Source organism: Telopea speciosissima, chromosome 5 (genome assembly GCF_018873765.1).
Source record: "Telopea speciosissima isolate NSW1024214 ecotype Mountain lineage chromosome 5, Tspe_v1, whole genome shotgun sequence".
NCBI lineage: Eukaryota > Viridiplantae > Streptophyta > Magnoliopsida > Proteales > Proteaceae > Telopea > Telopea speciosissima.
Window position 1 is genome coordinate 66959305 of NC_057920.1, and position 62460 is coordinate 67021764.

General features: G+C 40.0%; 2 protein-coding genes and 1 long non-coding RNA gene across 3 annotated transcripts in view; all 3 read left to right on the forward strand.

The window, feature by feature from the left end:
- LOC122662464 overlaps positions 1–10361 on the forward strand; it is a 17417-nt gene extending 7056 nt beyond the window's left edge. Inside the window, exon 3 of the long non-coding RNA XR_006333030.1 lies at positions 10352–10361. This is a non-coding gene — a long non-coding RNA (uncharacterized LOC122662464). The remainder of the gene's footprint in view (positions 1–10351) is intronic.
- Positions 10362–33359: 22998 nt separating this feature from the next.
- Positions 33360–35474, forward strand: LOC122663340 (putative disease resistance protein At3g14460). The gene has a single exon (XM_043859017.1). The coding sequence runs from the start codon at positions 33360–33362 to the stop codon at positions 35472–35474; it is 2115 nt and encodes a 704-aa protein (XP_043714952.1).
- Positions 35475–51781: 16307 nt separating this feature from the next.
- LOC122663341 (disease resistance protein RPV1-like) lies at positions 51782–54543 on the forward strand. Its single transcript, XM_043859018.1, has 3 exons — positions 51782–52281; positions 52634–52731; positions 54479–54543. Exons 1-3 carry the CDS (start codon positions 51782–51784, stop codon positions 54541–54543), a joined length of 663 nt encoding a protein of 220 aa, XP_043714953.1.
- Positions 54544–62460: the final 7917 nt, after the last annotated feature.

A 62460-nucleotide genomic window follows, 5' to 3' on the forward strand; every position in this document is an offset into this window, starting at 1 on the left:
TTGGATCAATAAGATCAAAAACTTGCATGTTGCGGTCGTGGAGAGCAGATTTTAAAATCAATGTTGGTTGGAATCCAAGCATCTTCCCAAATTAGAATTCTTTCACCAGTGCCAATCCTCCAACACAGACCAGAACAAAGAACATCCTTCCCAACCATAATACTCCTCCATCCCCAGCTTGGCTGATTACCAATCTTTGCATTCAAAAAATTTGTATGTGGAAAATAGATGAATTTAAGGAAACGACTCAACAAACTAGAAGAGTCAGTCCAGAGGCGCCATGCAATCTTTGATAATAAAGCATTTTTATGCCTTCTTGGATCATGAAAACCCAAACCTCCACATTCTTTTGATAAACAAAGTCTTTCCCAAGAAATCCACTGAAGTTTAGGCTTACCATTAGTATCTCCCCAGAAAAAATTTGATGCACACCTTTTCACATGATCATGATGGGACACAGACAGTTTAAAATGTAAACAAGCATAATTAGATATAGAGGATACCACAAACTTAATTAGTATCTCCTTGCCTACATGGGATAATAACTTTGATTTCCATCCTTGCACCTTATTATCCATCCTTTGTGACAACTCCTTGAATAAAGAGGATTTAGAAACCCCAAATTCCGTAGGTAAGCTCAAGTATTTTTTAGGACCAGAACCATATGGAACTTTGAGGACCCTGGAGAATCACCTTTTAATCCTTGTATGTGCATTAGGAGAGAAGGTCAAGTAAGGTTTCTTCATATTAATTTCCTTCCCCGAAGCTTTGCAATATAGATCAAGATAGTCTCTTAAAGAACATAACTCCTCAAGTTTACATTCTGCAAATAAAAGACTATCATCTGCAAGGAGTAAATGAGTAATTACAGGAGCTCGATTCTGTATTCTGATTCCCCTTATGACACCATTATTTTTTGCCTTGATAATTAAACAACTTAGAGCATGAGAGCACAAAATAAATAATGCCGGAGAGAGTGGATCACCTTGCCTAATACCATGTGTAGGAACAACCTTGCCTCTTGATGCTCCATTGATAAGGATTTGGTAAGATACAGAGGAAATTAATACTACTCATAATCAATCTCACCCAATGTGGCAGAAAACCCAATTTTAGAAGCATATGCTCAATAAAATGCCACTCTAGCCGATCATATGCCTTCTTCATATCAAGCTTTAAAGCAATAAACTTCTTTTTTCCCTTTTTTCTTTTATGAATAGAATGAAAAAGCTCATGAGTAATATAAACATTGTCTGAAATTACTCTATTGGGAATAAATGTAGATTGAAAAGGTGACTCAATATCATCTAAAATAACCTTCAAACGTGTAGTAATTATTTTTGTCACCACTTTCACAACAACAATACATAGAGCAATAGGCCGAAACTGTTCTAGTCCTTCAGGTTGTGAAATTTTGGGAATTAAACACGCCAAAGTTTCATTAAGACAAAAAGACATAACACTAGTCTCAAAGCAAGTGGTAACAAAACCATAAAGATCATCCCTTATAATATCCCAATAGTGTTGAAAGAAATCCGGTCGAAAGTCATCAATACTTGGGGATTTCAAAGGACTCATAGAAAATAATGCTAAACGCATCTCTTCATGGTATAGAACTCAATAATGTATTCATATATGGTGTAATAACAGGAGTAATCGAATCAAGAAAAGTAGCCATAGAGGGATAATCAATTCCCTCATAATGAAAAGCAGTGTCAAAATGAGTAATAACTTCATGATAAATATCCTCCTTGATACTGGGCCTACTGGGTATTTCAAATCTTCTAGAGGGCTGAGGCAGGGTGACCCTCTCTCACCTCTCTTGTTTGTTCTGGCGAAAGAGGTTCTCATCAGAGGAATTTCAAACCTTTTTGCGACAGGCAGGGCAGGTTTTTTCCACCTTTCCCAAGGGAGTCCAAGCATTACTCATAGTTTATTTGCTGATGACATTCTAATTTTTTCTAAAGGCAACAGGTCGTCTATCAGGCAGATCATGAATTGTATTTCAAAATATGAAGACTGCTCGGGCCAGCTTGTGAACCGCAACAAGAGTTGCTTTATTGTTGGTCGTAGGGCTACCCCTAGACTATGCAAAAGGTTGGAGGAGGCTACTGGGTTTGATCGAAAGCAGATGCCTATTACCTATTTGGGGGCACCTCTCTATACAGGTAGGGTTAGAGTGGCATATTTTGAAGGTTTCCTAGCCAAGGTACGAAAGAAAATTGATGGGTGGAAGGGCAAATTGCTTACCGTTGGGGGGCAAGTGACTCTACTAAAATTTTTTCTTTCTTCACTCCCTGTTCACATTCTTGCCTGTTTGGATATCCCTAGAGCCATCATGCATAAGTTCAACAGGTTGTGTGCCAATTTCTTGTGGGGGATCAGAATTTGGAAACAAAAGGCATTGGGTCAGCTGGGATAAAGTGTGTAGACCGGTGCAGGAGTGGGGGCTTGGAATAAGGCCGTTGAGTGAGATAAATATGGCCATGAGGCTTAAAGGCCTATGGAGAGCATTGACAGAGACATCCCTGTGGAGCAAATTTTTTAGGGCGAAATTTATGAAGGGGAAACACATTACTCTTGTTCACAAGCCGCCTATGGGTACGAAAACATCGAAGGTGGCTCTGACGCTAAAGGATTTCTTGTTGGAAAATTCTGTTTGGCTGGTTGGGAAAGGTGATGTTTTTTTCTGGCTAGCTAACTGGAATGGGGAGGGCCCTTTGATAGATTTTGTGGATGGAACGATTCACATTGACACTGGGTTACGTGTTTGGGAGGCTATGCAGGAGATGGGAAGAAGGGAAGGGGAGGTCATTGACAAAATCGATAACACAGGGGTTTGAGAGAGAATTTTAAACAGCTACATCAGACTTTCCTCCAGGGAAGATCGATTGGTGTGGTCCCCGGCTTTTGATGGGCGGTTCACTCTAAAATCAGCTTGGCACTTTGTTCGAAGGAGAAGCATGAATTTGCAATTTGCTAGATGAATTTGGAATGGAACAGTCCCCACCAAGATCAGGTTTTTTTCTTGGCAGGTACTTTGTGGCAGTATCGCCACGGATGATGCACTGATGCGGATAGGAATTCCCTTGGCGTCAAAATGTGTTTGTTGCCAGCATCGCAATCAAGAAACGGCAACTCATGTGCTTGTGTCAGGGACGGTGGCAGCTAAGGTGTGGTTATATTTTGCAAATTTGATGGACATTCAGATTATACGTGCTCAAGATGTTAGGACGAGAGTGTGCTTGTGGCAGTCTTGTGGCAACTTTCGCAATGCCTTTGGGTTTGTGATAGGTGTGATATTCTCTTTTATTATTTGGGAATTGTGAAAGGAAAGAAATAATAGAAGACACGAGAATGGAGGGCGGTCTGCAAATATGATTATTGCTAGGGTCATGAAATGGCTACAGGAGGTGCCCTTGCCTCCGTTTCTATCAGCATCCATGAGTTGGAGGGAGGAATTGGCGATTCAAGTGTTGAAGATATATCCCCCGCCCAAAAGGCCTAGAATGTCATGCCCTATGTATAGGTGTCCCCCTTTCAATGGCGTCAAGTTGAATGTGGATGGCGCCAGTAAGGGAAACCCTGGTTTGAGTGGAAGGGGTGGAATTATTCGAAACTCAGATGGTAATCTGATCATGGTTTTTTTGAATTATTATGTTAATTGCACCAACACTAAAGCCGAGTTGAGGGCGTTATTGGATGGATTGCATCATTGTAAAAGACTAGGTTTGGTGGGATGTCTTGTAAATTCAGATTCGAAAACAATTGTGCAGTTCATTTCTACGAAAAAATGTGAAAATTGGAAATGCTGGTATTGGTTTGAGGAGGTGGTCCACCTAGTAGTGGCTTTAGAGGCTAATGTAATTTTTGCCTACAGGGAGAGTAATCGGGCGGCAGACTGCTTGGCGAATTGGGCGTGTGGCAACCATGTTAACCGTATTTTCCTGGCGCAAAGTGAGCTGCCACCTGGGCTTGCAAGCATTGTGAGAGAAGACAAGGCGGGTCTTCCAGTTTTTCGTTTTTAGAGGTCTTGGAATCTTGTGTCATTTGTAAGGGTTAGGGAATTTATATGTGCTTTTGTGCGAACTCATAGAGTTTTTAGGATTAGGGGTAAGGCGGGCTATGTCCCCCCCTTTGTAATTCTATTTTTTTCTGGATTTTCTAATAAAATTCTAGGGGCCAGCTAGGGTCCCAGGTAATATTCGGGTTAAAATATATATATCAAATTCATTTTGAGACCATTCACCACTAGATAGCTTAAGTTGAAGAATCCGATTAAAACTCCTTTGCAATGAGGAAGCATGAAAAAAATGCGTATTTTTGTCCCCTTCAGTAAGCCATGGGATATGCGATTTTGCTTCCAAAGTTCTTCATCACTAGCAAGTTCATCATCCAGATCTCTTTTTAAGGAGAGAATCTGTCTGTTAGTGTCATTAGTCAAACGGGCTGGTGGTAACTGACCAATAGAAAGGATAAGAGACCTGATCTTGGATTGAACATTGCCAAATACCTCCTTATTCCACCGTATATAATCATCTCTGCACACCTGTAGTTTATGTTGCAAGATAGATGAGGAATCACCAATATAAGAAGTAGCCCAAGCTAAAGAAGCAATTGGTTTACAACCAGAATGTTTAAACCAGATGGATTCAAATCTGAAAGGTCAAACACCATGAAAACGACAAAAGAGTCAAAACAACACCTATATGGATTATGCATATGGCTGGGAACAACGCATGAAAATACTAAAAAAATGAACTGTAGAAAAAAAAAACCACTTAAAAGAAATGAAATAGGGATTCTCTTATGCATGGAAAGACACTAGACATTGAACCTTTAAAGTAAAAGAAAAGATAAAAGAGAAACGCATGAAAAATGAGGAGAGTGGGTCTATGAAGTTGAAGAAAAAAAAACTCGTCAAAAGAAAACATTTGGATCAACTTTTTTCTCTCTTTTATTTCTCCTTGGTTATTTTATGACTCCTATCGTGTTTCTTTTTTCTAGGTTTTTAATAATATATGTAGAAATGATGATTCATAGCTTTCATTAATCAGAAGAGAGTATATATACAATGTTAGATACCAAACCCTAAAATACAATAACCAATAAAGTAATGACAACTGGACACATATAACACATGGATGACTAACAGCCCCCCTCAAGCTGAAGGGGGAGAACCCACTGTAAGCTTGGCCTTTAGAAGCTGAAGGTGTTGCCGCGAAAGACCCTTGGTAAGTATATCGCCACCTGATCAAGAGTCTATATAAATCGCACCACCAGTTGCTTTGAAGCCACCATATCCCTAACAAAATGAAAGTCAATTTCAATATGTTTCATTCGTGTGTGGCAAATAGGATTAACCAAAAGGTAGGTAGCCCCCACATTATCACACCAAATGATAGGTTATCAAACCAGAAAAATGCCCATTTCCTGTGGGAGTGAAAGCAACCACAATAGTTCGATAGAAACAGAGGCCAGAACCCGATATTCAGCCTTAGTGGAAGACCTACAGACAGTCCTCTACTTCTTAGAAGACCAAGACAGAAGATGAGAGCCAAGAAAGACTGTGTAACCAGTGGTTGATTTTCTGCCATCCGAGCATCCAGCCCAATCGACATCACAATAAGCTGTCAAAACAAGAGGCGAGGAGGAACTAAAGAATAATCCTTCAATACAAGTAAATTTGATATAACGCAAAATGTACTTAACTGCACTCCAATGAATGTCGGGGGGCAATGCCTGAACTGAGCCACCTTATTGACTACAAAGCCAATATTAGGCCTAGTCATCGTCAAATACTGCAAGGCACCAACAACCAATACTCTGAACCATTAGGTAATGGACACCCTGACTGTAAAGTTAGAGATGCACCAGTTGCAATAGGTGTTATCACAGGCTTTGCATCAGCCATGTCTGTACTTTTTAGCAAGTCAGTAATATATTTCCTCTGAGTTAAGTAAATACCAGAGTGAGAACGAGACACCTCGAGACCAAGAAAGTAATGAAGATCCCCAAGGTCTTTGAGGGCAAAAGTAGAGGATAACACAATAATAAGACTACGAATTGCAACAACATTGTTTCCTATAATGAGAAAATCATCCACATATATCAGAAAGTAAAGAACAGTATCATTTTGGTGATAAACAAAAAATGGCGTATCAATACGAGGGCCAACAAAGCCATGTGAAGTCAGAAAAGAACTCAATCTAGTATTCCAGGCTCGTGGTGCCTGTTTTAGGCCATATAAAGACCGACGAAGTAAGTAAACATAGTCAAGATGTGCGGAATCAACAAACCCAGGTGACTGTGACATATAGATAGTGTCAGTCAGCTCACCATTCAAAAAGGCATTATTCACATCAAACTGTTTGATAGGCCAACCATTTGTAACAGCTAGAGAGAGCACAAGCCAAATAGTAGTTGGTTTAATGATAGGACTAAATGTCTTAGTATAATCGCTTCCAAAACTTTGGTGAAACCCCTTAGCTACAAGGCGAGTTTTGTATCGCTCCATTGCACCATCAGCAATCCTCTTAATATGAAAAACCCATTTGCAACCAATGATATTATGAGAAGGGGCTGGAGGAACCAAGGACTAGGTACCATGGAGAATCAAAGCATCAAGCTCATCAACCATGGCAACCCTCCACTCGGGAACTTTTAGGGCCTGAGTTAACATGTTGGTTCAATAGATACAAGCAAAGGATGCTTCGTGGTTGTAAGATTAAGCCTAGATGAAGACTTGAGAGAACCAATACGAGATCCGATAATCATAGGATGAACTAAACCAGGCCTTAGTGGCCTAGAAGTGTTGACTGGAGCCCCTTGAACAACCGAACCAGTATGTATAACCATAGAGGGAACCACTGAAGTAGAACCAACCACAACAAACCTAGATCGAGGAGAACCAGGCATAGGTGAACTAGCCATAGGTGAACCAACCACTGGAGAACTAGTCAAAGGAGAACCAGGCACTAGAGAACCATCCACTGAAGAACCATTCATAAGTTAACCAGCCACTGGAGAATCAATTATTAGAGGACCAACCACTGTGGGAGCAAGCATTGAGCATTGTAGAGCCTACTACTAATGGAGGTGTAGTCATAGAGAAAGGAAAGACAATAGGTGGAGGAGAAGAGGACCAAGAGGTAATAGAATTAGCTAAACATGGCAAGTTTGGGATCCAAGGTGCCAAAAATAGGTTGGGATGCAAAATGAATCGATATCGGAGCTATACATGGCAAGTTTGGGCTTCTAGAATTCGCATAGAATCGACAGTGAAATGGGATTGATAAGACATCAAGGTGGGGTACAGTCGACATCGAGTGGCTATCGATGAACAGGACTTGACATCGAGGGATGGTGTTTGGGTGTTAAAGGTTATTTTCTGAATGTCGAGTGGAGATAGATAGTGGGAAAGCACTGTTAGATAGTCAGGTGGAATCTATCGATGTCAATGGAAGGGTGGTTCAATGTCGACTCAGGGTCTTTGAGTGTCAACCAAGGGTTCACTGTCGACAGGGATGGAATGGGCCATTTGGGCCAGGTTCTGTGTTGGGCCAAGCTTGTTCTAAGGGGTGTGGGTCAGGGCTAACCTTTCCAGGAGATCTTGGAGGGCTTGAAGGCTCTGGTTTGGGCTCCAATAAGGGAAATGCACGATCGATAGCTAGATTCGAACAGTCCACACTGATGCTACATCCACAGATACACCGACTCTAGGCCTTGGAGGGTACTCATCATCGTTACGAGAAACCTCTGGGAGAAAAGATAAAATGAGGTGTCTTTTTTTTTTTTTTTGGTAAACATAAAATGAGGCATCTACAATTGCAAAAATAGTGCTTGACACCATGGAATACGAAGTAGCCATGACGGAAACCATAGAGAGAACCCTAAAAATGAAACCCAAGAAACGAAAGGCTCGATAGAGCAAACCCTAAACTGATACTGTGTAGAAATGACGATTCATATCTTTCATTAATCAAAAGAGACCAAACCCTAAATACAATCACCAATAAAGTAATGACAGCTAGACACATATAACACATGATGCCTAACAATATAATTATTGTATTTTGGCACAAGGATGCATCACTTGGGTTGTTGTAGGGTTTCTGTCAGCGTATCATCTTTTGGAGCCAGAGGTGACGTTGATAGTTTCTGAATTGCAGCAAGCATCCAGATTGGATTTAAGGATTAAGGAGATTTGGGTGTCCAACAAGGAGGTCCTCCAACATCTACCTCACCCTAACCAGAACTCTTGGCCGTGGGATACTTTGCCTTTGTCATTGGAACTTAACTCTTGTGTGCAGGCTAATACAAATTTTTTGCTAACTCTTAACAACAATTTAAATTTTTGGATGACAAAAATTGGGCAATCCAAAGTCATCAAACCGTTAGTATTAATATGAAATGTAAACATGCTTTTTATTGGATAAAAATCCCCTCCAATTCTTTACTGTGGCAATTCCTGGCAATACCATCTTCCTTGTGCAACATGTGGCATAAAAAGATCCTGTGGTGGAGATTAGTTTGCACCATTTCATGAACCATAACCCCATTTGGAATATGGATCATCTCGAGTGGATTTTAAACCCCAAAACGTGGTTTCCTGGAAAAAAAAAAAGCAGAAAGGGGGAGTGCTTCAGGTGGGGAAGAGAGTGATTTACAGGAAATGCTTCAGGGGACTCACGGAGATCAACGGCTCAGAATTCTGGGTTTTCTCCTCTGGGTTCTCTTCTTTGATCATCATCTTTGAGCCTGCCTCTGCAAATTCATGAGAAAGAGAGAGAGAAAAAGATTGGAGTACTTGATTGATTGAGTTTGTCAAGTAGATTAAGGATTTAGGTATTCTAGAAGGCGGATCTAATGGAGGTAAAGCAGCAAAGAACCGCCATATCGGAAGAACAGAGACCCATCGGATTAAAAAAAGAAATGCTAAAAGGCAGCCTTAGAATCAGGCGAGGCTAACGTTGGCATATCCAAAACTTAATTTGGATCTGAAATACCCAACTGCTACAGAAACATGGAAAGTAACCATGAAAGTATGGATTAGAACAGAGAGGTCGAGCTCTTCTCTCCAACTTAATCTTCTCAGTTTTCAGGCTTCCAAACCCATTCTTTCGTCATTGTTCCGTTAAGAACCCAACAGGAATTTATAAGCGGCAATGCATTCCCTTGTAAATCCCTCTCTTCCCCACCTGAAGCACTCCCCTGTAATGGAAACCTCCTGCAACCCAAAACCCATCTCCGCGAGCCCCACCTGAAGCACTCCCCCTTTGTGCGTTTTTTTTTTATTGTCCGGAAACCACTTTTTTGGGTTTCAACTCCGGTTGAGATGATCCATATTCCAAATGGGGTGGTGGTTCATGAAATGGTGCAAATTAATCTCCACCACAGGATCTTCTTATGCCACATGTCGTTAGGGTTGTCAATAAGACCCGGCTGGCCCGAACCCACCTGAGCCCGGCCCGGACCCGACCCTGATTTTTCAATCCTGAGAGCGGGTTTGGATTTAGTTATAGTCTGTCCTAGCAGGGTCGGGTCGGATCCGGGGTCGGGTCGGATCCGGATTTAGACCCTGGGCTTAACCTGGCCCAGCCCAACCCAACCCTGTATTAATTATAAGTATATATATATATAACCTAATGAAAAAAATTAAAAAGCAAAAGACAAAAAAAGCCCTAAGGGCACATACGACTAAACCCTAAATCCCTTTCACCCATTTCAGTTTTCAACTTTTCATCCTAATCTCTATGAGGGAGTAAGCGCGCCGTTCGTTTTTTTTTTTTTTTTTGGTTAAAAGGGTGCTTATATTAATAAGATAGAAAGTTACATATTACATTCTAGAGAACACCTTCCCCATGGCATCATTCTGAATCATCTCAGAGAGAGCCAAAGGCAGGCCATCCAAAGTAAAATGGAAAACCTGGGCCGTATAAGTGAATCCAGCCAGATAATCCGCACAGCTATTAATCTCCCTTACATGGTGAATGAAGGTGCAGCTGCGGAAAGTGTCCCGCAGGTCACGGATCGCCTCAACTAACCACAAAACTCGCCAAGGCACCCTGTAAGTACCAACAATCATTTGAATTGCGACTTGCGAATCAGATCTAATTTGCACTTGAGCCAAATTAAGGGACCTTGCCCGTAGTAACCCACGTCGAATCGCCTCAAGCTCCAAACAAATAACACTCGTCTCTTGTAACCCTCCTGCTAGAGCAAAAACCGGCTGCCCCAGATGATTCCTCCCAATGGATCCAAAACCACCAGATGCATCCTTAACAGAGCCATCACAATTGATGGCAACCCACCCCACAGGTGGAGCTGGCCAGGTGTGTTGCGTAGCCAGTGGCAAAGTAAACACCACCGGAATGCCCCATCTGGCAAAAAAGTCCCTGTGTCGGCTAGTGTCCTCCATCTTCAAAACCAGACTTGAAAATCTGCCTCTAACATCGCTTATAATGCGATTCAAAACTGCTGTAGTCGAGCTCGGTCGTCGTTGATGCGTCCTATCGCAAAAAAGTCCCTGAGGAATTGAAGCTAAACTTCTGAACCGAGTCAAGCAGCGATCTTCCATCGAAGTGGGTAACCAGCCATTGAACTTCATCATTCCAAGAACCCACCGGTTGTCTATTAAAACCATTCAGAATGAGAACATCCTTCCACACAGCAAAAGAGAAAGGACATTCACATAAAAGATGATCAATTGTTTCCACTGCAACCCCACATAGAAAACAAGAGAGGTCTGTGCCTATCCCCCAACCAGCAAGTAACAATCGAACCGGAAGCCTGCCCCACAATGCAACCCAACAGACAAACGAGAATCTGGGTTGAGAATGCGAATACCAAATCAGATCGCACCATTCCTTGCGCTCACTGCCACGATGCACCATGTTCCATGCACTCTTCAGACTAAACATCCCACTAGAGGTTGGAGTCCATACCACCAGGTCACCACGGAGCTTTTTGTGTACCTTCGTCAATTGAATCTCCTCCCATCTATCATTGAGAGCAACATCCTGCATTTGATTAACCCACTTCTGATCATCTGCCAATATATGACTAATACGATCAAATGCACCACGACCAAGAGCATCAGCAATTAATATCCCAGGTTGAGCAATCGGCCCATTGGCCAACCAAGGATCGAACCACAATAGAGTTCCCTCTCCATAATGTATGAGTGTGCGAGTGCAACACGCAGTCAGATGTCTGGTCTTCAGGATTTCACGAAAAGAGACCGAACATTGGCTAGGCAGAGTCAATGACCAAACTGAATGCCTTTTCAGCCATTGATGAAGAACAAATAACGACCAACAACTCTCTTGTTTAGAAGAGAGTGACCAGACGTGGCGCATCAAAGCTGCAGTATTCCAGTCACGGAGCCGTCGCAAGCCAAGACCCCCCTCCTCTTTTGGCCGACAAATAGCCTTCCAAGCCACCTTGTGTCTACCTGAATCAGTATTCCCACACCATAGAAACCTGGCCATCATATGTTCCAACACCCTGATAGTGTACTGTGGTAGGCGAAAGACACTAACCCAATTGGAAATGCAACCCATAACAACAGACTTAAGTAAGGTCAATCTCCCTGCAAAAGAAAGCATCCTAGCACTCCAAGAAGAAATCTTGTGTTCCACCTTTGAGATTAACATCTAAAAATCACATGCCCTAGGCCCTTGTGTTGCAAGAGGGACACCCAAGTATTTAATAGGCAAATGTCCTTCACTCATGTTCAAAATGCACTCAAACCAGCCCTTGATTCCAGCATCACAGTTTGCAAAAAATAGAGAGGACTTTCCATGATTTATCGAAAGTCCAGAAAGCCCCGAAAACTCATCAAGCAGCTTCTTCAATGTAATAGCATTGGAAGTAGTAGCCTTACCAAAAATAAAGAGATCACCGGCTAAGCATACAGAGGTCAATTCAAGCTTGGCACAGAACTGGTGGTATTGAAAAGTTCCCGCCTTAGCTGCCACAAACAAGGAATCCGTAAAGACCTGAAGCACAATATTAAACAGAAAAGGGGACATTGGACACCCTTGTCGCAGGCCCCTATTTGCTGAAAATAATGGGGACTGTGCACCATTAAGAGAAACAACATAACTAGGATTAATAATACAATTAGAAACCCAAGTTATAAATATAGGAGGAAAATTCAACCGGAGGAGCAAAGTGAACAAAAAACTCCATTGCACTGAATCATAAGCCTTCTGCAAATCAACTTTTGCCGCGCATCTAGGCATCCCCTTGCTACTATGGTAACCATACAGTAACTCCTGGCAGAGTAAGACATTATCCTCAATGTGTCTTCCCTCCATGAAAGCAGTTTAACTAACACCCACAAGCTTGTGCATCACCTTATTGATCCTGTTAGCTAACAACTTTGCAATGACTCGGTAAATAAAAGAACTTACAGCAATCGGTCGATAGTCATTGAAAGTTGATGGAGCGTCACCTTTGGGGACAAGGGTTAAGCGAGAAAGCTTGACCTCCCTTGGCATATTCATATTTGTAAAGAAATCTAATATGCCATTACACAAATCCACACCAATGATGTGCCAGCACTTCTTGAAAAAACCAGCCCCAAATCCGTCAACACCAGGCGCACTCTCATCATCAGCAGTAGACACAACAACCATAATCTCATCTGGGGTAAACATCCCAGATAAGAAATCACCATCAGCCTCAACTAAACCCCGCTGTAAAGGAAGAGTAAAAGATGTGGTGATAACCTGTGGGGTGTCCATAAAGGCCCTCCCGAAGTGGGAAGCTGCCTCATTTCGAATCTGTTCATCTCCTGTTAGAGGCACACCAGCACTTGAAAATATTGAAGTGATCCGATTGCGACTCCTTCTAGATCTCAAGGATCGATGGAAGAAACTAGTATTGTTGTCACCCTATTGCAATCAACGAACCCGCGCCCTTTGCTTCAATTCAGATTCTCTAACACTTAACAAATGTCGTAGCCTACATAGAGAATTAACCTCCCGTTGCTGCAACAATGGATCAAATGGGTTGGCACTTATTTGTGATTGTAAGGAATCAATCTCACAATTAAGGCGATGCACCTGGTCGTCCAATCCATGAAAGGCACCCCTACTCCAATGCTTTAATCGACTCCGAAGGGCTTTCAATTTAATCAAAAATGAAAAGAGGGGGAAACTACCATTCGGCTGAGACCAAACATCTTGGACTAGTGGAAAAAAGTCCACATGGTCCACCCAATGATTATAAAATTAAAATTGCTTACCCCTCCTACGAAATGGCACATCAGAAGTTACAACCATTGGACTATGATCTGACACACCTGGATTCTGGAAAACCACAGAAGAGTGTGGGAACACATCCATCCAATTACCATCTACCAACACATGGTCAATCTTTGACGCAATACGAACATCACCACATCCATGGTTACTCCAAGTCATGTGACAGCCAGACCATGTTAGATCGGTAGATCATTCTGAAGTAAACAATCTAACAAAGGTTGCAGCATCTGAAGCGTCAGTGGCCGACCACCCTCTTTCTCATTGGAATAGCATAAAGAGTTAAAATCTCCCAAAACCACCCACAGTTGGGATGTCATAGATCTAACTTGAGTCATACTATTCCAAAGATCAACCCTCTCCGACGCAAAATTTGCACCATAAACAAAACTAGCACCAAATACCTGATGCGTAGACTTAACTGTAACCTACACGTGCACCAGCTGCGAAGTAGTGAGAAGAGGTAAGATAGAGACATACTCTTTGTCCCACATTACCCAAATCCTCCCTGAGCTCGCAGAAGCATAATTATGCATACAGCACCAACGATTAGCAAACATCCTAGAACAGTTCAAAAAATTACTCTCCTTAACCCGAGTCTCAATCAAGCCAAATAGAACAAGGTTATTAATAGACGCCCAATCCAAGACTGCACGTCGCTTGCTAGGGTCATTAATACCCCTGGTATTCCATGCTCCAAATTTGATCATTTAGATACAGTGGCAGCAGAGCGCTCCAAAGGTGCACTTCGAACCGGGCTGCGATCACGCTCTCGAGGCACAGCAGATGTGCCTTTTGCATTCCCATCAACATCACCCACATCAGCAATAACATCTTCACCTTGTAAAACAGTGAACCGGTTCTCTGTAGGAGGAGCAAAACCAGACACAGACGCTACACTATTCCCTTCCAACTTCGCCGCAATCCGCTTCACAGTCGACGATGGAACATTCTTCGCAGGTGCTGCCATGGAGACTAACTCTCTGTTGTTAACATTCACCACAACATCCTTCCCACGAACATCGTTCCCATGCACAAGTGGAACAGAACTCACTTTGCACGTCTTATCCACTTCTCTAATAACCAAAGGCTGGTTTCCTTTCACACTTACCACTGGTGTTACCATCTGTGCACGTGGTTGATTATTTCCAATTCCCTTAGCAGCAACATCTTGCACACACGTGGCCTTCCCAGACTTGTCCACATCCATTTTAGCAGTTGGAGAAGTTACAGCATGGTTGGTTGTAGAAGAAGTTGGTTTCCCAACTGCTGGTAGCGACGCTGATGCAACCACCGTTGGCTGTGTAAATTCAGGCGGTAATAACCGCTTCCCCCTCCCCTTGCGACGGCTCTGTGTTTGCCACAGCTTTTCCACCATCATTGGATCCCCACCTGCTATAGCCCCTGCTGAACTCGGTTGAACAATGGCTTTGGGACATGCTTTATCAACATGTCCAAAAACTTTACAAGCACCACATCTAGGAGGAATCCAGTCATATTCAACTGGCTGCTCTATGATCACACCATTTTCTCCAATAATTGGAATGCACGATGGTAAACCATCCTCAGCCTTAATGGATACACATACTCTCGCAAAGGAGAGTCGCTCACGCTGTAAAGTTTGTCGATCAACACAGATTGGGCGACCCAAAACGCTAGCGATTTTCCCTAGTGCAGTTGTCCCCCAAAAATGGAGATTCAAGCCATATAGGCGTACCCACAGAGGAAACTCCGATTCTTCCCTTTTGGAAAGGGAAATTTCAGGCGACCAAGGACGTATTATCAAAGGCCGGCTCCCCAAGGACCACAGTCCTTCATCCAAGATCTGTCGACTGAGATCAGCACCTTGAAAATAAAAAATGAAGATCCCACTTTCTAAGCCAAACACCTCTACCCCTCCTACATGACTCCACTTCTCAGAGACAAAACGTTTCGTCACAGAGAATGCTGGCTTTGGCCCAAACACATAGCCAACAAGAGCACATTCCCATCGATCCTTTTCATCAGCCAAATCATCTGCTATACACATAGGAGCCTTCTTCCCCTCGATCACTGATGGTTCAAAGTAGGAAATATCCACAGCCCCCTCCTTCACCTTCCCTCCAGAGAAGAGGCTTGCCCATGATCGCTGAGAATCTACCCGTGAACCATTAAGCACATTAACGGTAGGGGAGGCAACACCAGCAGGCACCGGACTACTAGTCCCGGTTGCCATGAAATCTGATTAACCTTATAGCACTTGACACTTTCTCACTTTCTCACTCTATCTGTATTTTTTTATTTTGTAATCCTGAAGCGCGTCGTTCGTTGTGTTCCTCCTTCCCTAAAGAATGGATATTTTCAAAAGGTTCAGAATCTGAACCAATTGCTCTTTTCTTCTCCGCTTCAGATTTTCCATAATCGATTGTTACCCTTCTAAGGTTTCTAGGGTTTCATCTTCAGATTGAATTTCTTGTGCGGAAGTCGGAACTCGAAGTCAGATCGCTGAAGCTCCATTGATTTATTTTGTTTTCTATATTTCCTTTGTCTATTGTTGTGCACCGAATCCTGTTTCGGGATCGAATTGGATAATTGTTCCTTTTCCAATTCTTTATTGTATTGAAGTTTGCAGGTGAGAAACCATTACGGGAATCAAGTGACGGTGTATTTATGAGTTTTCATCAAAATGTTATCTTATCGGTGGCTTTTCTTAAGTTCGTTCTAGGGCTTCTGTTTGATTCATTTTCTCTTGGTGCGCAAATTGGTTGGTGAATTTATATGCCCCCTAGATGGCGAGATCAAATTTCAGTTTACTTTCGAATCTTGTTATATTAAAGTCCCATTGTAAATTTTGGTTCTGTTAATCGATTCCTACTATTCTATTTTGTTTTCAACTTCCTTGTGGCAGTAGGATTTCTCAGAATACAACTTATTTTTTTACTAGAATTTAATCTAACTTTACCAGGTTTATTCGACCCCCTGAATTAAACCATCGATTGCAGCTTCAGGCCAATTGTTTGCTGAAGTTGTTTGATTTCTTTGTTTTCTGGTTCTTTTCCTAATCATTTGAACCTGTTTGAACTAAATTCCAATTGGATTTTGCTGGTTTAAGTTTAGTCTACGTTAAAATACTTCGACCATTTTAACCGATTTTATTCTTTGATTCTTAACTTCTTATCCAGTTTTTGGTTTTGTTCAGAATATTAATTTTCTCAATATCTTTGTTTTTGTTCTTTTCTCTTTCTTCTTTTCTCATTTCAAAATTCTGGCAGGCTTTCTAATTCTAACTCCTATATCAAATTTCTTAACAAAGCTCTCAATGGAGTAGCAGTATATTATTCGGGTAATTGCGTAATGGTTTAAATCTTACGCTCTGATTGAGTAGGCTTCTTTTCGTATCTTTTGTTTTGTGGTTCTTCGGTTTTTGATCATGGACAACGGAGAGCTGGATTATGCATGGGATTACAGACAAAATCAGGGTTAGGATCAAGATAGGGTCAATCAAGGCCGGGTCGGGTTAGGGAAAACCCTGACAAGGTTGCACTGGGTTTAGGGTTTCTTAGGCCCTGCAAAGGTTGGGTTGGGTTAGTGTTTAGGTTAAGGGACATAGGGTTGGGTTAGGGTTTAGGGCAGGCTCGACCCAACCCGACCCATTGACACCCCTACATGTCGTATAGAAAAAGTGGTATTGCTAGGAATTGCCGGATTAAAGAATTGGAGAGGCTTTTTATCCCTATTTACTTCCAAGTATTATATTTTCTTTCCATAAAAGGAAAAAAATTATATATATAACCAAAAAAATAATTGAAATTTGGGAAATTATCAGTGCCACCCCCTGATGTTTGCCTATATTTTAAAGCACACCCAGTAACTACCATATTATCAACCGTTACCCATTTTTTAATGGTATTAACCTCTAAAATTTCTTTGACCAAAATACCCATTACACTATTCCGTCATCCAGATAAAAGCGGTGGCATCTCTGCTGAATCACTCGTTGGAAAAGATCAACAAGGTAGAAATCGTATAGGCGGGGATCATTCCACCATTAATCGATGTGTCGAAGGGAGGATTCTTTGAAGCGCATGAACACGCTGCGGGTGCCCTCTTCAGCCTCACTCTTGACGATGAGAACAAGATGGCTATAGGTGTGTTAGGCGTGTTGCCACTGCTACTCCACATGATCCGGCCGGAGAGTGAGCGGCCTCGATACGTCTCGACGCTCACTTTGTACTATCTCTTGCTGGTTCAGAACAACCACTCCAAACTTGTGAAGCTGGGTTTTGTGCCGACACTGTTTGCCATGGAAAAGTATTAGTAATTGAGTATTTCATTCACACTTTACAGGTCTCAATGAGACAAATATTTATACATAAAATATATAACGTGCTTAAGAGGGAACCCTAGGTAATACGGTTACAATAAGAAGAGATGGATTGGGACTCTATATTTTATGTGAGTTGTATGTGAGTGGGATTAACATGAGATGGCATCTACACGTGAACGTGAGTGGAAGTTGAGTTTCAATGGGAAACTCAACCATAACCATGTGAACTGATAACGTATATCAATACACCCCCTCAAGATGGAGGGTCAGCTTGTCATGAAGAAATTGAAAGCGAATGGTGGAGAGTCTCTTGGTAAGTGCATCAGCGATCTAATCTGCCATGGAAATAAACTGAACAGAGAGTTGGCGATTAGCAACCCGTTCTCGGACGAAATGAAAATCAATCTCAATGTGCTTGGTGCGGGCATAGAAAACAGGATTGGCGGACAAATAGGTGGCACCGATGTTGTCACACCACAGCACCGGGGGACCCTAGAGAGGGAACCCGATTTCCTTAAAGAGAGCTTCTAACCAAATCAACTCAGTGGACGCATCAGCAAGGGCTTTATACTCTGATTCAATGGAGCTACAAGCCACAGTCCTCTGCTTGCGAGAGTGCCAAGATATTAAGTTAGGACCCAGAAAAATTGCATAAGCACCTGTGGAGTGGCGATTAGTCCCACTGCGGGCCCAGTCCGCATCAGAGAAAGCCTGAAGAAAATCAGCAGAGGAGCTTTGAAGCAGCAGGCCATGGGTCATGGTACCCCGTAAGTAGCGAAGAATACGTTTGACCATTGCCCAGTGAGACTCAGTAGGAGCATGCATGAACTGGAAGACCCGATTAACAGAGAAAGCAACATCAGGCCGGGTCAGGGTCACATATTGGAGAGCACCCACAATAGACCTGTAGCGAGTAGGATCGTCCATAAGAGCACCCCCAGAATCAGAAGGGGGGGAAGTGGCCATAGGAGTAGATATAGGCTTGTAATCTCGCATACCAGCCTGGTCAAGAAGATCCTTGATATAGCGACCCTGGCATAAAAGAACACCCTTTGAATGGGGCAAAACCTCAATGCCCAAGAAGAAACTGAGAGGGCCAAGGTCCTTAATTGAGAATTCAGCTGCCAATTTAGAAATCAATGTAGTAGTCTGACCTGGGCTGCTACTAGTCACAATGATGTCATCAACATAAATGAGAACATAAATCAGTAAGGAATCCTTGCAAAAAATAAATAGAGATGGATCCGAGCGAGAAGCCTAAAAACCCAACTAAAGTAAAAAATAGGTGAGACGATGAAACCATGCCCGTGGGGCTTGCTTCAGGCCATACAAAGAACGATGTAACCTGCAAACATGATCAGGTTTAGAGGTGTCCTCAAAACCAGGCGGCTAAACCATGTCCACCTCCTCTGAAAGAACACCATGGAGGAAGGCATTATGCACATCTAACTGGCGAATCACCCAACCCTGAGAGATAGCAATAGCAAGTATAGAGCGGATAGTTGTTGGCTTGACCACAGGCCTAAAAGTATCTGTATAATCTAATTAAGCCCTCCAACTGATGGAAGCCTTTCGCAACTAACCGAGCCTTGTAGCGCTCAAGAGATCCATCAGCCTTACGTTTAACCCTGTACACCCACTTGCAACCAACCAAATTCATGTGAGGAGAACGAGGAACCAAAGACCACATGCCATTAGTAAGTAATGCATTAAACTCATCAGACATGGCGGCTCGCCACTCAGGAAACTTGCGAGCCTGAGAAAAGAAGGTGGGTTCTATAGGGGAGGGGAGGGTGGTGGTGGTCAAGGCATGAGAGATGGGAGGGGGAAGGGGTTGTGTGGAGTTGTAGAGGTCCACAAGGGAGCGGATGCGGCCAGGGGGAGGGGGAGATGGGGAAGGGGCATCAGGAGAGCTAGTGGGAGATAAAGAGGGAGAGGGCAACGTGGGAGATACGAGGGTAGGGTGTGGGGGAATGGGCAGCATGGGAGGGGTGGAGGGGGTAGGGGAGGAGGGGGGGGGGAGAGGGGAGAGTGGGGCATGGAGTGGATCAGGCTATGGGGAGAGAACCCGATTGGGGAGAGCACCCCATGGTACCAAAGGGGAGGGGATAGAGGGGGGTGGTAAACTAGATGGAAAAGAGTGAAAGGGAAATACCGTTTCATCGAACTGAACGTGACGAGCTATATACATGCGTTGAGCAGTGAGATCAAAGTAGCGGTAACCTGTATGAGAGGGACTGTAGCCAAGGAAAACACAGGGCTTAGAGAGAAAAGCCAACTTATTAGCATTGTACGGACGAAGAAGAGGAAAACACAGACAACCAAAAATACGTACGAAAGAGTAGTCTGGGCGTTTGTGTGTGATGAGTTGGAAAGGAGAGACACGATGAGATGCCTGAGAGGGCATACGGTTAATGAGATAAACAGCCATGTCAAAAGCGAAATGCTAGTAATGTAAGGGAACCGAGGCATGAGCATGAAGGGTAAGGCCGATTTCAACAATATGGCGATGATGGCGTTCCACAAACCTTTGTTGCTCATGGATATGAGGGCATGATACACGATGAGAGACACCACATTTGGAGAAAAAGGCAGGGAGGGTGCGATATACGCCACCCCAATCAGTCTGAACAGCCTTGATTTTACGAGAAAATTAGCGTTCAACAAAGGTTTGAAAAGAGAGAAAAGTTTGAAACACATCAGATTTCTTGAGCAAAGGAAAGTACCAAATAAAATTCGTGCTATCATCAACAAAAAGAACAAAGTATTTATGACCGTCCTTAGAAAAATTGGGGGAAGGGCCCCATATATCACTGTGAATAAGATCTAAGGGAAAAAGACTACAACTATTTGTTTCATGCAAAGTAAGACGATGGGCCTTGCCTAATTGGCAGGGCTGATAGACAGACTGCAGATGTGTGGACTGACACGTCATGTTATTTTCTTTAACCATAAATCGAAGAAGAGGCTCATGAGGATGACCAAGACGGTGATGCCAGACATCAAGAGAGGAGCGTTCAACAACAGAAACAGCAGGTGGAGGCGGTGTGGGAGAGGACTGCAATGTATATGGCCCATCCTTACTCGGTCTGGAGAGAAGTACTTCCTTGGACACCTGATCCTTCACAAAAAAATGAGAGGGGTGAAACTCAGAATAAACACGATTATCAATGCAAAACTACTGAACAGATAAAAGAGATTTAGTAATGGAAGGTACATGCAAAATATTATTTAAAATTAAAGAACGAGAAGGGGAATGAGAAGACAAAGAGGAGTGACCAATGTGCAAAATGGGAAGACCCTTACCATTACCGACATGAAGCTGATCTATACCTGTATAATTATCAAAAGAAGAAAGGGAGTGAATGTCAGGTGCAACATGATGGGTGGCACTCGTATCAGGGTACCAAGTCAGAGCAGAGGAGGGAGGGTGCGGTGGGGTAGGAAGAAGTGGGGGGCTAGGGGGAGGGGAGGGAGAGGGGTAATAAGGAGAAGGGTAATAGGGAGTGTCGGCAGCATAGTGTGCATGGGGTTGGGGTGGATATGGGTTAGGGGGGAGGTGACGATAAAAGCACCTATCAACAGTATGGTTGGTGCATTTACAGTGGGTGCAAAAAAGATGACCGCCACAACCACGGCCACCACGGCCTCCACGTCCCCCACGGCCACGGCTGCCACGACCTAAAGGAGAACCCATGTCAGAAGAGCTAATAGCATTAGAGTGGGCAGCGTTCGCAGTGGGAGCAGCCGTCAAAATAGGCACCTCAGTGACACGTAATTTCTGAAAGGCCTTCATGCTTTCATGGCTAAGTAACAGACCATTTAATTCAGTGTAAGATGGAGAGATCTGTTGACCAAGGATAGAGGGAACGATGTCCTGCAGATCAGCATGAAGAGCACGGAGGACATAAATATTGAAATCAATAGTAGAAAGAGGCTTCCCTGCAGCAGCTAATTCATTGGCCAAGAGCTTGGCACGTTGGAGATACAAAGCAACAGACTCATCAGGGAGTTGTTGAAGATTCTAAAGCGTCATATTCAAGGACATCAGGCGTGTTGAGGAAGCAGATCCAAAGGCATCCTGTAGGGCATTCCATATATCACAGCTTATGTCCTTATCGAGAACCAAAGAGAGGACGTTCTCAGATAAGGAGGAGAGAAGAAGACTAATGATAGCCAAGTCTTGCTGCTGCCAAGAGGAGCTGTCGGTAGGAGGGGCAAGGTATGCGCAAGAGCCATCAACGTAGGAGAAGAGCTTCTGACCTTTCAGATAGGCCGTGAGTTGCTTGCGCCAAAGGAGAAAATTCGATGCGGTGAGTTTGAGAGAGACAAAGTGATGGGCACCCGAGGGAAGCGGGGCCACTGTATCGGAGTTCACCATCGCGAGAAGAAGAAAAATAGGAGAATAAAACCGTAGGGTTCAAGAAGAAACACCAGGAACGAGAGGCTGCGGCCTTATGCGACTGATACCATATTAGTAATTGAGTATTTCATTCACACTTTACAGGTCTCAATGAGACAAATATTTATACATAAAATATATAACGTGCTTGAGAGGGAACCCTAGGTAATACGGTTACAATAAGAAGAGATGGATTGGGACTCTATATTAACATGAGATGGCATCTACACGTGAACGTGAGTGGAAGTTGAGTTTCAATGGGAAACTCAACCATAACCATGTGAACTGATAATGTATATCAATAAAAAGGGAGGGGACCTCACGAGCAGGGCTCTACTTATACAACAAGGAAGAACAAGTTGTAGAGCAGTGAAAGAAAGTGTCTCATTATTTTGCTTTTTCTAGAGAGAGAGAAAGAGAGACAGAGCTCATTTTGTTATTGATTGCCTCGATCCTCGGCAATACTTTTTTTCCCCATCTAGTTATCCAATTTGTTGCATATGCATGAGATTTTCTTGATTTTCCTTTGTTTCTGGAAATTTTTGTGATTGGATCTTGGTTACGGATTTGAATTTGCCAGTCATTTTTTGCTTATTGCTCTGATCAATAGAAGCTAGAAGCTCTTTTCGGACCTTATGAACTAAAACTTGTCAAATGGTATAGGGTTTATGTATGCTTCAAAACAAAAATTGAGTTATGACTTCTTTTCGACAAACTCTATCACCTGCTTATCACGACCATTCTTACCAAAACAAGGGAAATTAGTTTGTGGTCCATTCTCCAATTCATAAGATTCTCTCTGGTTCCAACTACTCGTCAAATTCGCCATCTTTTGATGTATTGGATGTTGGATTCCGCCGATTCCTGCCTGGGATTTTCTTGTCGATATACTTGCTCAAAGGTATATCCACCATGGAAAGCGATTCTTGTTTCGATTATTGCTGTGTTTTGTTCTAGGTTTCGTGCTAGGGCTCACACCGTTTGCTGAGTTAAGGGAGTTTGAGGTTTAAAGTGCTGGCGAAGGAGGCATGAGCAACGGAGGTGTTGAGAGAAGTGGAAGAAAGAGGGAACAAACAAGCCAGGAGGGCGAGGGAGAGGAGGAGGTGGACTAGGAGGGCTTGTTGGACTAACAAATTCGTAAAATAGAAATCCCATCTTTGTCGTTGTTCATAAACCCAAAAAATCAAACCAAACATACTAACACAGAGGGACAACCCATAGTTTAGACCAGGTCTTAGCTCGAATCTCAGTGGTTTCAGGTTTGCAGAGATAGAGATTTTGCGATAGATAAAGAAGGGTTGGGGTTGCTTCGTGTAGCTTTTTTTCTCTCAGAGTTACGCTTACGAATAGCCCAAAAGTTTACTTACATTCCCATGTAAACAGAGGAAAGGGGGCATCTACTGTACTCGTCGGAGCGAGGAAGATGGTCGTGGGGCCTTAAAGAACTTCGTCGTTTGACGCCAGGTTACATTGGTTGTCGGAGTAGATCTCTTCTTTAGAAGACGATAGGTTAAGTGGATGTTCTCCAAGGTCATTGGCTGAGTGTGAGGAGGAAGAATAAGGGTTTGAGGGTCTTTTAATTGAAAGGGTAGATTAGGTACTTCACCCTAGGCTGCAAGTTTGGCCCTGTTGGCCCGAACCCGCCCTGGCCCACCCCTGAGCCCGAACAGGGCCTGGGCTCTAGCCCTGAGGGCAGGTTAGGGCCAGAAATTCTTGGCCCTGAGTCAGGGTCGGGTCGGGTCAGGGTTGAGACCTCGGGCTCAGCCCGACCTTGATTTTTGACCCTGATTTTTTACCTTGATTTTAGCCCTGAAGAAAACTCTTTATTTATTAAAGAATAGAAGTTAATATACATATAAACAAGTGCCTAGTGTTCTTGGTTGTTTGTGGTCCAAAAAAGCCAATTGCTACCCGGTGGTCTTGGGTTCAAGCCTCTTTTGTTATTTTAATTTGTTTATTGTAGGGCCAGGGCCAGGGTCAAGGCCAATAGGTCAAGCCCAACCCAATCAGGGCCAATCAGGGGGGGCTTGGGTTGGGCTTGGCCCGTCAGGGTCAATGTTAGAGTCAGGGTATTTAGGCCCTGAGTGAGGGTTAGGGTGGGCCTGGGCCCAGCTAAAGGAACTCAGGGTTGGGCTAGGGTTTTAAAAAGCCCGGCCCAACCCAACCCTGTTGCAGCCCTACTTCACCCACTAAGAAGGGTAGATTTGTTTTTAAAAAAATAATAAATAGTTGACATCACCATTTAACAACTCTTAACTAACGATAGGGGGTCTATGTGAAATTAGTTTGATAAAATAGGGGGTGGTGCTAATATTATGGTAGTTAGTGAGTATGTCTTAAAATATAGGCAAATGTCAGGGGTACGGTGACGCTGATAATATTATGGCAGTTAGTATGCCTTAAAATATAGGCAAACGTCAGGGGTGATGTTGATAATATTATGGCAGTTAGTATGCCTTAAAATATAAACGTCAGGGGTGATGTTGATAATATTATGGCAGTTAGTATGCCTTAAAATATAAACGTCAGGGGTGACGCTGATAATATTGGGATGATGTTGATAATATTATGGCAGTTAGTATGCCTTAAAATATAAACGTCAGGGGTGACGCTGATAATATTATGGCAGTTAGTATGCCTTAAAATATAGACAAACATCAGGGGTGATGCTGATAATATTATAATACTTAGTGAGCATGCCTTAAAATATAGGCAAACATTAGGGGTGACCCTGATAATATTATGATAGTTAGGAAATATACCTTAGAATATAGGCAAATGTCAAGGGTGACGCTGATAATATTATGGTAGTGAGTAAGTTTACCTTAAAATATAGGCAAACGTCAGGAGTCACGCTGATAATTTCTCTTTTGAAATTTAGACTATGATTGCATTCTCATGATTTTTTTTATATATTTTTTTCTGACTTTCTGGGGGAATGAAAAAGAAAAAGTGAAAACGACTGTGAAAACGACCACGTAATGTGAAACTGTATTGGATGTGTCGCATCACGATTGAAAGTAATTAATATTATTTTGATTTCTGGTATCGATTGAGATTGATATTGATTTTGAATATTGATAACAAATCAAACGTAAAATTGTTAAAAAAACCAATCTCATCGATTGTCGTCGATATAGTGCTATAAAAAATTCCTTAATCAAATCAATAAAAAAATAAGTCTAAACAAAATTCCAAATCGATATCGTACCAGTTGCTGTACAGGGTCACATGAAAAACGTGTGGGGTCAGATCAAGGTTTAATTATTAATTATTGATAAAAAGACTTGCAGAAAATCAACTGTGGTGTACCAGTATCTGAACCATGTGAGACGAAAAAAAGATAGGAATTTTCAAAAAAAACAAGTTTAGGTGAAAAGAAAAAACGTGTGGGGTTAGATCAAGGTTTAATTATTAATTATTGGTAGACAGACTTGCAGAAAATCAACTGTAGTCTACCAGTATCTGAACCATGTGAGACGAAAAAGATAGGAATTTTCAAAAAAACAAGTTTAGGTGAAAAGAAAAAACGTGTGGGGTTAGATCAAGGTTTAATTATTAATTATTGGTAGACAGACTTGCAGAAAATCACCAGTATCTGAACCATGTGAGAAAAAAAGATAGGAATTTTCAAAAAAAACAAGTTTAGGTGAAAAGAAAAAACGTGTGGGGTTAGATCAAGGTTTAATTATTAATTATTGGTAGAAAGACTTGCAAAAAATCAACTGTGGTCTACCGGTCTCTGAACCATGTGAGACGAAAAATAGATAGGAATTTTCAAAAAAACAAGTTTAGGTGGAAAGAAAAAACGTGTGGGTTTAGGTGAATGATTTTATCAAAAAAAAAAAAAGGTTTAGGTGAATTTAAAAAACGTGTGGGGTCAGATCAATGTTTATCAGAAAGACTTGCAGGAAATCAACTGTGGTCTACTGGTCTCTGAATCATGTGAGACGAAAAAAATATATGAATTTTCAAAAAAGCAAGTCTAGGCGAACCGAAAAAAAAAATGTGGGGTTAGATAAATGGTTTTTTTGTTTTGTTTTGTTTTGTTTTTTATAATCAATCAAAGTTTAATTACTCGTGTTTCATCAAAAAAAAAAAAAAAAGTTTCATTAGTCCTAGAAAAGCTGCAAGTCTTGTAAGAAATCTAATGTACGTGGTCTACTGAACTGTAGATCATGTGAGACAAAAAAAAGAGACGAAATTTCAAAAGCAACATACAGGGTCATGTGGTCAGATCAAACGTTTTAAATTTGAGTGGGTGCTAGTAGCACTACGGTTATTTGTTTTAAACGCAACACAAAACACAACCTCTTGAGTATCGTTTGGTAACATTTTGTTTCTGTTGTTTCTATGCTATTAATGTTTCTATTACACAATTAGCATAGAAAATATGTTTGAGAAATCCATTTTGTTTCACTTGTTTTTGATAACATAAATAGAAATTTATAACAATTTATGTCAATAAAGATGTTATTGTAGAAACAACAAATACTTGTTTTTACAGTTTTGAGGTCCAAAATGAAAAACTGTTGCCCGATGTTTTTTGGTGGAAAAAGGGTTTTCTTTCATTCGACATATTCTCTTCTCGTCCTCACGAACTTGGAGGGGAAAAACCAACAATGTCTCACTCCATTCTCATCATCTACCAACAAGATCTCATTCCATTTTTTTTTTTTCGTCTCTTCTCCTATTTCCTTGTTTGGGTTCTTATATGGAGGCTTAGCATGGGAGTCCAGAACAGGTCTTGCTATTAGCCTACAATGCTAGACAGGCCCATTAACACATCCAGTCTTTCTTATTTCTTTATAATTGGAGGTGATAATGATCCAGGTTTAGGCCAGTCCCACTAAACCCTGCTGGCTAATAATGGATGAAACTTTATCAAAACAAAAAAAAAAGCTAATAATGGATCAAAGATAATGTGAGCCCAAATGATATAGATATCCAAATATATATAGGCAGATAGAACCACTAGAAAAGAACATTACTTTACCTAGTCACGTTTCCACTAGTGCCATCACATCTCTTTCTCTTTACATTTGTTTGGTGGCTGTATATCTAATTTTGTATACATTGTGCTTATGATTTAATGAAAGTCTAGCACTAGATAAGGTGCTGAACAAGGTTAGATTAGCTGAGTTCTGGATGGTGTACTTGTTGCTCATCAATGACTTGTTAATCTACTGAAAAACAATTGATTTTGATCTTTCTCTTCAATAATGTTTTTCTTGTTTTGTTGCATGATCTCTTGTTAATTTCATTCAATACATGTGAGAACATTAGGAAAGGTTGTGGCAAGGTCCCCATTGGGTATTATCATTGAAGCATGGTTTGTAGCACAGTCTCATGGTTACTTGTAAATTTCAAACTTTACTTGTTGGGTCTTTAGCTCAGATTGGTAGAGCACTTGGAACATGAGAATGTGTCAAGCATGTTCCAAGGGAATGGTGGTTCGAATGCACCATGATCCTTTTTATCCAACTGTTCATAGAAGACAATCATGAGTATCATACAATGTCTGCTTCTCTGTGTTTTTCTTTTCTTTTCTTTTTTGTTGATAATTTGAATGAATTTTGTTGTTTCTCTAGTTTTGAAGATGCAAAAACGAATGAGACATTTCCTATATGTAATGTTTAAAACTTTTGCATGTCTAATTGATCCATAAACTTTTGTAATTTATAGTGTTAATGACATTTTTGTAATTTATAGTAACGCATTAGTGCATCTCTGTCTTTTTTTTTTTTGTAATATACACTTTATTTAGATTTTTAATAAATTTGAATGTCCTAACATCATTGACTTTATATGTATTATACTATTAATGATAATTTTGTAATTTATATTAATCAATACAAAACTATTATAGAAACAGGTTTTATCAAACACCTTTCAGTATTAATAGTGTTCTGGATACATTTCTGGAACAGGTTTATCAAATACCTTTTAGGAAGCCAATAACGTTATTTTGATAATAGTAACACCAAAATACGGTTTTGGTAAAAAACGGCACAGAAAAACTAGTAACATTGTCAAACGGTACCTTAATCTAAATCGTTTATTTTTTTTTACCTTTTAATCGTATCCATTGAATAAAAAAACCCATAAACCTGCTCACCGTGAGAGCAGATTTCTTCTTTTTTCTATGGCTGTTGTGGATTTGGTTTGGGTTTCAGCTAATGGGTACGTGTGGATATTTTGGAACATACTAAAACCCTAGGATGGTGGGTGAACTATCCTCTATAGGTGGAGGAAAACTTTGTCCCTTTTTTTATGGCCTCACATTCTTGTTCGTGATTCTGGATTCCAGGGATTTGGCTCATCTATGTTCGTGCTATGAATGGCCATCGTGTTGCGCACAATGGTGAGCACGTCACGTGGATTTGGCTATATCTAACGGCTAAATTCAAAAGAATTTAATTAATGAGGCTTTGAAACCCTAAACCAAGACCAACCACCTTAAACCACCCATTACCAACCCGGTTTTGGTTCAGTAAAATAAACCAATCCCCAATCTGCATCCATCCATCTATCTAACCTAGGTAAATGAAAGTCCCAAATCACCAAAGGCATCTCTCTTCTTCTCCGTCTCAGTTCGGATTTGTTGATTTTGTTTCATTTTTAGTAAGGGTTCTAGACCCTAATCTAGGTGGCGACTCCTTGTCATTTAGACCTTGAGGTCTAGTTTCACCCTCGCAACCCTTTGTCCTCACACCGAGCTGAGATTCACCAAATCCCTAGATTCTCGCCAAAACATCACAGGATGAACAAAAATGAAACAAGATGAAGGGATAACGGCATCGTTTCCCCAATAGCTAGTGTTGTTTCCACTGCGGTTGGTGTTGTTTCCGAATAGAATGAACTTGGTCTAAATGCAGCACCAAGGGGGTTAATTTTGTCGATTCTTAGTCTATTCCAACTATGATCTGGGTTTGTCTAAGTGTGTCAAAACCATTCACCATTATTTTTTAAAATCATATGAGTTCATTTTTAGCCACATATACCAACATGGGAGCTAAGAATACTGCCTAGGGCAAGGGGGCCTAATAACCAACCTCAAGATAACGTGGATTAGGCCTCTCGTTATTGACTGAATCCTCTCTTATCTTATCCTCTCACGTCTCCATTTTTTTTTTTCAACATGTCGACATCCTCGTCTTCCTCTAGCACCGTGGTTGTGCCCTTGACTATCGCTCCTTCTCTTAGTTCCCCTCTCAATCCCCTTGCCAATATCATGAATCTAGTTTCTATCAAGCTCGATCGGCAGAACTACCTCCTTTGGCATTCTCAATTTCTCCCTATCTGTCGTGCCACTCAAATGCTTGGCTACCTAGACGGTTCGATTCTGTGCCCTGCGAAGCCGGATCCAACAACTTCTAACCCGGATTATGATAACTTCTTAGCTTGATCAATGTAACCTTGATAGAACCTGTTATGGCTCAGGTTGTTGGTCTTCGCACCTCTGCTGCTATTTGGGGGGCCCTTGAAAGGCTTTTTTCCCTCCTAATCTCAAGCTCTTATTATGCAGTTTTGCTACCAACTACAGACTGTGAAGAAGGATCTCCAGTAATCGTTGTTACCTAGCATATAGGGATTGAACAGCTTGGACCAAGGAGTTAACAAATTCCACTCCACTTGTATAAATACATATCAATACGATTATACAATCATCAACTTGAAATACCACTCTTATCTAGTCTTTTAGGGGCACTATGAACTATATCAAGGGAACTATTTCCATCCTTTAGGTAAATCCCAAGCTCATCATTGTCTAGGGCCACTCGGGGCGACAAAATGTGATGTCTACACCCATATCAAGTTCCAAATGAGGGGTTGCCTAGAAGTCCCCTTTAAGGACCAAAGGCTCAGAGCTTCCATCTCAGAGGTGAATCACAAAGCCATTATAAGGAATCCATTCAAGAGTAACAATGATTACTCCACGCAGATCAATCGCTAGAGATCGCCGGATTGGAGTGATTACTCCTCACAGATCGCTAGACATGACATGATGAAATATACAAGTCACTGGAGAAGAAAGAAGTGAGATGGAAGATGAGGCTGGAACGATGGAAAGGTTGATGAGATATCTCAAGGTTTTGTAATGAAAGGGTAAAAGGGTAAAACTACACTAATGAAGGGTAATATGATCATTTATGAATGTTTTGCTTGAATTACTAGTTTCAACTTAACGAATTGGGATTACTTGTAAATGCCACCATAGTCCAGGGAAGGTCCATTTTTTGGCTCTTTTTCCAGTCGCTCAACAATCGATCAACCATAATGGATGATATGTGATAGAGAGCATGGGTGTGCTCGAGTCTCCTAAGACTCAAGATTTAAGGAAATTATATTATTGACTTCTAACCAGAAAATGTGGATTCTCCTCTTGCCTCGATTGCTTCAAGGACTTTAAAATATAAAGACCAAATTGCAATGCTCGAAGAAAAGAACAATCCCAAGACCAAGTAATAAACTTGAAAGAAAATCAAGAATTCTATTGATTTCAATACTAGTATATCCAAAGAGCATACCATTGATGAGGGAGAATCAAAAGAAGAACTTGATGGATAGAATGACGGCAATGGTCAGATTGAAAATTACACTAGGGATATAACAGATTACACTAAGAAAGGTAAGATAAGTGAAATAATAGATTGTGATTGATCAAGAGATACCCCTTGCTTCTTGAATTCTGGCATTTATAATTGCAAAAGCAATGTCCCTGTGGAAGTTATTCAACCGTCCCTCCTTGGGGGTTATAGAAACTGCTTAATGCCAGGTATCATTTGATGGTCATCATTACTCCTAGTGGTGTTATTTATTGGGTACCTTTGCGGTTGCAACTGTCCTAGCCCCGATAACTCTGTTTTTTTTCATAGGTGATCCAAATTCTTGACCGATCTCCTTCTCTTTTGCTCCAATTACATCGATCTGCCATCACCAATTAATAGGTAATTTTAGGATGTAAATATCCATGTAATTGTTCAAAACACTGGGGATTTGTAATAGGATTATAGTCCATGAGAGGACCTTGTAATTTGCTCAAAATTGAAGTCCATGAGAGGACCTTGTAATTTGCTCAAAATTGAACTGTTCAAGGAAAAAATCACTAAAAAGAAATAGGGATTTTCTTCGATTTTCTTCAGCATGTAAAGACACTAGACATTGAATTTTATTTTATTTTATTGGGTAAGAGACATTGAACCTTTAAACCAAAAGAAAAGTAAGCATAAAGAAGTTAAAAGAGAAACGACTGTAAAAGGACGAAGTTTGAAATAATAATAATAATAATAATAATAAACTAGATCGGAATGGGAAGAAAGAAACAATTGATGGATCATGGAAAGGGGACAACAAATTCGTGATGACGGAAGAAAAAGAAAAACGACAAGGAAAATAATTGTATAAAAGCAACTGTAACAGTGTGGGTCATGCCCACTCATGCCGGACATCCGGAAGTCATCTTCTACTAAATAAAAAAAAAATCGAGATGGCATCCACCATTTGTAATGGTATCCCAGCTAAACGGATCCGCAGTATTGACTGGGTCGTATTGGTATATAGATTCTCGATCGATCTAATTAGATTTCAGACATTATGATATCGATGGAGACCGATACCTCAATCCCCGGTAGAAATGAAGGATACAAGCCCAGTAGTCAGTAGGGAATCAACTGTGAAAAACAACCCAAACCCCAGCTTCCAATTCTTAAAATCTATTTACCAAAAGTAAAAAAAAAATTCTTAAAATCTCAGATTTCTAATATGTCATGACTCATGGCAGAGAAGAACTGAATTTCTCACCTGAAAAAAATAGATTTTTTTATTTTTTCGAAAATGATTTAGAATTTATAACCAAGAAGGATACAAGCAGAATTTGTAACTAAACTTTTAAAATGTTCAAGAATGTAAATTCGCAAGGCCCCTCATCTCTCCTAAGCTAGTTACGGTAACAATCTTGAGTAGTTTTGGAAAATCACACTAACCCCTCCTGCTGCTATGGTGGAGCAAAATCTCTAGCGGTAGATCCTCTCTCTCTATACGTTCGCATACTTTCCTGCCTCAGCTAGATTCAAAGATGGAGCCAACGAGCTTCATCGACACAGAAGCTCTCTCGTCTCCCTTTGCAATCCTTTTGTATTAAATGTACCTCCTTTGCTCTACGAATTACGTAGTTGAACCACGTATTCTTCTGAGTCGTCAATCCTATATACTGTAATTGAAGATTCTAGGGTTTCAAATTCTTGAAACCTATTTCAGATCGATTGACGGTTAAAGATTTCAATCTTGTTTATTAGTTTTAGTTCTTTTCTTCTTTCTTTTATTATATCTCCGTGACGTAAAAAAAGATAACGGTCCCCATTTGGGTGTTTGAGAATTTTCTTTGTTCTTTGTTCTTTGTTCTTTGTTCTTTGTCATTTCTAGTATTTTTGGAGATGGAAATGAAGATTTCTCGTAGATCCATTGAAAGGTCGAGAGAATGAACCGGACTTAAATCTGCCATTAAACCGCCATGGAAACCTGAGAGATCTTCATGTGATCAGAATCTGAAGGAACTGCGAGTCTAAAGAAACTGCCCCTGTTAGTGATATTACTTGATTATCCTTAAGATAGAATAAAGTAGGTCAAATTTAAATTATACTTCTTTACTTGGATCTAAAGCTAGATTACAAAAATGACCCCATATATCATTCCCCTACAACATATACTCAAAGGGCATAAAAGACCAGTTATAGGTCCTACTTTATCTTGACTTGGGCTTTTCGAATTTTTATCTCTTCCATTTCTTGCCTGTTCCATTTTCCCAATTTCCTCTAATAGAGGGGGTGGACCCCACTTGGGCAATGTGTTCGATCAAGGGTAAGGTGGTCTTGTCTCTCCCCTCCCCCCTCCCCCCTCCCCCCTCCCCTTATTAGAGGAAATTGGGGAAATGGACCTACCCAGGAAATGGAGGAGACAAAGGTCGTCCATGGACTTCCACACACCACATGTTACCAAATTCTGTTGTTCACTATCTCTACGTTCTTACGTGCAAGCCATCTCACCACTCGAATATTTATCCTCTCCTGTTATAGCACGGTGTTATAACGCATCGTGCGGCGGTTGTAGAGGCCATGTGCACAATAGACCCCACATGGTACACATGGCCTCTACAGCCGCCACACGATTCGTTATAGCACCGTGCTGTACTAGAAGAGGATAACGATTCCTCACCACTCTTCTTCATATTGACGCTTCCCAATCTCCCCAGTCTCACTATAAGAAAGGGCCAAAAAAAAAAAAAAAACAAACCATAGATCACTTGTTCACTTTCTCTTAACTTGCAAGTGACTAATAACATCCAAGTGCAAAGCAAACCTTCTTTTCTGAGAAAGAAGCCATGTCTGGATTTGAAATTGCTGGGCTCGTCCTTACTGGCGCTGGAATTTTGTTATCTCCCGTCATAAAGGCTTTATTTGATAGGTTCCTGAGTAACTGGGATGGACAGAACCCATCTAATTATGAGATTTCAATGAGTGTGCGGGCGCTCTCCTCGTCAATTGACAAAGCTGAGATTAAGCTTGATCAATTGAAATATGAAGAAGTGAAAGATGATTTGTGGCTGAGACTTCTTAAAACTGCAATCTCTGATGTAGAAGACATGTTGGACGAAATTGGAATTGATGGCCTCAAGCATCGACTAAAAGCAGGCGATAAGGTATCCAAGTCTTTCCCCTCAGCTGATGTTATAACTAATGTTCGAAAGAACATAGATGCCATAATCAGGAATACGTTCGATAACGGACGAAAGCCAGCATCGTCCCCAGCATCAGTATTAGATACCACTAATCATGAGAATGGTGGGTGGGATTCGGTAAAAGACTCGTGGCCAATCTATGAAAACCTCTCAATGCCTTTGAAAAAATGCTTGAAGCTTTTGTCGATGTTCCCCCAGAGTGATGTATTTGATCAGAGGGATAACATAGTCCACCTATGGATGGCTCTAGATTTTATTCAGATACACGAGGGTTTAACATTGCAAGATGCAGGGAGAAGGTATTATGCTGAGAAGCTCCAATCTTTTTCTTCAAATGGTATTATACATCATCAATTAGCAGATGATACGATCCATGAGCTTGCAAAATTTGCTTCTCGTGGAGAATGTCAACAACTAGAGGATCGTTACCAAGCAAGAACCTGCTTACCGGCTTCTCTCCACCATTTATTATCAATACATTGTACAAATTTTTGGGATACATTTGATGATCTTGCTGTCGCTTTCACTGGAAAAAAAAAAAAAGATACTGCTGCTGCTGGTGCTAGATGTGAAAAATTGCGAACGATTATGCATATCAAAACTAAAAGCAATCCTGCTCCTGCTTCTGCTTCTGCGCCGCAGTCAATGGCAGCAGCAGGGCACGCACAGGCATCATCTACCAGGAGTGAACCACCTGAAAGGCAAAGTAGTCATTTTGCACGCCGCCGTTTCAAAAGATTGCCGTCGAAGATACGCTCCTCCATTCCGGGATTTACATCCTCCTCCAATGAACTTGGACTTTTCAAACGCTTACGCGTGTTGGATATAAGCTGTGGTTGTTGCATCATTCAAATTCCAGAATCTATTGGTGGATTGAAGCACCTCCGATGCCTTAATCTCTCCAACGCTGAAAAAATTGTGGAGTTGCCCAAGACAATTTGTAAACTTCTTAGTTTACTGATATTGAAACTCGATGGTTGTTTAAAGCTTGAGGAGTTACCCCCTTTGAACGGTCTTGTAAGCTTGCTGCATCTTATTCTAGACAAAAAGAAACGTTTAGTTTCCATGCCAGAAGGAATTGAGCAATTAACCAACCTTGAGACATTTACTGGGGCATTTGTCGTGGGGAAAAAACATGGAAAAAATATTGGTGTGTTGAAGAATATGAATAATCTTAGAGGATCACTTTGCATTTCAAATCTTGAAAATGTCTCGACGTTGGAAGAGGCCAAGAAAGCTGCACTAGATGATAAACCGGGTCTTAGTCAATTGAAGTTCGAGTGGAAGGAACCCCCTAAAAAGGACAAATTTAAGGATGTTCTTGAAGGCCTCAAACCACATGGTAATCTGAAAAAGTTGAAAATTTCAGGCTATGGCGGTGAGATTTTCCCAAACTGGGTGTCCAGTGTCTCCTTCATAAAACTTGAGAAAGTTTCTTTGATCAAATGCAAGTGCCTTCCACCCCTTCGGCATCTTCCAAATCTCAACTCACTTAGTATTAGTGGCAGCGATCAAATAGAGTTGAAAGATGGCTTCTTTTTTGAAATTGGAAGTGATCCAGATTGCAGCGGAGATGGGTATTCATCACTCAAGATACTTAAGTTCAAGAATTGTACAAACCTAGAAAAATTTGATGAGCTTCAAAAGTTCAACTGTTCTCTAGTAATTAAACGCTGTCCAGCTCTAACTGACTGGATGGATCAACAGCAAGCATGGACGAAAGGATTCGATGCAAGCTGCATGTACCAACGCATTTGATCGAGCTAGCTGGTATGGAATTTTAATACCTTTTATTTTTTCTGTCTAGAAATTTAAAAATCAGGCCAACTTAATGGTTCATGGGGAAAATATTTTTCACAACTGTCATTAATGATTCGTTATATAGATATCCTAATTAACTTACCTTGCTTTTTGTTCATGTCCTACTTACTTCAACAGAATTTGTTGGCATGAAGGTGAGAGTAACTGAATCAAATGATCAATCTTGTATCTTTGAGAATCAAACTTCTAAATTTTGTGAGAATCAATGAGTTTAAGAAAAATATTGGCTTTGTTTTCTTTTTATTATTTTTTCCCGTTTCAGTTTCTGATTTCTTTTGTACATATAATGTAATTTTCAGTTCAAGTGTTGCTGCTTGTTTGAAGCCCGAGGATATAAATCTGGTGTACTGATCGATGGGGAACTCCTAAGCATTCGGCCATTGGAGATGTCATTGGATTCAGTTGTTTAATAAAAAGGTTTTTGAAAAGAATAATTATTATGAAGTGTATTCACAACTATGTTGTAAGAATAATTATTTGCACACTTTTGCTGAAAAGTGAAAATGTTATGATTTTCTTTCGTCGTTCTTTTTGAGATTGTTATGCAAAAACTATTTAATGTTGCTCAGGAATTTCAGAGGCAGTTTTGGAAAGTAATGTTCACTCACAGATTCATTACTCATGGAAGTGGGAATTTTTATTTATTTATTTTTAAACTTTATGATTCAGAGAAAAAAAACCAAACAAAGAAAGAAAACACTTTGACCTATAAATAAATTACTCCGGTATTTATCTGTCTGTTTGGTTTGGATTGCTGTTTGCCAGATTTACATTTGCTCAAGATTTTTGGGGTCCATCTCTAGAATTGGACCAAGGATCTAGAATTTGGATCTCGCCCGTTTTAGGATCTATAGATTTTTATTAAGCTCTACTCTCGAATTCTAAAATTTTAGTTGGAATCTATGTCTATGCCAAAGTCGTTAAAGAAAATGCTTCCATAGTGTTTATTTTTTATGCAAGAGTTGGCTACTCTTTCCTGACTGGGGAAATCGTGCATGGGGTTTTTTTTAATTTATTTATTATTATTATTATTATAAGTAGCATGAGTCTTCTATTTCTAAGGTTAAGGTATCAATTGGTTTTACAAATGTGCAATAATCCCAATTTTGTCAATGGTAATTGTAGGAAAATTGATCATCTCTCTTTGATTCTTTCTTCCATTTTCTCTTGATCTACAATTATTTTGCATAAAAATAAATTAGGAATATTAGTAAAAATAATGGTTTTTAGGGTTTTTTGTTTTGCTAAATAAGTAAGCCCCAGAAGGATTGAATTCATTAACTCTTAATTGTTCATCTTAATTGTGCCATGTTGGTACCTACCAATTGAGCTACCCTTCCAATGGATTTTAAAGGTTTTATTTTTCTCTCTATATCTCAATATTTACATGTTTTCCATATCTCCCAAAATATGGGACATATTTTTTCACTTGGATTTTTTCAATTGATTATTTTTGGTTTTACTAATATGATGTGTAATTGTTGCAAGGGATCTAAGGTTTTTCTAATGTTTCTCATTATATATGTATCTTAGAGTTTGTGTCCACCAAATGTGATTCCTTTGTTTTTTGGGTAGAACCAAATGTTATTCCATTCTAAGCTATTAAAGGGAAGGGAAATTTGTGTCAAGCATATGTAATTCCATTCCAAGTTATTAAAGATAAAGGAAAAATAATGCCTACTTGGTCGCGCGAAAGTATCACTGTACCCCTATGAGATTTAAAAAAAAAAAATAGCATCTATGTTGATGCTCTTGCGTGCATTCTCAGCGGTTTAGTGTGGGGGTGCGACCTCTTACCCTAATAACTTATGCTTCCATACAATTTTTCTATACAATTGATCTAATTTTTTTTTAACCAAAAAAATAAAGAATTAATCTAAAATTTTTATTTTAAAATTATTCAAAATTCTATATTTACAAAAAGAGAAGGAATCCGTACACGGAAATGTGCATTGAATCATTAAATAGGCGTGGTGGTATATAACCATCTGAGATGGGCATTTATACCCATATGACTAAGGGTGTCAAAATCAAATTGAAACCATTTCTTGAAATCAAATCCGACCATTTACACCAAAAACGTGAAACGATCGTTTAATAAATGGTTCGGTTTTGGTTTAGAATTGGGATTGTTTAGTTAAATGGTTTAAATTAAAACGAACAGTTTAAACCATTGGTAAACCATTTAAATCGCACATTAATAATATGTAATAACAATAATTAACCATTAGTGCCTTTTTTTTTGGTAATAACCATTAATGCCTTCATAGTTCAAACAATAGGTTATTGCTAAATTTGATAACAATGAGAGTCAAACATAGATTGGTAGAAGTGTATATGTGAGATTTGTAATAAAATAATTGGATTGGATTCGTTCAAATACATTAATATAATAATATTTAATGGTACTATGAATATTTTGAGTTCTCTATGAATTAAAATTATGTTCTTTTCAGTGTGGCTAGTTGAGTACATCTAGTAAGCATTAAATTCGGTGTAAAACAGACCAACCATTTAGAAATCAAGTAACTAAAACCGTGACAAATCATTTAAGACCAAAACCGTTTATAAATCGAGAAACCGATACCAATTATTAAATGATTTTGATTTAATAATTGAAAACCTTAATAAACGATTTGGTTTTATTTTCACTTAAAAATCCTTACATCAATTCAAACCAATTACATCGAAACCAAACCGTTTAACATACTTACATATGACGATCTTACTATTTCAAAATAAAAATTCGAATCAAACATAAACTAAACAAAAGACCTGTTGGAATGCATGTGCAGGACTGTACGTGCTTAGAGAAAAGAGAGAGATTGTTGAAAAACCATTATAATCACATAGAGAGAGAGAGAGAGAGAGAGAGAGAGAGAGAGAGAGAGAGAGTGTGTGTGCATCACCCATGAAAATGTAATAATTGTGTGAAAAACAAAAAATCAATGCAGAACCCAATGTGGAAGAGAAAATTGTGTAGAGAATGCAAATCCATGTGGTTGCTTGACTAGCTCAACCACTAGGGATGTTTAATTTTTTATTTTTTTATTTTTTTATTTTTGATAAAAGCAGTTGGGATGTTTGTTTTTTTTTTGATCAAAGTTGGGATGTTGACATTTTTTGTTTTGTACGATATCGCATGGAAATTGGGAACGTCAGCACGTTCCGTAAGTCATAAAAGCAGTTGGGATGTTGGCATTTTATGTTTTGTAACATATCCCATGAAAATTGAAAATGTCACCACCCTCCCTAAGTCATAAAAGCATTTGGGATGTTGACATTATATGTTTTGTAGGATATCCCATGGAAATTGGAAACGTCAGCACGCTTCGTCACTAGTGGAAGACTAGCAAAGTCAGTAGTGGAAGACTAACACTACTTAATTTCACGAGTGCTCGAGCGTCGGGATACAGCTAATCGACTGTTGAATTATTTATTTCATCGCATAAAAAAACCTTTTTTTTTTAATGAAAATAAGCAAATAAACATAAAATTAAGTCTGTAAATGGATAGTTGAAAATTCGAATTCGATCCGCATTCATATCCATTTAGAGGCATCCATATTTGATTAGAGATATCCGAAAAAAAATCTAAATACTCCGATGAAAATCTGAATCTGAATACTTAATTATAAAAAATTTAATAAATAACGATCTGGAGGGTTTTTTAGGATTCAACAGGTTCTTGAATATGAGGAAAAAAGAATCATGATCTAAAACTATGGATTGAGAGTGAATTGTATCCACTACAGGGAGGAAGGTTTGGATTACACAAGGCAGAGGTGTAAACGAATGGTTGAAAATCCAAATTTGATCCGTATCCGAATCCGTTTAGAGGTATTCATATTCGACCAGGAAATATCTGAATCCGATTACATCCGATCCGTATCCGAGCCGAATCCAATCCGTTTACAGGCCTACATACTATTAAACAGCAAAGGGTATAGAACTTAGCCTACAAGCATTCTTAGCCAAGTTTTTGGCTATTGCCATACAAAGGTTGTCCATAGTAAACCTAAACTGTACATTTTGAGATCTATCTGATATATAAAGAAAATTGTGAAACAAGGTCCAAGGCCACATTCTTATATCCATCATGCAAAGTCTTTCTATCAAATTACCTGGGGCGCCCAACCAAATATGACTAGCATCCATAGGCAGTACATTGCACCAAATCTTGTCGAAGTAAGTAGAAGCAATAGATAATGCAACCAAACATCGTTTTGAAACAGTTACCTCAATACCTTTCTTCAACCAAGTCATCTTGTAAGGGGTAGGATGTTCTTTCTGTTCGAGCTGCAACTTCCGAATTGCCTCTTCAAAAATAACATTCTCGCAACATCCGGAATCAATTTTCAAATGGCACACCTTGCCATCTATGGTGCAAGCTAAATGAAATATGTTGTTACAGAGCCAATGGTCATTAGGTTCATGGCGGGGAGTGAGAAACACCTTTCTTATCATAAGAAATTCACTAGAGTCTGCAAGAAGAACTTCGCCTTCTGGATCGCCCGAGCTATCATATTGGGGTCTTCCAAATTAGCTTCTTCCTCATCTGGCGCCTCAAAATCATTCTCCAACAAAAGTCCTTTGCCGGCCGATTTGTTTTTAATAGTGCGACAGTTGCTTGCAGAATGTCCCAACTCTCCACAAGCATAGCACTTAAGAGAAGAAGTGGGTTGCTGGGTAAAGAGAGAGGGTGTCATAGTTTTTGCTGGTCTGCAGCGTCCCTATAATCGATGCAGGGGACTGCAATGCCTTTGTTGCTGACTATTGGCCTACTGCCATTTGGCTAAAAAGGGGGTTGTAAGTACCTGTACCCTTGGAAGAGGGGAATTGCAGGCTGCCTGTAGAGGAAGGCTACCTCCATTGACGTGACTTCTCAATCTTTACTGCATGCTAATGAGCATCGCCTAAGTCCCATATGTCAAGGACTTCAAGTACCTCCTAGATTTGGGGTAGCAGCTCTCCCAAATACTTGCTCACAAGCATCTCTTTGGTGTCCCCAATGTTACTGCAGGTAAGCAATTCATTGAATTCACTGGTGTACTGATCGACAGTGCGGGTACCTTGCCGAAGATTTTGGTAACTTTGGTAGAGCTCCCTCTTGTAGCTAGTAGGGAGAAAGTGTTTCCGCAACTTCTCTTCCATATGCCGCCATTGAGTGATTGGATCTTTACCTTCACTTTTGCGTGTCTGCTTTTCTCGCTGAAACCACGCAATCACCTTGCTTCACAATTGCATGACTATGAGGCCTACACGCTTGTCTTCAGGAACTTCGAGGTGCTCAAAAACTTCATTGACTAGAGTAATCCAATCAACAACTTCATTAGGCGATTCATTACCTGTGAAATCTGGAATATCTCCCTTTAGCTTACGGTTCCAGTCCTGCTCACATGGAGGATGAGGAGGGCGTGAATTTCTGGCTCGCGGTCCTCTTCCCTGAATATGGCACAAATCTTCATTTGTAGAGGAATGGCTATCGTCATCTCCTACTTCTTCCTCTAATTGACTCATTCGTTTAGAAACAGCGTGCACCAACTCAAGTTCACTAGTGAGTTCTGCAACCTGACATCGAAGGAGAGCTGTCTCGGCTTGGGCAGTGTTGTCACGTGTCTCAATTTCTACAACATGGGTTGTATGTCCTCCACAACGGGGTGCCATGAGAACAATCTTCTCTTTGTTCCAGCTCTAATACCAAAACTAGTGAGGACCTCCTTTGAGAGCTCAAGGATCGCTCAATAGAAGAGAGATTGAGGGGAGCGATTCGTTATCGCATGTGCTGAAGGGTGGAAGGGTTGTTATTTTATGTGGCGATGGAGGGCTTGAGAGGGCTGGTGAGGCAGCGTGAGTGGGAGAGAGATGATGGAACGATGGAGGTGGAATGATGGAGGGTCTGCGGCTCTTCTAGGCCGCAGGTGGAGGCGCTCTTCAAGGCGCGGACAGTTCTTCAAGGCTGTCGATCGGAGGCTCTTCAAGGGTTGAGGGGGGTGATCTCTTCAAGGATCGGTTGGAGCTAGGCTGCACAATCAATTTCTTTCAAATCTACTTCTATTTCATTCCATGGATGGGGATTAAAAACCCATAAACTGATTACAAATATATGATAAGAAGAGAAAATAGCAACTAGAAATAATGGAAACTTTCCTAACCTATTAAAACTTGCAACCCAAGTTGCTTTACACAATAGATCCTACATACATATGGAAACTAGTAAATAGGAAAGCAAATAATCCTACGTACATATGGAAACTAGTAAATAGAAAAGCAAATAATCTAAGAATCTAAAAGATATGCTAAGATAGGAGGGAAGACACCAATGACTTGCGACCAAGGACTGATGTGGCGCCTAGGTGAGGTGGCGAAGGCGCTGGGAAGGCGAATCCGTGTGGAGCGCCTAAGCTCCTTGGGGTGGTTGCAATCATGGTCCACCCGTTCTGCTAGATCGATGCTACATCACCATCTCTCTTTGAATCTTTCTTCTATTTTCTGTTGAACCACAAATATTTTGCATCAAAAACAATAAATCAGGAATATTAGGAGAGGTAACAGTTTTTAGCTAGGGAGATTTCAATCGAAGTATGGAAAAGCCTTGGAAGTTGTGGAGTATATTGGTTAACCAATCTGTTTACCAGGATTTTAAACACAAGGAAGATGACAAATGAACGAAGAAGAAACATTGTAGTCTTGATCTACTAAAATAAAGGGGATATCCAAAGTTGCAAATAACTATAGAAGCATAAAGCTTATGAGCCACACTATGAAACTTTGAGAGAAGGTTATTGAAACTCGCTTGAGAAGAGAGACCCATATCTTGGTGAACAAATTTGGCATTATGTTAGGTATAGATCCATGACAGAAGCTATCTACTAAGAAGGATCTCCATATGGTTTTTATTGACCTAGAACAAGCCTATGACCGAGTCCTTAGAGATTTAATTCATCATGTTCTAGTGAAAAGAGAGGTGTTGAGTATAAATGTAGATATGTTAAAAGATATATATGACGGTGCAGTAACTAGTGTGAGATTTGCGGGAGGCCAGGGCAAGGAATTCCCAATTACAATTGGGTTACATCAGGGTTCAACCTTAAGCCCTTATCTTTTTGCACTTATTATGGATGACCTAACCAAGAACATTCAAGACAAGGTCCTATGGTGTATGCTCTTCGTATATGATATCGTATTGGTAGATGAGACAAAAGTAAGGATTAACACTAAGCTAGAGCTTTGGAAATCAACCTTGGAAACAGGTGGCTTTAAGATTAGTAGAACGAAGATGGAGTTTATGATGTGTAGTTTTAGTCATACTATATTGGACGCCGACATGATGCGAATTGCGGAAAGAGAGATACAACAAAGTAACTATTTTAAACATCTGGGGTCAATCTTAAATAAAGAAGGCAACATAGAGGAAAATGTTTCACACATAAGTAAAGTGGGATGGATGAAGTGGAGAGGTGCGTTTGGAGTGTTGTGCAACCGACGTATTCCCTTAAAGCTTAAAGGAAAGTTTTATAGGACTGTTGTAGAACCGGCTATGATGTAAGGGGCGGAATGTTGGGCAGTTAAGAAGTGTCTTATTGAGAAGCTTTTTGTAGCAGAGATGAGGATGTTAATTTGGATGTGTGGAAAAACTAGGAAGGATAAAGTAAGAAACTATCGTATTAGAGTTGACTTGAGAATTGCCTCGATCAATGATACGCTCCAAGAGAGTCGTTTAAGGTGGTATGGTCATGTCCAATGTAGGCCTAGGGACGTCCCAGTAAGGAGGAGTGAAATGATTCCAATTGAAGGAGCTAAAAGAGCAAGAGGGCAAACCTAAAATGACCATAGGAGCTATGAGAAAGGACATGCATAGTCTAAGTCATATTCCAAGTATCACCTCAGATAGAGCCTATTGGCAGGCAAGGATCCATGTAGCAAATCTCATTTAGCAAAGATTCTCTTAACTTGCTAGGTTGTGCCTCTTCCTCTTCCTTTCATCTTTCATCTTCTCCTCTTTTTCCCTTTTTTCACTTGTCATTTTTCATTTTTCTTCTCCTACCTCTTTTCCCATCTCTTCATTCTTTTTCGTATCTTATTTTGTTTGGATCCATGTAGCCGACCCCATTAAGTTGGGATAAGGTTGACTTTATTGTTGTTGTATAACATTTTTTAGGATTTTTTTTTCTTTGGGGATAAATAAGTAAGCCCTAAGAAGGATTAGATTCGTGACCTCTTAATTGTGACATGTTGGAGCTATCCTTCCAATGGGATTTTCAAGGTTTTGTTTTGCTCGCTCTCTCTCTCACTATTTATATGTGTTTTCCATATTTCCCAAAATTGGGACATAATTTTTTCAATTGATAAGGGAAATTTGTGTCAACCAAATGTGATTCCATTCCACGTCATTAAAGATAAGGGCAAAAAGAAGGGTTTTTATCAAATGCCCCCCTCAAATTGACCAAAGGTTCAAATGCATTCCTAAATTTTCAATATTTTCAAATGCACCCCAACTTTTCAAACTTTGTAACACTCTAGTCCATTAAGTTGAGATAAAGTTGAATTTATTGTTGTTGTATAACATTTTTTAGGATTTTTTTTTTTTGTGATAAATAAGTAAGTCCTAAGAAGGAATTCATGACCACTTAATTGTGACTTGTTGGAGCTACCCTTCCAATGGGATTTTCAAGGTTTTGTTTTGCTCTCTCTCTCTCTCTCAATATTTATGTGCGTTTTCCATATCTCCCAAAATTGGGACATAATTTTTTCAATTGATAAGGGAAATTTGTGTCAACCAAATGTGATTCCATTCCACGTTATTAAAGATAAGGGAAAAAAGAAGGGATTGTATCAAATGTCCCTTCAAATTGACCATAAGTTCAAATGCACTCCTGAACTTTCACTATTTTCAAAAGCACCCCTACTTTTCAAACTTTATAACACTCTAGTCCATTAAGTTGAATTAAGGTTGACTTTATTGTTGTTGTATAACATTTTTTAGGATTTTTTTTTGGGGATAAATAAGAAGGAATTCATGACCACTTAATTGTGACATGTTGGAGCTACCCTTCCAATGGGATTTTCAAGGTTTTGTTTTGCTCGCTCTCTCTCTCTCTCAATATTTATGTGTGTTTTCCATATCTCCCAAAATTGGGACATAATTTTTTCAATTGATAAGGGAAATTTGTGTCAACCAAATGTGATTCCATTCCACGATATTAAAGATAAGGGAAAAAAGAAGGGTTTTTATCAAATGTCTCCCTCAAATTAACCATAAGTTCAAATGCACTCCTAAACTTTTACTATTTTCAAATGCACCCCTACTTTTCAAACTTTGAAACACTCTAGTCCAGTCCGTTAGTCTAGGACGTTAGACATTAGACATTAGACGTTAGTTTTAGGGAATCTAATGACCATTATGCTGGTATGATAAACCTCTTTATTCCCCCTCTCTTCTTCCAACCTTTTCTCCCATAATAAGCAAGGTAGGATGAAACCCTAGCTATCTCTTGTCTCTTGGTGACCATGTACCATGCTCGCCATGACCACCATTCTTGCCACTGTAACCAAGTTTTGAGAGAGGAGTTGCAAATAAATGCGCAAGCTAGGATGAAACCCTAGCACTCTCTCTCTCTCTCCCTCTCTAAACCCATGCTGATTATAGGGAATTGATTCAAACCCAGAGGCAGCTTTAGTAATGGTGTAGCCAGTTAGGAATCCAGATATTTTAAATCAAGCTTCCAACATCAAACAATATAAGAGCCCCATGACCAATTTGACTAGGGTTTTATAACAACCTAAATTAGATGATTAATTGAGATTGACCCACAAAAATCAGATCCTGGATAGTAGGCAAATTGAGCTTCCTTAAGATTTTGAGGGTTTCATAGAATTTAGGTTTAAATTGATTTAGGATCTAAATGTGATCCCCTTTTACCTCTTTCAAAGATGGAAATTGCTTACACATAATAACAACAGAAAACCTATGAGGTTACAACAAGAACAATAAAAACAAAAAAATTACAACAAGAACAGGCAAAGCTCATCAATCAGACATGGAACCCCCATATATAAAACCCAGAAACAGAAACACCAATCACGAAAAACATAATTGAATTCAGAGCCACACAAAAACACCCATATAGACACTGGATTTTGTCACCACCCTTGGCAATGATGATAACGGGACACGGACGATGGACGACACACCCCTAAACGTCTGGCTCATAATCCCGAACCATTTTGAACCTAAGAAGGCACATTTTAGGCCCAAAAACAAAGGAAAAAAGGCACTGCACTCCCACGGCGCCGTGGGGCTCCTTCCCACGGCACCGTGGAGCCATGTACCAGATTTCCACGGTGCCATAAGGGTGTGTGACATCAACTTGCTGACATCACACATTGAAGGACTTATCCGGCTAGGAGAGAGAGGGGGTCCCTCCCTATAAATAGGAGGGTCCCCCTCCCTCATTTCCCTTGGTTTTTGGGGCTGGAGGACCCTTCATGTGTGATTGCACCCCCTTTTACCCCCTTTTCTCCCTTCTTCTCCTCTCCTTCTCTGATAAATATGTGAGTGAAGTGAGTGTTCTTCGTGGGTAGATCCTTCGATTACCGGCCCCGATATAGAGCGATCCCTCCCCCTAAGGGTTGTTACCATGTCAGTACACAGGTAGCAATCCAAACCTCTAATTACAGACGTCATTCTGTCCGTCTATTCATTACCAAGCCACTTTAAAGGATCATTACACTGCTTGAAAGGAATCAACGTTGATTCATCAGTCCATCTCCCCTAAGCCAAGGGATACATCTTCGCAGGTATAATCACTGCATTTTCTTTATTTATTGTTTTATCGTATATTTCATAGAGGCAATGTAGTCCATAACACCGTAGTGTAGTCTGCAATATCCCATCCCCGCAATAAGAGAGAGAGAATACTTGTCATTATGTAGCATCTATTACGAGAAAGACCGGCTTCGGCCGGACGAGGTGGGTGCCTAACACCTTCCCACACTCGTAACCTGACCCCTTATCCGAAATCTCTGGTTAGACTACATGGAGTCACGAAGCCCGCATCTGTCCCCAACAGGTGCGGGCTGCACTTAATGGGTCCTAGGCCCTTACCCTGGGTGGCGATTTCTTCTTACTCAAATCTATTATGCATGGTCCCAATCCCCTAATATTGTTCTTGAACATTAACAATATTATCTATATTCGTACACCCGTATGTCACTAAGGCTGAGGCACCTTCGGATCCTACGGAGGACCGCGGTACTTACAACCCACTAAAAAAAAAAAAAAGCCTAGATCAATTGAACCTGCAACAAACCTAAGGGCGTCAAAATCAAACTGAAACTGAACTGAGCCGTTTACATCGAAACCCCGAAACCTTTTATTAAATGGTTCGTTTGTGGTTTTAAAAGTTAGGACCATTTAGTTAAACGGTTTAAATTGAATTGAACCGTTTAAACCGAAACAAATATTAGTAATATGTAATGGCAATAATTAACCAATAGTGCCTTAATATAATAAGTTGTTGCTAAATTTGAAAACAATGAGAGTAAAAAATGGATTGTAAGAAGTGTATATGTGAAATTTGTAATAAAATAATTGGGTTGAATTCATTCAAATACACTAGTATAATAGTATTTTTACCAAAAAAAAGTATAATAGTATTCAATGTTTCTATAAATATTTTGGCTTTTCTATAGATTAGAATCATATCCTTTTCAATGTGGCTTGTTGTGTATATCCAACAAGCATTAAATTCGGTGTAAGACAGACAAATTAACCATTTAGGAACCAAGCATCTAAAAGACTAAAACTGTGACCAAAGCCATTTAGGACCGATAAATCGAAAAGCGTTTAAAAACTAAGAAACAAAACCATTTAGTAAATGGTTTTGGGTTCGATAAGTGAAACCGTTTAATAAACAGTTTGGGTCTGGTTTCACCTAAAAATCCTTGCACCAAACTGAACCGTTTAACACCCTTAAACAAAGCTATTAGTAAAACATGAATCCCACAATCAAATTAGAATCATTAATCAAGCAATCAAAAAGGGAGGAAAGAGAAAAAGAATTCATAAAACATAATCTAGAAAAGTAGCAGAAAGAGGATAGGCTGTTCAAAGCGTTAACCAAAGGGTTCTTCTCTAAGTGTTCATCCCACTCCTCTTGGCTGTCGCAGCAGACTAGCACGTTGACTCAGAAAAAATGTCTCTTTCCTTTGTTTGTATTGTCATAAGTAAATAAAAGCTTGCTTCCGCTCTCTCCTACCATCTCTTCCCCTGCAAACCTATTCACTGCAAACTGAGATAGAATCACTTTAAAAAAAGAAAAAAAACCACCCCTGCAACCCAAAACCCATCTAGCTCCCCTGTAAATCTCTCTCTCCCCCTCTAAACCTATTCTCTACAAACCCAGAGAGAATTGATTTACAAAATATATATACATATATATAAGGAACCGAAGATCATACTTTTTTTTTTGTTTGGTAAACAGCCACTGGAGAAAGAATAGCTTTGAGATCCGTGATCTGGATCTGTTTAGGGACCATTTCTGGATCCGGTCCCAACTGCTCCGTGCCACAGACGATCACTTTGACACTTGCAATTGAAGAAAAAGAAGAAGAAGCTATGTTGAAGAATCATTTTACCTCTTGGAATCGGGAGGCTCTCCATGCTTTAAGATCATCACCTGTCCCATGACAAAATTCATGGAAGATTTCGAAGAATCATCAGAGCTCAAACAGAGAGAAACAATCAATTTACAAAATAAAAACATACAAAAATAAGGACCACCCCTGCAACCCAAAACCCATCTCCTTGAAGCACTCCCCAATTCTCTCTGTTTTGATTTTTTTTCTTTCTCAAAACCCTCTTTTTTCCTCAATTATCTCCCTTGAAATTCTTTTTTTTTAATTTTTTAATTTTTTAAGAAAACTGAAGAAGAAGAAGCCATTCTGTATTGTCTCCTCCCACCTCCGCCCTCCCTGTGTATTGTGGGTGGGAAGATGAAGTTTTTTTTTATAATGAAAGGGGGGATGGAGTTTTTTGCATTTCTGTTCGGTTCCAAGATCCCAGAGATTCAAGGGTCTTCAATTCGATTAATTTTTACATGATCTTTTGATCCCTGAAGTCTTAACAAGAAAGGAAAGAAGTTTTGGTTCTAAGCCATCTCATCAGATTTGGGTCATCTTCATCATCGGCATAAATCATCTTCTTCTTTTCAATTGTTGGAGTTTCGTTTTTTATACCTTTATGGACAAAACGAAAACTCTGCTGAACGAAGAAACCTGTGAACGGAGAAGAAGAAGAAGTCGGAGAAACCTGAAGCATTCCCTGCAACAAAGAAGAAACCTATGAACGAAGAAGAAAAATAGAAAACAGAAGAAACCTGCTCTCACGGTGAGCAAGTTTATGGGTTTTTTTTATTCGATGGATACGATTAAAAGGTCAAAAAAATAAACGGTTTAAATTAAGACGCTGCGTTTTGTGTTGCGTTTAAAGAAAATAACTGCAGCACCGCTACCACCCACTCTTTTTTTTTTTATTGATTTATTTATTTGATTTAATATTTTTGGTATTTTCTATCTAAGATTTTTTCTGATAGGATGTTTTTATCAAGGATTCATTGTCGGATAAAAAAGTTAGATTGGAAAAATCAACTAGACCATTTAGGCACTGTTAAATAACGTTACTAGTGTTTCTATGCTGTTTTTGATCTAAAACGTATTTTTGTGTTACTGTTTCTAGAATAACGTTACTGACTTCCTGAAAGGTGTTTGATAAACTTGTTCCAGAAACGTATCCAAAACACTATTAATACTAAAAGGTGTTTGATAAAACCTATTTCTACAACAGTTTTGTAATGGTTACTATAAATTACAGAAATACCATTAATATTATATTATAATTCATAAAAAGTCAATGATGTTAAGATATTAAAAATTATTAAAAATCCATAAAAAGTATATATTAAAAAAAAAAGACAGAGATGCACTAATAAGTTACTATAAATTATGGAAGTGTCTCATTCATTTTTGCATCTTCAAAACCAGAGAAGCAATAAAAATCATTCAAACCATCAACAAAAAAAGAAAGGAAAAAAAAAAAAAAACCACAGAGAAGCAGACATTGTATGATGCTCATGATTGTCTTCTATGAACAGTTGAATAAAAAGGGTCTTGGTGGATTCGAACCACCTTCCCCTTGGAACATGCTTAAGACATCCTCATGTTCCAAGTACTCTACCAATTTGAGCAAAAGATCCAACAAGTAAAGTTTGAAATTTACAAGTAACCATGAGACCATGCTACAAACCATGCTTCAATGATAATATCCAATGGGGACCTTGCCACAACACTTCCTAATATTCTCACATGTATTGAACAAAACAAGAGATCATGCTGTAACAAAACAAGTAAAAATTATTGAAGAGGAAGATCAAAATCAATTGTTTCTTCATTAGATAACAAGTTACTGAGAAAGTTTATATGTAATATATACTTTCAAAAGCAGAAGAATCTTATAACTGAGAAGGTTTCAACCCCTGAAGACAAACCACTATCGCTAGTTGCAAAAAATTGAAGAAATTGCAAGACGAAAGCAGACAAATAAGTAGACATCAGAAAAATAGCACCAAAAGAGAATAAGAAGTAGAAAGGAAAGTGAACCTGGAAAGAAGAGAGAAAACCAGAGTCCATTATCAACTTCTCCATTATTAAGACTCCATTAACATCCTTTCAGCTCTAAAATATGAACACAAATATAAATAAAAAAAAATACACCAATTTGCTGAAAACATTATCAACTTCTCGAATTTAGCAGAGGAAAGGAGTTAGAGGGGAAAAATTAACAATCTAACGAAATAAACGAGGAAGCAATCATAAGCCTCAAAATTTCAAGAACGAAAATACGATCGAAAAAAAATTTCTGCAAGAAAAGAGAATTACAGAGTATTCGCATGTTGAATATCCGCTACAAGTGCTTTTAGGCCCTTTATATTTTTTTTATTCTGTCAAAAATCAATTTTACGGTATAGACGCTTATGACCTCCCCGGTAATGATTCCTCTGGCATTACGACCTTTACCACAACGACTTTCGCATGGCCGCATTATTCTCTGCAACTATATCCCATCCAACAACAAACCCACCTCTACAAGGGAAAAGGGGAAAAATCCACACACAAAAAAAAAAAAAAACACCACCCTATCTCCAATTTAAAATCGAGAAACCACTAGAAAACCTAAAAAATCTCTGCCTTAGCTTATCTACTCTCTTTTCTACCGAAACTCAAACCCAAAAATTTACCAAACAGAAGAAAATTAATGACGACGTTGGTAGAAAACCTCAAATTTCTCTCTCTTTCTCTCAAATTCTAAAATCAAAACTAATCTCATGCATTCCGCCATTATTGTAGGGGTTACTGAACCAAGGACCATGAACGAGAGAGAGATAGAGAAAGGTTTTGTACCTGGACGGTGGAGGGACATCAGCAGCAATTGTCGAGCTCTCTCGGTGATGACGATGCGAGAGATGAGCGAGAGAAAGAGATACGGTTAAGGAGACATGAGCGAAAGTTGTCAAAAGAGTTTAGGGCTTTATTTCTTCAAAACATGGGTAACAGTTTTTAGGTTTTTGGTCCAAAAAATGTAAAAACAACAAATTATTGTTATTACAAAAATATTTTTAAATTCATAAATTGTTATAAACTTTTATTTTTGTTATAAAAAACAAGTGAAACAAAACTGATTTCTCAAATATGTTTTTTATGCTAATTGTGTGTTGGAAACGTTAATAGCACAGAAACAACAGAAAAATAACGTTGTCAAACGATACTTTGGAAAGTTTATGCATTTTGATCGAGTCTTTTAACCTTGATGGCCCATTTAAATACCTTTCTTTTTTTTGGTAAAGTATTTAAATACTTTTACAAATATAAAATAGGGAAGTAGCTTTGGATAAAATCCTCCGCAGTGCCAGTGGCGGTGAGCTATGAGGAAATGACACATGGCATCTAAACGATCCAACGGTTGAGAGTTTGAAACCCAGATTTCAAACTCCCGTGGATCCCACCACTGTGAAACCCACGACGAAATAAATAACCTCCCCATTGTCTCGTCAGCGTACATATCACTCAATTCAGAGGTCCACATCCCCACGACGAAATAATCTCCCCTCTCTCGTCAGCCTTTTGTTATCTCAATTCAGAGTATCCAAATCTCTTCGGATCAAATATCTGAGATTTTGCTTCAGCTTGATGGAAGCTGACACCGAAATCCCGTCTTCTTCTTCATCTGGATGGAAATACGATGTATTTTTGAGTTATGAAAGAGAAGAAACAGAGAACATTAATTTCGCAAGTAAGCTCTGCGCTTTCCTGGAGAAGACCAACCTCAAAACATTGAAGGACGATGAGCCCATGAAAGCAGGAGAGCATATCTCTCCGATGCTCATGCAAAGAATCAAAGAATCAAGATGCGCAATTATCATATTCTCTAGGAACTATGCTTCTTCAATAGGATGCCTAGAAGAGCTTACCTTGACAATGGAATGCAGAAAAAAGCTTGGCCAAAAGGTATTTCCTGTTTTCCTAATGGGTGTCAAACCATCGGAAGTACGGCATCAGAAGGGAAGCTTTGAAGAGCCTTTTCGCTTCTACCAAGAGCACTTTGAGCCAGAAGTGGTGGAAGGGTGGAGATCAGCACTGAGAGCAGCAGGTGAAATCAGTGGATGGAACATGAATGACTTACCTCACGGGTAATTACTTCCTTCTTTAGACATCTTTGAAGAAGATATCATTGGGATAGTAAAAAGGCCGGGATGGCTTTTGGTTTCCTTAATGGATCATGGAGTAGAAATTTTGATTTTGATTTTGATTTCTAAATTGGGTCCATATTGTTTGTACTAAATCAGATGTTTTATCGTTGTAGCAAATTACATATATTCTGATGTATATTGTCTAGGACATGTATGCTTTTTGTTGTATATATCCCACTATCTTAATTTCAGCTTTGCATTTCTTCGAATCTTTTGGGTTAATTTTTTGCTGTTTTTTTTTTAATTTTTTTTTATATCCTTTTAATTCTAATTTTGGATTCTTAAATCGCAGCGATGAAGAAAAGTTGATTGCGAAGATGGTGAAAGAAGTCTCGAATTTGCTACTGGACGACGGTCTCGTTGCTGAGAGATGGGAGCAATTCTGGCAAGGTGTGAATTTCTCTCTCTCTCTCTCTCTCTCTCTCTCTCTCTCTCTCTATATAGAAATATACTCTTGGCCGACAGAAGCGTCTTTCGATAAGCCTTTTTAATTTTTTATGTCTTAATATACATCATATTTCAATTTTTTTTTTTATATTATATTTATTGGTGTTTCCTTCTCCCACGAGTTAAAAAACTTTAGACATTTTGATTCATGTTGTCTTTATGTAATTTATGAGAATGGACCTAAAGCATATGTCAATGTTGGAGTTAGGTGTGTCTTATATTTTGTGGATTTACATTACTGTTATTGGGTCTGTACTTATAATTAATGGGATTGGGTTTTGGGTCTATAGCATATTTGGGGGTAAAATTGTAATTTTGTGGGAAGTAAGAAATTTTATTTTTTTTGGTTCTCTATATATTGTCTTTGCGAGAACACTCTACACATAAGCTCGAAAAGATCACATTGGTGAGATGGAGAGTAATGTACAATTTTTCAAGTTTAACAAAAAATCTCTAATTCTCTCGGGTGAATGTAAACATTCATGTTGAACCACGTTAAAAGTGTGAAAAACAAGTTTTCAATACATGACGTGGTTTGTGCACAGAAGAGTGCATAGTATCAATGACGGTCGTACAAGAGGCTTGTACAACATTTTAAAATAAAAAATATATAAGTAATCGTTGCTAAAAGGTAATCATATTCGAAAATAGACGAATCTGAATCCGATAAAGGTATATCATACTATCATACTATCATACTATCAATTTTTTTTTATACAAATACTATCATAATATCATATCATATTATCATATAAAAGCACGTTGTGACAAATCTTTCAGTTATCTATTCTACCTTTCATTCTTATCTAAAATTCCATTATTCAATTCTTAATCTTTATGTCATTCTTTTTTATAATTTCATAATCTTAGGTACCTTTAGTATTAATTATTATTTTTTAATTAGTGTCAAATCATAATTTGCAGACCAAAATCTTTAATAATCCAATAACAAGCAGAATTTGAAGAACAAAATCTTTAGTGATCCAACTACAGGCAAAATTTGAAAACCAAAATCTTTAGTGATCCAATATCATACTATTATTATATTATTATATTATTGGTTATTTTTTCATTTAACTATTTTATCCCTTCTTATTTATTTAAACATCACATGTTATTAATTTTTCTTTTAGAGAAAATTACATTGTCACCCCCTAAGGTTTATACTAAATACAATACAGCCCTCTGTATTTTCAAAATATACATCCAGCACTTTGAAGTGGACAGTGTCAAATATAAAATTTAAATGACAATTTTACCCTTCAATTAAAATAACTCTATTCTAAGTTTTTATTTTTCTAATATAAAAAAGTGGGACCACCACTATTGCTTCCTCTTCTTCTTTCTTCTTCTTCTTAACCACCACCCCACCACCGCTTCCACTGCGCCACCACCGCTGCAAACCTTCATCCCACTTCTTGAAAATGGTTCAGAGGCTCACTCTAAGTACATGTGATCGACAATTTCAATCAATCTCTGCATGCACTAGAAGAGAAAGGATGGTGCTTTGCAGACTCGCCCGACTTGGGTCATTAACGAGGCATTGACGAAAGTCGAGGAGATTTTGGAAACAGACGAGCTCGATTTTGGGCTTGAACTCAAGCTCCGTCTCTCTGCCTTATCTCAACTTCTTTGATGTCTTCAAGCTTCCAAAAGCACGATTTCGAGCTGTTCTGTATGGACTGAATAGGGGTGATTTCAAGCTTACTCATCTGCCGAGATCTTATGCCGGCGGTGATTTCTGATGGACCCTGATTGATGCCCCTCCACTGGAATTTTGTACCTATGTTGCTGAAAGTTCTTCCATCTTTGTTGCCATGACTGAATTCTTTGTGCTCTGTTTCAACTCCATGAACTTTCCTGGAGCTATCCGTCAGCCTCTTTCAATGGTTTTCAAATTCTTCTCTCCTTTTTCAAACCGAAGTGCTTCTATTTGGATGTCATGTGATAGAAATGCATTCAAAACATTGAAGTCAGCAACATTAAATGATAAAAACAAAATGAAGAGTAAAAAGGTACAGCTTATCTCATTTTGTTTTTCACACACATTGGTCTTATGTGTCGGCAATACAATGTATAAAGTATTGTAAAAGTAATACATGGTGAAGACTTAGCTTACCATCAACAATACCGGACATTGGGTCAGCCGCAACACTAATATTCAGTGCAGTTTGAATGTTAAATCAAGAAGAAGAAAATGGAGAAGAAGAAATGGGTGTGGTCGGCACAGCCCTTCACCGTCCTCATTTTTTCATATTGGAAACTTGGATGTGGCTATCGATTCAAACGGAGAAACCAAGGATTGGTTTTCTCTCATCCATTACTCTTTCCCTTCAACTATAAATATGGGTAGGGGGTGGCGTTCAAGACATAGAACAGAGAACCAAGAACGGGATTTGTTTGAGTTAAAATAAAATCACAAGCGTACGGGTCGAACACGAGGAGATATACGCCACTTTATTTAACTAACTTAAAAGTAATACAATGTGAACCAAATTAAAGTGTTAAATTAAACTACTTAAACTAACGAAAATCAATGCATCCTAACTCATAAGCATCTAACAAAATTAAGGGTTTAAATCGACGTCCTAACACATGAGCATCTAACCTATCAAACTAAAGTGAATTGAAAGGAATAAAATACAGCCACACATACTAACCATATAAAAAGAAATAAGGGAATAAAAATGCATCCATAAACCACAACCATATAAAATTAAAATAAAAGAAATAGAGGGGGAAGAAGAAGAAGATAGAAAGAGATAGAGGAGATGGAGAATGAGATTGAGAGTTTAGATAGTAAAACCTGGATGTGCTTGCATGAATGTAATTGAAAAGCTTGAATAATTGCATAAACTTACCATGGCCTCCTCTTCTAAATCTTCAAGTCTTGTCATCAACTTAAGAACTTAGACTAAAAGGCTTAAAACCTAAACTAGAATTAAGAAATTACAACCCAATTGAAGACTTAAATTGAAATTAAAGCATAAACTAAACCTATTATAACCATTAACTAAAAATCATAAAAGCAAACTAGAACTTAGAAAAAGTCAAAAATCACAAATTAGAAGGAGAAGAAGAGAAGAAATTTCATTAAATGAATGAGCAATTTTTACAAGAAAGGTAGGGGGTATTTATAGGTGGAAGAGAGGAGAAGAGAGAAGATGGAAGTGTAGGAGAAATATTCCCTAAGAAAAGAGAATATTCTCTTCTCTTTCCTCTTTTACAATACCTTGAATCATAAGAAAATAAAAAAAAGAAAGAAGAAGAAGAGAAGATTGTTTACGTAGCCTTCTATTTCAGAAAAATAAATTTCCAATTCTAACAAGTCTTCCTTTTCTTTGTAGATATCTTCTCAAGCAATAAAATCAAAGCATCTTTGATTTTTCAACCTTCCATAGATGAGAAAATATAAATCTATCCCAAGTAGAATTCGAAGTGCTCTTGAGAAGTTGGAGGAGAGAGAGAGTAAGGGTGATGACTAGGATTCCTTCAAGAATAAATAAAATACCCATTCTGTCCTTCGTGGATCATGGAGTGCTTATATAGGTCTCACCATTGTGTTCCTTGCGAAAAATCACCCAAAATAGACCCAAATTTCATCCAATTCGGAGTTGGGGAGCCCAAGATATCTCAAGTTGAAGTTGGATTGTCCAGAGCCTTCCAAATAGAATCTTTCGGGTACAGTAAAGTAACTTCTGATAATTCATTAAGGCCCCTTAAATCCGAACTTCCGCTTCACTTTGTCCCCGTCTGACTGTCAATAATTATAAATAACCCCTACAGACCATTTTCACGCGTCGTTACGGAAACGGCCATAACTTCTCCGTTTCATCTCGGAATTAAGTGCCGTTTGAACCATTGCGAAGCTGACTCGATGGGCTATGCATCCATTTACACTTCTAAAAAGCTTAAATCTCCTTAGCATCATCTCCTCCATTTTCACAATAATTCACCTAAACCCTGAAAAGCACAAGAAAGCACCTAGTAACTCTGTCCAATGTGGTAAAATGTATGTTTTATGCCCTAAGATTTCACACATAAATGTGCTCATCAGGATTCTCAGAGAGATTTGAGTGTGTTCTTGTGTTTGGGTTTGGGTTACACTGGTAGGGTACTCCGGGTATTATCTCTGTGTATAATTCCTTTGGGGAATTTGTGAGAGTTATATTGTGAGTGAGTTTCCTTATTAAGTGGGTCCCACATACAGTATTGTGAGTGAGGGGTGTGTGTTGTAATTTTCCCTATACTAGTGAAGTGAATTCCGTGTTATTGCCCCGTGGACGTAGGCTATCGTGCCGAACCACTTAAATCCTGTGTCTTTGCATCTTTTACTTTTCCGTGAATCTTTGTTACACACTTCTGCTTCTTACAGTGCCGATCAGTGCAGGAGAAATTTCCGCCACAATTGGTATCAAAGCCTAAGGTTGAGAAGCCTTGTTAGCACTTGATCGACATCGGTATAGGTATTCGGATTTGCGGTATGGCATCGTCAAAGTTTGAGGTACCAAAATTCAACGGATCAAATTATCCGTTGTGGAGGCTGAAAATCCAAGCTGTGTTGGTGAAAGACGGGTGTGTTGTTGCCCTTAACGAAAAAGACAAGAAGCTGACAGAAATGGCAGATGCTGATTTCACAGCGAAAGATCAGACAGCAATGGCAGACTTACTTCTTGCCTTAGATGATTCCGTACTTTTTAATGTCTCTGATCAAACCACTGTCAAAGGTTTGTGGGACAAGTTGAAGAATCTCTACGATGGGAAATCAATGTCGAACAAAATTTTTCTTCGTTGACAGTTGTACAGCCTGAAGATGAAGGAAGACGCATCTTTTCAAGAACACTTAAATGGCTTCAATACCCTATTGAGCAGATTGACCGCTATTGGAGTGAAAATCGATGATGACGAAAAGGTAACACTTCTTCTATGTTCTATGCCGGATTCATGGGATTCTTTGATCATAAATCTCAGTACTGGAGCTGATCTTGATATGGAGTCGGTCGTGGCTACGTTGTTTATGGAAGAGTCTCGCAGAAAAACTCTTGAGCTCTTCTGGCAATGCAATATGGTCAGAGGGAGATCCACAGACAGAAGTTTCAGTGGGAGTCGATCGTCAAGATCCAAATCGAAATGGCCTTACTATTTGTGTTACATAGATTGGCTCGGGTGTCCACCATTGCTATCGAGTATCCCACTGGGCATGCCAAAAGTGTTGTGCCAAAAAATCCTTCGGCCAGAGAGGGGTAGTCGGAATGAGAATAGGACACCCTGTTACGTCACAGTGATCTAGGGTTTCTACTCGTGCCCCGATATGCCGAGGACTTCTCAAAGATAACAGAGTAAAGAGACTTGGAAATGGACTATAATTGCACTTCAAGTCACTCATAGTGAACAATCTACAGTGCAAAACATAAGGGTGCATAAAGCAAAAGAAATAAAAACCTCAGGTTCACACCATCGTGGAAAAGGAAAGAAAACAGTAAAGGAAAGTAAAGATAAGTAAATGCAGGTTTTGATATGTGTTTGATTGATCCTCTTTCTTGCTCCTCCTGCTTATTTTATACGGTAAAGATAACCATGAGGAACGGTCTCCTTATTCGTCGGCCACTATCCCTGCCATGTTCGGATTAGCATATCATCCAAGTCTTAATTGCTAAAAGAAAAACTGTCATTGATGTTAACCGACTGCCTCTTGGCCGATGAAACCAACCTTGACCGGAAGGCGCAATGGTGCTTCGATCAATCCGTTTGGTCGAGTCACCCCATGGCTAAGTACCTCTATTCGGCCGTGAAGGAGTAGAGTGAAATCTGGGTGTAAATAGTTAGAGGGAGTGCAATTTGAGGTGCACTTGGACGAGTTCAATAGAATATTGATGGAGTTGTCAGTTTTTTATGTTAAGATTGAGGAGGAGAACAAAGCACTTCTCCTGTTGGTGTCATCCCGCGGGTATTGCCATTATTCTTCTTGACGAACGTTGCATAGCGCTCTCGGGCTTCTTTTGGTCTCCTCGGATCTCGCCCACCCCATTCTCTATTGGGAACTTCATCTTCAGGTGGATGGGTGATACGACTTCCTTAAGGGCCATTAGGATGGTAGCCCCAGGAGGCCGTTAAAGGATGCCACAAACTTTACAACCATGAATTTCACCATGATTGTGATCTGCCGAGAATACCCTCCAAAGGTGACGGGCAACTCCATTGTTCCTCTGATGAAGGCGGTAGAGCCCGAGAACCCGTGGAGATAGGTGAGCTCCGGCTTGAGTTGGTCGTCGCCGAACTCGAATTGCTTGTAAGCTTCTAGTGAGAGTATGTCCACGGACGCCCCAGTTTCTACCAATATCCTGTGCATAGGTCAATTGGCTATCTCTACCTATACCACTAGGGCATCCTCATATGGCAAGTTCAGTCCTTCCAGGTCTGCGTTTGAGAAGGAGATTATCGTTGGCTACCTTGCTTGGCTTCTCTACTACGCCCACGAGCCTAGCATGGGCTTTGGCCTTCCTCGTAGACTCTTGCCCCAGTCCTCATAGTATGGTAAGGATGGGGGTTCCTTTGGTACCACTCGGTTTCCCCATCTTTCCTCTCTTCCTGGCGGTCTCTCTCCCTATCTCAGTCTGTTCTTCTTTGTTCGCGTCGCGGCTCCTCTCTTTTTCGGTTACGACCTTTGCCTCCTTGGCCCGAACGGCCATCACGTCCTTCGTTCACATACTTGTTCAAGCTCCCTGCCTTCACAAGTTGCTCTATCTCCCTCTTTAGTTGGATGCAGTCTTTTATGTCATGCCCAATATCCTTGTGGAAGAGACGGTACTTATTGGGGTTGTGCTTCTCAGGCCCCGCTAGCATGGGTTGTAGCCAATGGAGTAAGCCACGGTCTTGGATCTGCATGAGTATCTGAGACTTTGTAGTATTCAGGGGTGTGAACTCGAGGCTGCTTGCTAGGTCACGCCTTTGGGTGGCGGTTTATCCTTTATGACTGGCGGTCGCCTTACTCCCATTGGTACTTGGTCCTCGATCTTATGCTCTCTCTACGATCATCCGGCGCCGATCTCTTATTGTCCTAAGGCTTGGCCTCGATCACTTTCTTCCGAGCCTACAGTATCTCGGCAATATTTGCGTATTTATTGCACTGCTCTAGAAGCTCCTTCATTATCTTGGTCTTATGTCGTGCTAGGTCTTTGATCAAGTCTAGGTCTCTGATGCCCCCAGCCAAGGCTGCATGCTAGGTCTAGTCGTCTAGGTCTAGTCATCTAGGTCTCATACCTCCAAAGACTCCTTCGTGAACCTGGTGATGTACTCCCTGAGGGACTCCCCAGGGTTTGTTACCACGTTTAACAAATTGACCGTGGTCTTCATCTTGACACTGCTCTGGAAGCGGGTGGCAATTTACTTGCAGAATTCCGTGAACGAACCTATCGATCTAGGCCGGAGCCTTGAGACCCAAGAAGTGGCTACACCCTTGAGGGATGCGGGGAATGCTTGGCAAGAGACCACGTTCGATCCCCTGTACAAAGTTATCATCCCATTGAAGTAGTTGATATGGTCATTAGGATCCGCTGCACTACTATAGAGTTCAAAGGTGGGTAGCCTGAACCGGGAGGGGAGTGTGGCTACCATGATCTCTGCTGAAAATGGGTGTTGTCCTGGTACTGAGTGTGTTTCACCCTTTGTCTGCTTCTTTAGCCCTTCCAGCTTCTCGTCCAAATCTTGAAGTCTTTTGTCTAACTCCTCTTCTCGTGACTGTTCGTCACGCTTGGCAGGACGTTCGCTGCGACCTCACTCTCGACCTCTCCTTGAAGTCCCCTCTCTCCATGAGTTTTGACGTGATGGTGAGTAGTCACGACGCGATGAACCTTAGCGCAAACGCGAGTGACTTTCTTCTTGGTAGCTCTGACTCTGCCTTGATGTGTAACTGACTTCCTTCAAGTCGCCCTGGGAATACTTACCTTCTAATCAAATCATCTGGACTAGGTACTACCGACCTGTGCGTCGGTTACACCCCACGTCTTGACCGAACTGGTAGGTCCGCCATTCTCCTGGGATGATGCGAAATATCTCCTTGCTGGTGAGTGGGAGTTGCACGCCTTGAGAGTCTCTCTGATCTTTCACCCCTAGGAGGTGACCTCCTAGGGTTTGGCACTTGTCGAGGGATGGGCTTTGTCCTTGGTGGTGGTAACACCCTATGGCTATGGTACGTCGCCCGCTGCCTCAAGTAGTCTTGAAAGAGTCTTTGGTCATTGAGGATTTTTCATTACAAGTCATTGATCTGACCCACCATTGCTGGCGCATTATGGTCAAGTACTGGCTCTACGGCTACTTCGTTGTTGAGGTCGACTACCTCAACATGGTCGTTCTTTGGGTTCTCCCTCTCCTGGGAGTCATAGTTATTGGCTCTGCGACGAGAGCTCTGTGGTGGAGGTGACCCATTCCACTCCCTCGCAACGTTGGTGGAGGGAGTGATTTTCTTACCTCGTGGTGCCATTGAGTATTTGAGGAATCAAGCTAGTAGATACGTTGGCTAGCATCATTCCCATAGATGGCGCCAATCTGTTGCGTCAAGAAATTGCTTGGTGGTCCCTTCGAGTGCCGCAACTTGCAAAAGGACCTGGGTAACAAGGGAGAACCAGTGTGGTTTTGGCCTAAGATTCTCTGATGCCTAAGTTAGATCTCTCTGAGCAAATAGATGAATAGTTAGAATTCAAGATGGGCTAATGGGATAGATTACCATGGCATTTATAATGGAGTATGACAGTGTGGAGAGTCCTAGTTGGTAACGAGTAGTCCTCGTAGTAGATAGAGTTCTTAGTCGGTAGGATTCATATCTTGGTTGGTTGCTCCCTTATGGTAGATAGAGTCCCATTAGGGAAGATGTTCTCGGTAGATAGACATGCATGCGTCTTGGCATATTAGATAAGGTTCCTGGTGCATAAGTCCATCTGGAATTATACCTCTGGTAGGTGGTACCTTCAACTGATGAGGTGATGTATATCTCGTCGATGATGCTAGTAGATTGCGTGTAGTCCTGGGTCTTGGACCTTGGACATCCTTGTTGGTTCTTTACCTTCCGGGCCAATCAAGTGAGATGTAAGGTGGCCGGGCTGGGGATGGTCCTCTTACTTGGACCAGGACACGTGGCGGCTCATGATTGGTTGGTATAATTCTGGGTTTTTCACCACACAAGAAAAAAATTAATCATGTCGTTACCACAACACTGTTCCCCTTACTTCCGACTCCCACAACATCCTGTGTTTTCACCATCTCACCTCCTACCTTGATTTTCACCAATTAAAAATAAAAGATCTCGACTTTGTTGAAACCGGAATCGTCGAACTCTCCACTGTTTCCTCTGCAAGTTTTCAGCTGGTTGTTGATTGGCAGAAGACAACCTAAACTCGACTTTAACTCCTTCCCTAGGGCACTTGAATGATAAGTTTTCTTTTTTCCAATCCCCTTTTTTTCCATTATATCCCCTTAACTTTATTTTTAAGTTGCCCTCAATTTAACCTTCCTAAATCACTCCTCCTCTGTTCCTACTTAGTTTGTCCTTTTTGTTTCCAAAAATACCCTCATCTTTCTCTCTCATTTCCTTTTCTCTTTTAATTTTAATTAGTTTCCAAGTTTAACCCTCCTCCACCAACTAGTTCTCTTTGAATCCAATACCCCAACGAGTCCTAA

Excerpts from the sequence above, each read along its gene's own strand:
- LOC122663341 (XM_043859018.1), top strand. The coding sequence starts at position 51,782 with ATGGAAGCTGACACCGAAATCCCGTCTTCTTCTTCATCTGGATGGAAA. Across the intron at positions 52,282-52,633 it reads ATGAATGACTTACCTCACGG|CGATGAAGAAAAGTTGATTG; the intron begins GTAATTACTTCC and ends CTTAAATCGCAG. Across the intron at positions 52,732-54,478 it reads ATGGGAGCAATTCTGGCAAG|GGGTGATTTCAAGCTTACTC; the intron begins GTGTGAATTTCT and ends TGGACTGAATAG.
- LOC122663340 (XM_043859017.1), top strand. The coding sequence starts at position 33,360 with ATGTCTGGATTTGAAATTGCTGGGCTCGTCCTTACTGGCGCTGGAATT.